Consider the following 72089-nt stretch of genomic DNA (forward strand, 5'->3'; position numbering starts at 1 on the left):
CGAGAGCGGTGTCTCTTCACCTTGACCGCAGCCTGCCACCCCCTGTGGCTCTCAGCCGTTAACAACGTCGTACGACGTCGATACGGTAGAAACCGTGGGATCGCGAGCACGATTCGTTCCGGAAACGTGTTTTGTAATCCAAAGCACTCGCGTATAATCAGAGCACTCGGTACATCAGTTGTGATCACGTGACGCCCGGCAGTACAAAGCGTGTCTACACGTGCGCTGCGCGTATTGCGAGAACCTCGCTCGTTTATCAAGTTAATATTTATTTACAAATGTAGCCCGTCTCGCCAAACACTCGCAGGCCAAGTTACTCGCAATCCAAGGTTTTACTGTACACAGCAACTCCTCTGCACCCGCTGTGGGACGTAAGGCCACAATAAATACACAGGGGTTGATGAAACAAAGTAGTTGTACTAACGTATCCGCGCTAAATTTGCGTTTTGTTTTTTCACCTTCTAAAGAAAACAAATCTGGCCGTGTCTCGCACCCCCCCAGAAAGGGAATCTCGCACCCTCAGGTTGTGAAGAGCCACTGCCCTACAGGGTTATCCGAGTTCAGGAAGTAGACACCAGGGAAGTAGAGTTTATTGAAACGCATGGCATCGACGGGTTAAAGATATGAAACGCCGGTGAATAATCGGCGTGCTTGACAGGTGTCAAGTCCCAGGCAATGTCGTCTGTGTGTGTGTGTAGCTTAAGCGTTGGTTCCATAAATAGCTTTCGGACAAAAAATCGTGAAGCTTTGAGACAGTTTGGCAGTGTGTTTAAAAATCATGGTTTTATTTTTTCTCGGATGAATGCTTGTCAATTGACTCAAACGATAGATAAAATAAAACCTGAAAATAGTAGATATCGCAAACAAGTTCTTACTGATTATAGTATAATGTTACCCAATATCGATGTGTGTGTTTGTTAGCTTTATTGACACTGGGCCAAGGTTTATGGTGCATCAAACATTCCACAGCATCGTACAATCCAGAGAATAAACACAAATAGTATTATTTTAAACACCCTTTGCTATGTCAGCTGAATTTAGCTCTCATAAATATTCCTTTTGAAGCCAGACAGCTGAAATTGTGTGCTCGGAGTTTTGGGTGAACATTCATTTTGAAGATACGAGGGCTTCCAGACATGTTTATAACCATTTGCCCTCTCATTGTGTGCCATTACAGCCCGTGTGGATTCACACCTCTAAGTTGCGATTGAACGTTAATTTATGCATTTCTGCATAACACAAATAGTATTATTTTAAACACCCTTTGCTATGTCAGCTGAATTTAGCTCTCATAAATATTCCTTTTGAAGCCAGACAGCTGAAATTGTGTGCTCGGAGTTTTGGGTGAACATTCATTTTGAAGATACGAGGGCTTCCAGACATGTTTATAACTATTTGCCCTCTCATTGTGTGCCATTACAGCCCGTGTGATGAAGTTGGGACACTTTTCCACTATATCATGAATATATGACTAAGTATAGACGTGTAAGTCACGTGTTACTGTGTATATATGCTTTCCTCTGTGCATCGATACTGACGTGTAGATGGTGTGGATATTCTTTTTTTTTATGTCTGCAGCTGACGCTTCCTCTGCAGAATTGGTCTGATGGAGCAAAGCCACTCAGCGCAGCTCGGTACGACAAGTCAACAATGCGACCAGCGTGCATACAGCACGGACCGGACTGGAAATCTGACACGGCACCAGAGAAGTCACACAGGAGAGAAACCCTTCAAATGTACTGTGTGTAACAAGGCATTTGCATGGCCATCAGTTTTTCAGAACCACCAGAGAACACACACGGGAGAGAAACCCTTCAGGTGCACGATGTGCGGGATGGCGTTTACACAGTCATGTAATCTTGTAACACACCAGAGAACACACACGGGAGAGAAACCCTTCAAGTGCAGTGTGTGTGGGAAGGCATTTTCATGGTCATCTGCTCTTAAAAAACACCAGAGAACACACACAGGAGAGAAACCCTTCAAGTGTACTCTGTGCGGAAAGGCGTTTTCAGATTCATGTCATCTTGTAACACACCAGAGAACACACACGGGAAAGAAACCCTTCAAGTGCAGTGTGTGTGGGAAGGCATTTGCACAGTCATCTGCTCTTGTAGAACACCAGAGAACACACACGGGAGAGAAACCCTTCAAGTGCAGTGTGTGCGTGAAGGCATTTGCACATTCATCTGCGCTTGTAAAACACCAGAGAACACACACGGGAGAGAAACCCTTCAGGTGCACAATGTGCGGGATGGCGTTTACACAGTCATATAATCTCGTAATACACCAGAGAACACACACGGGAGAGAAACCCTTAAAGTGCAGTGTTTGTGTGAAGGCGTTTTCATGGTCATCTACTCTTAAAACACACCAGAGAACACACACGGGAGAGAAACCTTTCAGGTGCACTCTGTGCGGGAAGGCGTTTGCACGTTCATCAAATCTTGAAGTACACCAGAGAACACACACAGGAGAGAAACCCTTCAAGTGCAGTGTGTGCGGGAAGGCATTTGCACGTTCATCAACTCTTCAAGTACACCAGAGAACACAGCATCAGAAGATCCACAAGGAGTGTAGTCTGAAATCAGCTTGTGAAAGTCAAAGTGCCACAATAAGCCCATCCCTCATGAAACATGAACCGGAAGAAAATCCCAGCTTGGACACTTTTAAAGGTATCGAGGTGAAATATGAAGAGGTGATGGTGAAATGTGAAGAGGTGATGGTGAAATGTGAAGAAGTGATGAGCGAAGAAGTGATGGTAAAATGTGAAGATGAAGGTTCAACTCCAAAATGGGACCTTCACATTGTAAAGCAGGAGGAGAATTTTGACTGAGGCAGAGCGAGGCAACTCCCAGCAGTTTGTGGAAGTGGAGGTGTGGGTGGACTTGCTCCTAGACAATACAAAGTCAAGTGGAGACTCGGCAGATGTGTAAGCTTGATATGATGTTGCTCCAATAGATGCACCTTTGTCACAGGCCTTTAATGACAGGAATGTGAAGTTGAACACTTTGTGGGCCCGTGGGTTGGGTAGATCTCTAACCAGGAGCAAGAGCCAATAAGCTCCCAAGCATTCACTATGTTATAATAATTGCTTTTACATGGTGCTTGCTTAATCGCCTCAGCAACTCGGAGTTTTGTATCTCATCTCAAACACTCGAAGAGCATCCCCAAGTAGCAGCTGCCCCTGTGTGGCACAAGGTGGTGGCCCTGCACCGGCCTGCATGTGGACAAGAGCCTGTCAGTAGGGGGCGATGATTGATGCGTCATCTCAGTTGTGTAGTTTGTAGGTAATGCTTAGAATTTGCTACATTTTCACTCAGACGCCAGCATGCAATGGCCTACTCGTTTTGAATGACACAATAGTATGTTTTACATACACTGTGAAGCAGACTGCAACTTTTTTTTAAAAGCTTCTTGTTAATACGATGTAACGTGATGCAGTATATTTCACTGAAGTAATCCAATTTTGTTAATATGCCTGTCAATAATTTAGAATGAATTCTTGTTTGATTTTGTGCATACTTGTAACATTTGATCTGTAAGGGTCAAACATTGAATAAGTGATGTTAGGACAAAGTGTGCGTGTCTGTTTGGAAGTAACCTGTACAGAGAACTCAGGTGAGACCCGTTGTTCTTGTGATACAGGTCAAATGGTGTTTTTGTGTTTTCAGGAAGCATCTCCCTCTGCAGCAACTCATCGTCTTTGAAATAAGGAGCACACTCGGATCATTAATCAGTTACAAGGCATACCACTTAAAAGTTACACGTATAGGTGGAGGTTCATTCTCTACAACACGAATTGTAGTTTTGTCTTACGTGTTGACGTAGATATTGTCTAACTGGGACTAGAAATGCTCCTTGCTGATTGACGTCTGGATGTTCGTTACCTATCGGTTGAAGCAACCCCCACTGCTGTTGTTGAGACGCTGTGCACCAATAAGGGTCCAACACATTGACGGCCTTCAGGCCAGGAAAGTCACAACATTTGCACACGAAGGACGCATTCACGCAAGTACCCCATGCTCCGTTTTGAAGTTTCAAAATGAAACATCTTTGAATTGTGTTGTGTTTTGAATTAGATGATTTGATTTCTTAATTAAAAGCTTGTATCAATTTACATCTGGAAGACTTAATTGAAAAGGACATTTCGTGTGAATTTTCTCTCGTCGTTAAGTAGATGGCCTTGCCGGGGGTTCGGTTCGATGTGGCCCTTCACCTGGTTGGGATTGCGGGATCGAGATAAGGCGACACGGAGCTGGCCGTGCGAGAAGACCGCCGTCTGCAGATCGATTCCAACGTAATCAAACGTCTGTCCCTGCGCCTCCGTCGTCCATGCAGGGGGTGCGTCGGTTTGCAGCGCCCCCTGCATGAAAACAACCGAAAGTGCAGCGCTCATCACAGGTAGATAAAGTTGTGCGCTTATATTTAAAATGTTATTCTTTTATAAGGTGATGTTGAAATCGAAAAGTGTTTGGCCAGTTGATGATTTCAATCAGATTGATTATTTTTTTATGAACCACATATCTGAGCTTTTGTGGTCCTGTTGAGCTAAAGTTGGAAAAAGTCCGTGACTATAACTTCGCTCAATATTGTAAACGTGTTACTATTATTTAGTTATTGTTTAATACAAACTACTTCTGATAATGGGTTTCAAGATGTACTTGAATTGCACGTTCGTTGTTCCAGTGTTTAATGGCTTGGACGTCATGGCAAATGGCTTCCATCGATGTGGAAGTCAATGGTGGATGATAATTTGACATTTGGGTGTTGATTTGGAGTAGATTGTTTAACTGTTGCATACCGGGTGGTGAAATGCTTTGCCCAGTACCTGAACTATTTGACCGAGTGAATTCATGAAGAGTTCGATACGAGTTTGAGCGTTAATATTCTTGCGGAACAACAAAGGTCAGATATTGTAAAGATTCCTGATCGTACGTTTATTGCGACAATGTTCACAGGGAACACGTGTGGAGGCGAGTTCCGGGTGAAGTCTCCCCTTACCTGGCAATCATGGTGGCTGTCCGCTGATCACTCTCACTCCGTCACAGGGACGGGACTCTACTCTGGCGCTGTTTTAATTCACAGCACCAAGACTGGAGAGCCTCATCCCTGCAGTGCCCTCCTGTTGTGCCGCATCATTTACCGCGTAACGAGGCAATGTTTTCATGAGCAGTGCGTTCCACTACACACCCACACGAGCGAACCATGTGCAACAGTGTGCGTACATACTGTTGTATATATAGGTGTTATGAAAATTGATGAAAATAATGAAAATTAAATTAAATTTGAGATTTGCATAATTTATCCGAAATTATGTTAATCAGTATAATTATGTGCATAAATTATGCTGATTCGAGAGATAATCGTATTAATTTATGCGAGTGGGCGTGGTTAGGATAATGCAGGTCGTTATGGATTATCAGGTCGAGCCTCGGTGACTAGGATTGTGTTATGAATTGGAATGACGCAATTAATCGTATGCAGTGACGCAGGCGTTGTGAGCGTGAATGACAGAGAGTCGATTCGACTCTGCTCTTTACTTCCGTATTATCGATAAGGATACGATTACTCTCGATTGAACATTACGAATTATGTGTGTTATGGATTATGTGTGGTGATAGTGTGCTTATGATAGGTCCCCAGGATTCAGATCTCATACGCAGAACAATATGCAGAATTTCAGGAAGAATCACACACAAACCTTCTGCTTTAATCAATTTTATTTCTAGCTAACTTTAATTTTTGGATAATATAAAAACTCAATCTCGGGATTTTGGAATTTCAACACAGCGTTAACATGATACCATCACGATTGCGTTGTTTCACCTCGATAGCGGCACCTGTGGTTAATTCCCGACGCGTAACGCAATCGATCGGTTGTTGAGAGAGAGATTAAAACCATGCGAACTATTCTATCAAACCTTAACTTTATAATATGCAAACTCGTATGCTTGAATTGTTACACAACACGGCACTTGGTCTTTGATTCGTATCCAATCCTTAATACATCCTGATATGCGAAGTTATTATGCTTGAAATCGTCAGCACAGTACCACGGCGATGTTCGTTCATTGATTCCTCAACGATTATGCAATTAAAGCGTTCGACTGAAATAATTCTGATTGCCTCATCAACGTAACTCAATGGGTGGCGATGTTTTTCGTTATCAGCTAATAGTTGACGCAGTTATCATGAGTCTTGTATGTTTAATGGGAGGGTTGTTGATTTCTTGCGTTGAGCAAATGCCTAGGTTGATTTCCTTGTCAAAAAAAATGTTTGTTCGTTGTGTAGCGGTGGGGGAGTGAGGAGGGGGGAGAGTGTGGGGGGGCATACGAACGACTGCCAGTTTCTGTCCACCGCTGGCTGGATGAGTCAGCACGACGCTCGCCGTCGTCGCGCCGATGGGTGTTGAGTGCAGGACCGCTGCCCTCTCAGCCCCGGTGACGCGAAGTTGCGCACTGTAGCACGCTGGTGGCACGCTGGTGGCGCGCTGTTGGCACGCGCTGGTGCTGGTGCTGATGGCACGCTGGTGGCGCGCGCTCCCTCTCCTGGAAGATGCGCGAACGCGCCCGTGCTGATTCGCTGATAGCAGTTTCTCTCCACTGCTGGCTGAGCTGCTGCACACTCTTGCTTGGCGTTGCTGGCCGCGCTCTTTCTCCTTGAAGATGCGCGAACGCGCCCGTGCTGGTTCGCTTACAGCAGTTTCCTCCACTGCTGGATGAGCTACTGCACGCTCTTGCTTGGCGTTGCTGGCCACGCTCTTTCTCCTTGAAGATGCGCGAACGTGCCCGTGCTGGTTCGCTGACAGCAGTTTCTCTCCACTGCTGGCTGAGCTGCTGCACGCTCTTGCTTGGCGTTGCTGGCCACGCTCTTTCTCCTTGAAGATGCGCGAACGTGCCCGTGCTGGTTCGCTGACAGCAGTTTTCCTCCACTGCTGTATGACTCACTTTTGTTGATACATCGCGACTCAGCGATCCTCGCTACTCAGCGAGGCTCGGAGCCAGCCGCTCCATGCGACTGCTCGTCCTGTGGACGTCTTGACTCGCTGATCTGTCTTGACTCTTGACTTAACTTCACTGACTTTTTGAAAATGCGGCTGACTGTTATATTCAAAGACAATTCTCTCTGCGCAGTGGAAAAGGTGGGGCGGGGTCTGTGTGTGTGAGTTCGTGTGTGTGTGTACAGATGGCTCCTGCGATAACGATCTGTTTGCCCTGGCGTGAAATTCCTCTCTCGCGCTCTTCGGGAGAGACAAAGGTGGTCGGGCTTGCTTGGGATATTGTTTAACTCTTTCGTAAGTTTGCCCGTTCGCCTCATTCCTTCTCGATAACCTTTGATGTGACTCGGTATTCCTGCTCCAAGGTTTGTTTTAACAGTAAAAGTATTAAAGGTGAAAATCATTTGATAGCGAATTAATTATTGGATAATAATTCACTGATGTATCTGGTGGCCTGGTCTTAATTGGAGTGAGCGCGAGGACCGCTAACTTTAGCTTATTCTTGTTATTGCATTTTAATTTTGAACCGTTGTTTTAATGACAGAGGAAAATATATATATGGTTTAACCCGTGGGCGTCCTCGTTTCTGGCTTGCGGAGGGCTTCCCTCTGCGTGACCTCCCTTAGGGCACATCAAACTCTTGTTCATCTGGAGATCTTCGCAGATAGCTGCTAACATCCTCGCCTCGAGAGTTTTATTATTTCTTTATTTTTTAATGGTCTGTTTATGACCGACATCTGGTTTTTTGTGTTTCTGGCTTACGGGTTTTATTCATTATTAAAAATATATATTGTTTGTCACGAAAGAAAGGAAAAAGAAATCTATGTGTATGCATCCATAAATATTCTTATGGATATTAATTGTGGAAAAAGGGCCGTATACAACAATACAGACACGAACAAACACGCGGGTGCACATACACACGAGCGCTTACTTGCAAACACGGACGAGTGGAGATGCACGCACGAGTGTGGTCACCACCTGGCTAGCTACACTAGTCACATGATAACTAGTATAGCTAGCCTGCTGGTCAGCACCTGGCTAACTACACTAGTCACGTGATAACTAGTATATTAAACTATACACTACACTATACACTTCACTATACACTATGTTACTATACACTACACTATATACACTAAACACTATTATACACTACACTACACTATACACTACTATACACTACACTACTATACACTACACTATACACAACACTATTATACACTAAACACTATTATACACTAAACACTATTATACACTATACACTACACTATACACTACTATACACTACACTACTATACACTACACTATATACTTTTACACTATAATATACACTACTATACAATACACTTCTATACACTACACTCTACACTTATACACTACAATATGCACGACTATACACTACTTTACACTACAATATGCACTACTATACACTACACTATACACTACACTAAACAGTATTATACTATACACTACACTATACATTACTATACACTATACACTACTACACACTAGTGCTGCACTAGTCCCCAAACTGCAAAGACAAAGGCTCCCCAATGTAGACTGACGCATCCACAGACCCACACATGGACCCACGGACTCGCACAGAAACCCACGGACTCATCGACTCCCACTGGGCGTGCGCTGTTAGCGAGCACCGGTGAGGGTCGCGATGGAACAACACCAGGGGCTGGTGTGGACAGAACCACGGCTGGCCGCTCGTCTCTCAAATTCTGATGTTAGCACCCCCACCCACCTCACCACCTCCTTAATTATGGCTGAGTCCACCTAAGTGACGCTCAGGACTGCTTCAGGTAAGGGGCCGACCTTAAATGACGTCACGTGATTTTAGAGGATTTTTGACCCCCGCCCCCATGGTCACATGACGTCACAAAAAGTCAGCCCTCCCCCCTCAAATATGACGTCACAAAGCCCTGCCCCCCCCACCCCCCAAAAATATATAAAACATGCTTCAAATCCCTTTAAACTATTGCTGTCATTGTAGTGCGTTGTTAATGTGGCGCTGCACTCTAATGTTGTAGGTAGAAAACATTTATTACAAAGTCTAATTAAGTAGAACGTGTTTATATTTATTTAAAGTTGCGCAATTTGATGTGACGTCACTTTTCTCAAACCCCCCCCCCTCGTCACATCGTCACAAATGTCTGACCCCGCCCCCCCCTCTAGGTGCGTGACGTCATTCACGGACGGCCCCTAATTGTCGCTGGTATTGGCCGTGAGCGAGAATGGTGCAGCACCGCTAACCGCTACGCCGTGATGGTGCCCTTACCTGCATGAACGGAGACGCGGTCAGACGATGGGTGAGCCGTTGGTGCGGGCAGGACGAATGATCTCGGGCGTACCTCCTGACGTGGAAGGCGAGGGAGGTCGGAGTGCGCGTGTGAAGAGAGACGGCAAGGGGCGGGAGGAGAGGGGGGCGATCGGACGGAGCGGAAGCAGGAGGACGAGGGCAGGAGAGGCAGCGGAGCCGTGGAGGAGTCTGGGCGCGCTTGATGGTGAAAGTTGACGTGGACGCACGCTGCAGAAGAGAAGAAAATCTTCACGCTCGGCGCCACACACAGCCAGACGTAGCTCACCTCATCCGTCTTGCTGACAATATGTAGGACGACAGACTCTGATTGTCTTGTAGCTCTGTGGAAAGAAGGAGAGGTGTCTTGGGTCCAACAAGGCCCTCTGCCACCGGTGTGGGCGGGGGGGGGGGTACCCTAGTGGAGGGCTGAGCGTGGGAGTGAGTCGAGGGGAGGGTGAGTGGTGGTTGACATGAATTTGAATTCTTATACATGCTATGTATTGTAACATTTATTGTTGTATGGGTTTACACATGGTAGAACATATAGGCTATTAGACGAGGACCAATTCAATGCTAACATCGATAACACGGACACACATCGTGATCAGGGACCCACATCGTCAACAGGGATGCTCGCCTCGTCAATAAAGACCCACATCAAAAGGGACGCTCACCTCTTTAATCCGGACCCATATCTTCAATCGGGACCCATATCGTCAACAGTGACCCACAACATGAATATGGACACTCACCTCGTCAGTAGGGACCCACATCATCAACAGTGACCCACAACATGAATATCGACACTCACCTCGTCAGTAGGGACCCACGTCAACAGTGACCCACAACATGAATATGTTCACGTTTTTGTTTGTTGCGGTTGCACCCGAGTCAAGGGCCGCACGGCTCACAGGGCTCTACACCTGACATGTGAAACTTAAATTAAACTGAAGACGACGTCTCGCCAGCATGCGTCTATCCTCCACGCGTGGCTTCTGTCACGCGACTTCCACGATTTCGCCTGAGAGTCTCCCGCCGCGTGCCCCCATAGGTCTTCTCCATCGGTCGCTCGACTCGCGTAGACCATTCATCCGCGTGGTCCACGTGGTCAAAGAAGAAGTTGGTACCAGCCAAGGCAGCACAACGCCAGTAACACAGACTTATGTTAGTGGTCGATAAGAGTGAAGTACAGTACGTCATAACCCACTCATTTCAAATGCTTGCCACATTATTCGTTGCTATTGGTCACCTGAAGAACTTGGAATTGCTAATGCTGTGCCACCTCAGGTTCTAAGGCAAAGTGAAATGTTAGCTCTATGCCGGTCAAGGACACCAATTCTGGGATGAAACTATCACATTCACGACACGTGATAAAGCATAAAAGCGGTATGCACTGCTGTAACCTTAGCAGGTACCAGCACAGTCAGTATGCACTGTTGTAGTGAAAGCAGGTACCACCACAGTATGCCCTGCTGTAGTGAAAGTAGGTACCACTAGTCAGTATACCTGCTGTAATCATAGCAGGTACCACCACAGCCAGTATGCACTGCTGTTATAGCATAAAAAATATAACGATACTATCATAGAATGTTAACTAAACGAGCATACATTTTTAACTAATTTAGGATAAACATTAAACTTAATGAGTATGGATAAATGTACCGCATTAGCATACAGATTAAAATTAATTAGCATACCAAAATTAGCATAGGACAACCGTTGACCAATCGCTGCGCATCATCGCCCGAGACGCTCCCAGGTTTGCCTCTCGACCAATTGGATCGCTGGCCCTCCCCCCCTCCCCACTTGGGCACGCGGCGACCAATCAGATCGCGGGAAGGACGCTACCATTTTTAATTCCCTACACGCCGAACGCCGCGCGCCCATGTGCGTGTGAGTGTTTAGTTTTGTTTTAATTATTTTAATCATTAAAGTTCGCGAGTGTCAAGGCAAGCTAAGTTGACTTTTTTTTAAAGCATTTTCTCAAGAGAACCGTTGTTGCTGCTGCTGTTGTGAAAGGCCCGGTACACCCTGAGGCCTTGCCTAGACTAGGACAGCCTTGATGTCACGTGGGTCCACACTCTTTGCTTTCGGTAAAGTCACGGAGGTAGAAAAAAATATATTTATTATTTAATTTAATTACATTTTATTTTATACCTACGTTAAATTTAATTAATTTTTTTTATTAAGTTGATTTAAACTTGTTTTATATCTACGTATTTTTTTAAATAAATGAATGAGTTCTTAATTTAAATTTATTTCATACCTACGTTAAATTTAATTGAAATTTGTAATAAATCAAAATTTCTTTATTTTTCATAGCTACGTTAAATTAAGTTGAAATTTTTAATAAATTAAATTTAGTTTATTTAAATTACATTTATTTAATACCTACGTTTAATAAAAATTTTAAAATAAATTACATTATTTAAATAAATGTTTATACCTACGTTAAATTTAATTAAAATTTGTAATAAATCTAAATTATTTTTTTTCATAGCTACGTTAAATTAAATTCAAATTTTTAATAAATTAAATGTATTTTATTTAAATTACATTTATTTAATACCTACGTTTAATTTCATTTTTAAAATAAATGACATTATTTAAATAAATTTTATTTTATACCTACGTTAAATAAACATTTTTATAAATGAAATTATTTTATTTTATTTTTTTAATATAAATTACATTTATTTTATTTAAATTACATTTATTTTATACCTACGTTAAATTAAATTAAATGTTTTAATAAATCAAATTCATTTTATTTTATACCTACGTTAAATTAAATTTTTAACAAGTTGCCTCTCGACAACTTGTTAACTGCTCTGACTGCTACAAGCTAAGTGCGGCCTGGAAGCGTATTATTAAGTAATACATTTTACAATTATAGAGGAACCCCATACTAATGAACTGACTACGTATCTATATAATTAAAAGACCGCACGCAGATACCGCAAAAGCGGACCCCGTTGTCAATGATATAATTTGATGTACGTACAGCAGTTGCTGTACGTGCATCATTAAAATTACACCGATTGTAATACGTCACCAAAGACGACACAATTTTAATTTGACCCCCGGGTCTGATCGCGTTAACTGTGCAGGTGGGGGGTCGAGAGGTGACTTGCACGTGTGTGCAACATGTTGAATATTGACGTGCGATGACTTGTGGAGAGGAAGAATGATGCTGGCGATGCAAGTCTTGAAGTCTGACGTTGTTCTCCGAGTCGTGTAGCCTACCGCGTGCCACTTTGGGGATTGCTGCGTAATGTCATTTTAGTTTCCTCTGTGGAACTTTTTATTTTGTTGATCCTAACGATGTTACTAACGTAGGGCGGGCTTGGGAGCGGCGTTGACGATGTGTTTTGGCGTTGCACCAACCAGCAACTTTGCATTCAGAAGTTGGAGGTGCTTTGATTGTTACAGCGAGAGGTGGAATCATCACCGCCATCGTCATGGGTTTAAGTGGGCACGGAACCCGTCAAGGGAATGGGTAGGTAGAGGAATGGGGTTGGAGAGTATACACAACTTGCATTTCTAGTCATTTCAACAATTTATGGGCAAGCACATCATTAACAGTATCCTGATTACATTTTGATTTAAAGCTTTCGTGACTGCAGTAATTCATATTCTTAGTTTTTTCGGTAAAGTCACGTTGAAGGGAAACAACAAAATAATAAAATATATATAAAACAATAAAAAATGCAAACCAACACACCTGAAGACGACCGTTTGAGTTATGGTCGAAACGTCGTGAGAATTTTTTTATTGTTTTATATATTTTATTATTTTGTTGTTTCCCTTCAACGTGACTTTACCGAAAAAACTAAGAATATAGTATCCTGATTGATGAGCAAAAAAAATCATCAATCTATTGTCATGAATGAGTCCGAAATATCAATAGTCATGCTCAAAACCGCATTCCTATTGTTATAAAAAATAATTGAACCCCCCATTCATGATGACAATTCCAATATGGTCATTATGATGCTCAAAATTACACTTAAATTCTCAGAATCATGAATATTTATGAAAACAGCAGTGTGCTCAAAATGCTCATTTAACAATTTCAACATGTACACAATCAATTCCAAGATTCTAATCAAAGTAAGTCCTATGTATCGTGGTGTTTTCATGCTTATACATTATTGCGCGCCCCCCCCCCAAAAAAATATACAAAAGTCTATTTTTATAATGTTTGCACGGTGTACAGTCTGGAAATTACCCACATGGCAAATTTCAAGCTTGGTGCGTGTCGGGAAGTACGCTAAACAATTTGAACAGACGCACACATTCACAACTTTGCCTTTGGTATATATGGAGATTAGTAATAAATTGTTAATTTAACTACTTTCATGTTGACGGATTGGAAATAGCAATAGCACTGGCTCACCACGGGGCTTATCGCGTGGTATCTGGGCACTTTATTTGAAACGTAAACCCCACAGTTTGTGAGTACAATTCCTCGCAAGTTGCGTCCACACAGATGACGTTTCTAGGTAAGAGTAAGAAATGAATCTACGTGTCGAGGAGAGACGAGAGAGCCAAGAGGTCACCTCGGGAGACGGGGCGGCGCGTCAACCTTAGTCACGTGACGGAAGGAGTGTGGGCGTGCCGTGCGTACGTGTGTGTACTGTGTGTGTGTGTACTGTGTGTGTGTACTGTGCGTGTGTGTAGTGTGTGTGTGTACCGTGTGTGTGTGTTTACTGTGCGTGTGTGTGTGTACCGTGCGTGTGTGTACCGTGTGTGTGTGTACCGTGTGTGTGTACTGTGCGTGTGTACTGTGCGTGTGTGTGTACCGTGTGTGTGTGTGTGTACCGTGCGTGTGTGTGTACCATGCGTGTGTGTGTGTACTGTTTGTGTGTGTGTACTGTGCGTGCATGTGTACTGTGTGTGTGTACTGTGCGTGTGTGTGTATTGTGTGTGTGTATCGTGTGTGTGTACACTGTGTGTACCGTGTGTGTACTGTGTGTGTACTGTGGGTGTACTGTGTGTACTGTGTGTGTATACTGTGTGTGTGTACTGTGCGTGTGTGTGTATTGTGTGTGTGTGTACCGTGTCTGTGTACACTGTGTGTGTGTACCGTGTGTGTACTGCATTGTGTTCATTAAAGTTACTTGCAATTCAAAGACAGGTGTGTTGTTGGTTGTGATGCCAGACGATAACATTGTGAGGAGCAATGCCTGAATCCTTACCCTTGGGGTTCCTCTAGAAATGGCAAAAAGCCACTGAGAGTGGCCACGTGGAGGAGAGGCTGCTACTCTGTACAGAGCTGGACCGGTACCGCCTGGATCTCTGTGGCATTCAGGAGATCCAGTGGACCGGCTCTGACTCCAGTCATCATGAGGGGTGCAGAGTCCTCCACTCGGGGCAGGAGAATGCAAAACAACGAGTGGCTCTTATTCTGAAAAAAAGAATGAAGGCGGCGTGGGAAGATGGCGGCGAGGTGTGGGAAGCTGTAAGCCCCAGGCTACTTTGGGCTCGCCTCCCCATCAACAGGAGGCTGCTTACGCCCCCACCGAAGACGAACATCAGTGGTGGAATGCAGGCAAGCCCGAGGATTCAGATTCCTTCTATGACCTCCTGTCACAGGTGTTAGCTAAAAGTGGCCCCTCGGGATAGAGTCATCCTGTTGGGTGACTTCAATGCCCGAGTTGGTGATGATGTTGGCACCTGGTCTGGAGCGATTGGAAGGCATGGGCCAGATCAACTCAATAACAACGGTAGGAGGCTGTTAGACTTCTGTGCAGCCTGTGGGCTTGTCATTGCCAACATGCTGTTCTGGCATCTGTGCATACAGACAGCATCATGGATTCACGCCGGGTCCAAACAAGAACATCCGCTGGACTATATAGCAGTGGCCCAGCGAATGCAGGCCCATGTCCTTGACACCATGACCTACAGTGCTGCTGACCTCACTGACCATTAGCTTTTCATATGTAAGATCTGTGGGCTGGGTAAATCTGTGAGCAGGAGCGAGGTACAATTAAGCTCCCAAGCATTCACTACGTTATAAACAACATATTTGCACTCATAAGTCGCTTGCCTAATTGCCTCAGCAACTCGGTGTTTCGTATCGAACCTCATCTCAAACAATCGAAGGGCGCCCCCTAGTGGCAGCTGCCCCTGTGTGGCACAAGGTGGCACTCCACCGGCCTGCACGTGGCATGAGTCTGTCGGTAGGGGGCGATCATTGATGCGTCATCTACATTGTGGAGTTTCCGGATAATTTTCGATTTAAAGCTTTCGTGACTGCAATGATTCATCTTCTTTGGTTCTTTCGGTAAAGTCACGTAGAATGAGAATAAAATAATAAATTGATAAAATAAAATAACACAATAATATTCTCACGACGTTTCGGCCACAACACAAGCGGCCTTCATCAGGTGAAGGGAGCGAGACTGTCTGGTAGGACAGCGCTGGAGTGAGAGAGCCACGTTCAGATCACGGCTTTTAAGCTGTGTGAGAGGAACAAAGAGCCTTGACGAAGGAATTAGCATAAAATTTAGCATTGAAAAGGCTGAATGATTAGCTTGTGACTGGTCACAGAAATAGCTATGTTAAAAGTTAAAGCATACACCTCCGCAGAGGCACCCATTGTTAAAAGGAATTAGCATAGAATTTAGCATTGAAATAGTTAAATTAAGGCATTCGCTTGTAACTGCTACAGAAATAGTTACGTTGAAGTCAGAGCATACACATTCACCGGGGCACTTAGTACAAATCAAAACAGGAGAATTTAGCATTGAAATAACTAGGCGAATTTAGCATTGAAATAACTGGGTGATTTGCTGGTGACTGGTCACAGAAATGACTACATATCTGAGCTATTCACAGTACTATATAGTGAACCAATAAAAACTAAAATATAAATTACCTTCATGTTATCAATAAACTCTATATTCTCCAATCAGCTAAGCTACCAACCATAAGTCGTTATATATCACAATGCTATATGGCGAAAAAATGGGTGGATTCTTACCCTCAAATTTCCGTACCACGGATAGCTACGGGCCCCGTTCAGACGGACGAGTTCGTCCATGGTCGGAACAGAGGAGGGGGAGAGAGACAGCTGCGAAGCCCTAGTATACTCCATGTTGTAAACCATACCATTAACCGTGGTGTGAGAGGTATTAAGAGGCAATGCTGGCAAAAGAGCTGCGGTCTGAAGGTCATCGTAAAATTACAATTAATTAAGAACAGAAATGATTTAACACATCTTTCCAGTGGTTACTAAGCCTGAATCCATCTTCTCGGTTGAAATTGTCTCTGTGCTTGTATATGTGAATGGCCTCATGAACGAATCTCTCATGGTAGCCAGTTGGTTTGCAAAGAACCTCCATCTTGGAGAAGTCAATGTCATGTGAGCCCACTGAATTGTAACAGTGATCTGCCACGGCAGAGGAGTTCGTCTTACCGTGTTTCAAGTCTGCTTTATGTTCGCGGATGCGGTCCGAGATATGTCTTTTGGTTTCTCCAATGTAGCTACTACCACAGAGGCACTTTAGTTTGTAAACGCCCGGGTACTGTATGTCTGGAAGAGCATCTTTTACAGATGGAACTAAATCACGGATTTTGTGTACTGTGTTGAATCGGACCTGGATCTTGTGTTTATTCAGGATTTTGGAGATCTTTTTAGTGACCCCTGCAATGTAGGGTAAGGTGATGGTTTTGAGTGGCTCCACAAGAGGATGCTTCTTCATGACTGGAGTGATGGCTTTGCGGATTGTGTAGTCGGAGTAGCCATTAGCCCTGAGAGCCTGGTGTACGTGCTTGAGTTCACTGGTAATGTGTTCCTGGTCGGAAATGCATTGGGCTCTATGGTATAGAGTCTTGATGAGGCAGTTCTTCTGGGATGGATGGTGGTGGGAATCCGGTTTCAAGTAAGCATCTGTATGGGTAGCTTTCCTGTAGACAGAGTGGCTCATTGAACCATCATGTCTCCTTTTAATTAAGACATCCAGAAAGGGTAGTTTGCCATCTTTTTCGACCTCCATGGTAAATCTGATGGCTGGGTGTATGGAATTGATGTGGTCGCGGAATTGGTCTAGAGCAGGCTGGCCATGTGGCCAGATGACAAAGGTGTCATCAACGTACCTCTTCCATAAGGTCGGGCGTAGAGTGGCAGTCTGGATGGCGTCAGTTTCAAATTTTTCCATGAATACGTTGGCTACAACCGGAGATAGGGGGGAGCCCATTGGGGTGCCCTCAGTTTGTTTGTAGAAAGTTCCATTCCAGGTGAAGTATGTGTTGGTTAAGCAATGTCTCACCAGGGGGGGTACATCAGTATGCAGTCCTTGATGAACCAGGTCTTCAATGATAGCGATGGTATCAGGTACCGGGACTTTGGTGAACAAGGACACCACATCAAAACTGACAAGCAGGTCATTTGGGGACAGGGAAATGTCTTTGATTGTCGATACCAGGTGAGTAGAATTTAGTACCGCAGAGGTGGTTTTTCCAGTGAAAGGTCGCAGTATATCAGCCAGAAAACGTGCCAGTTTGTAGGTGGGGGAGCTGATAGTAGAGACGATGGTACGAAGGGGTGTATCTTCTTTGTGTATCTTTGGAAGGCCATATAATCTTGGTGGTCTGGCAGCAGAGGGTTTCAACAAGAACTGTTTGTTCTCATCAATTAATGCTGTTGAATCAGAGATAATTTTGTTCGTTTTGGTGACCAGGCTGTTGGTGGGATCTCTTTTTATTTTTGTATAGCTGCCATCGTTGAGTAGTTCTTGAATTTTGTTGTTATATTCTGTTTTGTCCATGATGACAGTGGCATTGCCTTTGTCGGCTGAGAGAACGACAATATCATCCCTCTTTTTTAATTGAGATAATTCAAAACGTTCGTCTTTGCTGATGTTGCTAGGTGGCAACTTAGCGTTTTTGAGGGTTGCAGCGATTTCAGATCTTGCTACGTCTGCAGAGATGTGACTCAAGCCCTTGAGTGCAACGTCGACATGGGCAATGATATCATTAACCGGTAAGTGTCTCGGTGTGACAGCAAAGTTTAGACCTTTAGCTAAAACGGATTTCAGACCATCAGAAATGGAACTGTTACTGCGATTAATTACGACTTTGTTGACGTCTATCTTTTCGGTGTGTGGATCCGATTTTTTGCTGGAGAGGTGATTGAATTTGGAAATCAAATTGTCCCTACATTTGTTCGACATAGTGGCAGCCGAAGAGGTAGTCATATTGTCTACATGTTCCCAATCCGATGTAGACATTGTTGCTGTCAATTTTAAGTGTGATTTGTAGAGTGTCTTGTCTAACTGATCAAGTTCGGTGCGTGTAAGTCTGATTTTTTCCGAGATAAGAGCGAAGCTAGTTCTAGCTAGAATTCGTTTTGCATTGAGAGAAGTTGCAACAGCAGAGGTTAGTGTAAATGCGGTTGGTATTACCTTAGAGTCGCGGCATCTCTTCAGAAAGGTGAGAGACTCGATTAGTTGAGCCTTCTTATCCCGAAGTCTGTTGAATGATCTTAAGGATGTGTGGAATCCCTCCCCGTAGAGGCGGTTAAATTTCGATTTAAAGCTTTCGTGACTGCAATGATTCATCTTCTTTGGTTCTTTCGGTAAAGTCACGTAGAATGAGAATAAAATAATAAATTGATAAAATAAAATAACAATAATATTCTCACGACGTTTCGGCCACAACACAAGCGGCCTTCATCAGGTGAAGGGAGCGAGACTGTCTAGTAGGACAGCGCTGGAGTGAGAGAGCCACGTTCAGATCACGGCTTTTAAGCTGTGTGAGAGGAACAAAGAGCCTTGACGAAGGAATTAGCATAAAATTTAGCATTGAAAAGGCTGAATGATTAGCTTGTGACTGGTCACAGAAATAGCTATGTTAAAAGTTAAAGCATACACCTCCGCAGAGGCACCCATTGTTAAAAGGAATTAGCATAGAATTTAGCATTGAAATAGCTAAATTAAGGCATTCGCTTGTAACTGCTACAGAAATAGTTACGTTGAAGTCAGAGCATACACATTCACCGGGGCACTTAGTACAAATCAAAACAGGAGAATTTAGCATTGAAATAACTAGGCGAATTTAGCATTGAAATAACTGGGTGATTTGCTGGTGACTGGTCACAGAAATGACTACATATCTGAGCTATTCACAGTACTATATAGTGAACCAATAAAAACTAAAATATAAATTACCTTCATGTTATCAATAAACTCTATATTCTCCAATCAGCTAAGCTACCAACCATAAGTCGTTATATATCACAATGCTATATGGCGAAAAAATGGGTGGATTCTTACCCTCAAATTTCCATACCACGGATAGCTACGGGCCCCGTTCAGACGGACGAGTTCGTCCATGGTCGGAACAGAGGAGGGGGAGAGAGACAGCTGCGAAGCCCTAGTATACTCCATGTTGTAAACCATACCATTAACCGTGGTGTGAGATGTATTAAGAGGCAATGCTGGCGAAAGAGCTGCGGTCTGAAGGTCATCGTAAAATTACAATTAATTAAGAACAGAAATGATTTAACACATCTTTCAAGCACAGAGACAATTTCAACCGAGAAGATGGATTCAGGCTTAGTAACCACTGGTTACTAATTTGAGGGTAAGAATCCACCCATTTTTTCGCCATATAGCATTGTGATATATAACGACTTATGGTTGGTAGCTTAGCTGATTGGAGAATATAGAGTTTATTGATAACATGAAGGTAATTTATATTTTAGTTTTTATTGGTTCACTATATAGTACTGTGAATAGCTCAGATATGTAGTCATTTCTGTGACCAGTCACCAGCAAATCACCCAGTTATTTCAATGCTAAATTCGCCTAGTTATTTAAATGCTAAATTCTCCTGTTTTGATTTGTACTAAGTGCCCCGGTGAATGTGTATGCTCTGACTTCAACGTAACTATTTCTGTAGCAGTTACAAGCGAATGCCTTAATTTAGCTATTTCAATGCTAAATTCTATGCTAATTCCTTTTAACAATGGGTGCCTCTGCGGAGGTGTATGCTTTAACTTTTAACATAGCTATTTCTGTGACCAGTTACAAGCTAATCATTCAGCCTTTTCAATGCTAAATTTTATGCTAATTCCTTCGTCAAGGCTCTTTGTTCCTCTCACACAGCTTAAAAGCCATGATCTGAACGTGGCTCTCTCACTCCAGCGCTGTCCTACCAGACAGTCTCGCTCCCTTCACCTGATGAAGGCCGCTTGTGTTGTGGCCGAAACGTCGTGAGAATATTATTGTGTTATTTTATTTTATCAATTTATTATTTTATTCTCATTCTACGTGACCTTTCCAGATAATGTCTGGAATTAACCACAATTTTGACCGTGACACCAACATGCAATGACCTGTGCGTTGTGAATGACACAATACTCTGTTTGACATCCGCCGTGAAGCAGAACAGCGCATATTGTGGTGAATGTTACTGGGGTAGCCAGGTGTGCCTGTCGGATTTGAACTTTGAACCTCTGCAACAAATAGAGAATGCGCTACCATATTCCTGGTTCTTCCGGTAAAGTCACGTAGATAGAAAACAAAATAAACAAAATAAAAGATTAAAAAATAATAATAATACAAATAACAAATAAAAATAATAAATTAAAAAAAATTTGATGGGATGATGCCATGGGTTGACTGACTCAGATGACTGGCCAATGCACCGCCTTTGCCCCCCACTACACACACACAGTGTGTACGTGTGTACACACTGTGTGTATACACACGTACACACACTGTGTGTGTGTGTGTGTGTACACACACACACACACTGTGTGTGTAAGTACACACACAGTGTGTGTACGTACACACTGTGTGTACGTGTGTACACACTGTGTGTATACACACGTACACACACTGTGTGTGTGTGTGTACACACAGTGTGTGTACGTACACACACACAGTGTACGTACACACACAGTGTGTACACACACACACTGTATACACAATAATGTCCACGTTGTTGTTGCTGAGTTCAAGCACCCAAGGGAGGGGGCAATGGAAAATGAATCTAAATCAACTTAAACTCCATCCCCATGACCTCATCGGCATGAAGTGCCAGCAGGAGGTGTACCTCGCTAGTTACGTCATGTCACCAAAGTATTCACACTCCTCCAACCCCGTCCACAGCGCTCTTGAGCGTGACGTCACCTCCGCTTGGGTCACTGCCGATATCAATCCAATGGGAATCCTTATTTGGGCATAGCTACGCCCAGTGACTGGCGGTTCATTAACATAATGCATTCGTTGAAGCCATCTGATTCAGCAGCCACGCCCCATCCCTCGACATTTGGGCCAGTGTACATTAACATGTTACCTGCTTACACGCGTGACGTCGCGAGGTAACAGGAGGCTGCCGATCCGCGCTTGCACTGAAATCCGAGGTGAGAAATTCTCGTGGTGGTGGTGGTTGTTGTTGTTTACCAAGGTAGAGCCTCTCTCTCGTAGGGATGTCAGTTGAGTAGCAGCGAGCATGGGAATCGCTGTCCAGGTTGGAACTTTACAACGCGGGGCCTAGCCATGCGGGGCCTTGCCTCCTGCCCTCGCCTGATTGCGTTCACTTTAATTATCTCGCTTAAGTTTAATTTGTCTTCACCCGGCTCGCCACTTTGTAACTTTGTTTTATTGTAAATATTCACGTAGTTTTTATTTTCTTTTGTTAGCAGGCCAAGCCCGCTTGAGCTGCTATACCGCTCTTGTTATCAGAAGCGACCTGCCCACAACAACACAAGGTGAGGCTTTGTCAACGTGTGTGAATGTTTTGACTTAAAACTTTGGTGACTGCAGGAATTAAAATTCTTGGTTCTTTCGGTAAAGTCACATAGATAGAAAATTAAATGAAAATATTTTTTTTTTAAATAAAGCAAAAAACCCACGACGTTTCGATCGCAACACAAGTGGTCTTTATCTTATTGAATTTAATCTGTTATTTTTATTTTCTATCTACGTGACTTTACTGAAAGAACCAACAATACGTGCGTCAATGTCTATCGGTCAAAGTCGCTAAGCGCGTGCCGCTGTTGACTCTGAATGTGTGGAGGGGAACACCTTCACCACGGAGAGAGAGAGACAGAGACACGGATAGCCTCGGCTATGTTGATTGATCCTCGATTCATTACTTGATGGAGTGAGGAAGAATTAATGCTGAGCAGATGAAGGTGGCCAGGCATGGTTCTGGTCACACCACCACCTGTTTACCCATGGCAGTGTGTGACAGTGTCAAATTTGTGTTTGCAGTAAAGTCTATTAACTCTGTTGAACACGAGGATATATAAAAACAATAGTTTATTTTTGTTTTCCTCTGGAACTCTTTATACGAATGGAAACATGAAGTTAACACAGCACACACATTCCGCTGAAGTTGGAACTGTTCATCCCCAGCATTCAAGGACATCTGAGCCTGGATTCACACCTGAGTTGCGATTGAACGTTAATTAATGCATTTCTGCATAACAGAAATAGTATTGTTTTCAACACCCTTTGCTATGTCAGTTGAATTTAGCTTTCCTAAATATTCCTTTTATAGTCAGCCGAAATTGTGTGGGTTAATATTAATTTTGAAGATATGAAGGCTTCTAGGCATATTAATGACATTTCCCCTCTCACTGTGTGCCATAGCAGCCCGTGGAGAGAAACCCTTCAGGTGCACTCTGTGCGGGAAGGCGTTAATCAAATCTGATAAATTTGGAAAACTTTTTCACTACATCATGAATATATTAATAAGTTTAGACGTGTAAGTCACGTGTGCATTCCTCTGTGCCTGACGTGTAGATGGTGTGGATATTCTTTTTTTCTGTCTGCAGCTGATGCTTCCTCTGCAGAATTGGTCTGATGGAGCAAAGGCACTCAGCGCAGCTCGGTACGACAAGTCAACAATGCGACCAGCGTGCATACAGCATGGACCGGACTGGAAATTTGACACGGCACCAGAGAAGTCACACAGAAGAGAAACCCTTCAAATGTACTGTGTGTGGGAAGGCGTTTGCACGGTCATCTGCTCTTAAAAAACACCAGAGAACACACACAGGAGAGAAACCCTCCAAGTGTACTCTGTGTGGCAAGGCATTTTCAGATCTATGTCATCTTGTAATACACCAGAGAACACACACAGGAGAGAAACCCTTCAAGTGCAGTGTCTGCGGGAATGCGTTTTCAGATTCATATAATCTTGTAACACACCAGAGAACACACACAGGAGAGAAACCCTTCAGGTGCAGTGTTTGTGGGAAGGCGTTTGCACATTCATCAAATCTTAAAGTACACCAGAGAACACACACGGGAGAGAAACCCTTCAAGTGCACTCTGTGCGGGAAGGCGTTTGCACAGTCACCACATCTTAAAGTACACCAGAGAACACACACAGGAGAGAAACCCTTCAAGTGCAGTGTGTGCGTGAAGGCGTTTGCACATTCATCTGCTCTTGTAACACACCAGAGAACACACACGGGAGAGAAACCCTTCAGGTGCACGATGTGCGGGATGGCGTTTACACAGTCATCAACTTTTCGAAGACACCAGAGAACACAAAAGCATCGGAAGGTCCACAAGGAGCGGAGTCGGAGTCTGAAATCAGCTTGTGAAAGTCAACGTGCCGCAATGATCCCATCCCTCATGAAACAAGAACCGGACGAAAATCTCTGCTTGGACACTTTTAAAGGTATAAAGGTGAAATATGAAGAGGTGATGGTGAAATGTGAAGAAGTGATGAGCGAAGAAGTGAAGGTAAAAAGTGAAGATGAAGATTCAACTCCAAAATGGGACCTTCACATCGTAAAGCAGGAGGAGAATTCTGACTGTGAATCAGAGTGAGGCAACTCCCAGCAGTTTGTGGAAGTGGAGGTGTGGGTGGACTTGCTCCTAGACAATACAAAGTCAAGTGGAGACCCGGTAGATGTGTAAGCCAGAGACGATGTCACTACAATAGATGCACCTTTGTCACAGGCCTTTAATGACAAGAACGTGAATTTGGACACTCAATTCCTATGTTCAACCTGCAGAGTAAGGGCGGCCAGTCTTTGTGGACCCGTGGGTTGGGGAGATCTCTGACCAGGAGCGAGAGCCAAGAAGCCCCCAAGCATTCACTATGTTATAATAATTGCTTTTACACGGCGCTCACTTAATGGCCTCGGCAACTCGGAGTTTCGTGTCTCGTCTGAAACACTCGAAGAGCATCCCCAAGTAGCAGCTGCCCCTGTGTGGCACAAGGTGGTGGCCCTGCACCGGCCTGCATTTATTATTATTTCCGCCTGAGGACGACCGCTTGTGTTACGATCGAAACGTCGTGATCTATTATTATTTTTTCTGCCTATGTGACTTTACTGAAAGAACCAAAGAGTATGTGAACAAGAGGCTGTCAGTAGGGGGCGATGATTGATGTTTCATCTCAGTTTTGTAATTTGTCGCTAATGTTTAGAATTCGCCAGCATGCAATGGCCTACTCGTTTTGAATGACACTACAATAGTATGTTTTACATCCACTTTTAAGCAGACCGTGCGTATTTTTAAAATAGCTTCTTTTTAATACGATGTAACCTGATGCAGGATATTTCACTGCAGTAATTAAATTTTGTTAATATGCCTGTCAATAATTAAGAATGAATACTTGTCTGATTGTGCGTGTACATGTAACATTTTGTCTATGAGGGTCAAACATTGATTAAGTGTTCAAATCTAGATTGATTAAGTGATGTTAGGACAAAGTGTGTGTGTGTTTGGAAGTAACCTGTACAGATAACTCGGGTGAGACACATTCCATGTGATACAGGTCAAAGTGTACTTTTGTGTTTCACGAAGCGTCTGCCTCTGAAGCAACTCATTGTCTTTGAAATAGGGAGCACGCTCGGATCATTCATCAGTTACAAAGCATACCGCTTGAAAGTTACACGTATAGGAGGAGGTACATTCTCTACAACACGAATTGTAGTTTTGTCTTACGTGTTGACTTAGATTTTGTCTAACTAGGACTGGAAATGCACCTTGCTGATTGACGTCTGGATGTTCGTACCTATCGGTTGAAGCAAACCCCACTGCTGTTGTTGAGACGCTGTGCACCAATAAGGGTCCAACACATTGACGGCCTTCAGGCCAGGAAAGTCACAACATTTACGGCACACGAAGGACGCATTCACGCCAGCGCCCGTGCTCCGTTTTGAATTTTTAAAATGAAACATCTTTGAATCGTGTTGTGTTTTGAATTAGATGATTGTTATTTCTTCATTAAAAGCTTAAAAGTTCATTTTACACCCGGAAGGCTTCGTTGAAAAGGATATTTCGCGTGAATTTTCTCTCGTCGTTAAGTAGACGATGGCCTTGCCGGGGGTTCGGTTCGATGCGGACTTTCACCTGTTTGGGATTGCAAGATCAAGATAAGGCGACACGGAGCTGCTGGCCGTCTGCAGATCGATTCCAACGTAATCGAGCGTCTGTCCCTGCGCCTCCGTCGTTGGTACAGGGGGTGCGTTTCTCCGTTGTGGAGTTTCTCGATAATGTTTGGAATTACCCCAATTTTGACCGTGAGACCAACATGCAATGGCCTGTGCGTTGTGAATGACACAACGTTATGTTTTACATCTGCCGTTTAGCAGACTGCATATTGTGGTGAATGTTGCTGGGGTAGCCAGGTGTGCCTGTCGGATTTTAACCTTGAACCTCTGCAATAAATAATGTGCTACCACATTATTGGTTCTTTCGGTAAAGTCACGTAAATAGAAAAAAAAATAAAGAAAAAAATTAGTTTATTATTTAAATCGTCATTTTATTTTTTTCTTCAATGTAACATTTTTTTTAATTTACGTGACTTGACAGAAAGAACCAAGAACGTTAATTCCTGCGGTCGCGAACGTTTTGAGTCAAAATAGAATGCGCCACCACTCGGCTCGCCTCAATCTGCGTGGAGGCGTGGGGGTGGGGGTCAGCCTGAGAGAGTTTCTCACCGGCGCAGAACTTCCACACAGAGGCTCCACGCAGCTTCGTGCGGAGCGACAGGCCAGGCAGCTCCCACACAGCGTGGTGCAGCTCGTTAACATTTATAGTCTTGCTTCTTTCGGTAAAGTCACGTAGATAGAAAATAACAAAAACAAGAAAATTGGAAAATAAATTGATGAAAAGATGCCCATTGGTCGACTGAGATGACTGTGCCACACACAATGTACACACACACACAGTGTATACACACAGTGTACATACACACAGTGCACACGCACAGTGTACACACACACACTGACCCAGGCAGAGGTGTGTGTGCACTGTGCGTGTACACTGTGTACACACACACAGTGTACACGCACAGTGCACACACACAGTGTACACACAGTGTACACACACAGTGTACACACACAGTGCACACACACACACAGTGTACACACACAGTGTACACACACACAATGTACATACGCAGTGTACACACACACACAGTGCACACAGTGCACACAGTGTACACACACATAGTGTGTACGTGTACACACACAGTGTACACACACTGTACACACACACAGTGTACACACACACAGTGCACACACACACTGTGTACACGTACACACACTGTGTACGTGTACACGCACACAGTGTACACACACACAGTGTACGTGTACACACACAGTGTACACACACACAGTGTGTTCACACAGTGCACACACACGCAGTGTACACACACTGTGTGTACGTGTACACACACAGTGTGTACGTGTACACACAGAGCGTGACGTCACCTCTGCCTGGGTCAACTTCCGTTATCTGTTCAAGTACAATCCTTATTTGGGCAAAGCTACGCCCGGTGACTGGCGGTTCATTAACATAATGTGTTCGTGAAGGCCGTCGCGAGTTTATTGCGACGAGTTCAGCACCCACGCCCCATCCCTCCACGTATGGGCCGGGCTCATTAACATAATTTATTTAAATTAGGACCCGCTCGTTGCGGGAGGGGAGTGTCTTGTACCACGCAAGTGACGTCATCTCCTGCTGCCGCGTGACGTCACGAGGTAACAAATCTGCCGCTCCTGGCGTGAAGTGAAATCCGAGGTGAGAAATTCTCATCGTTGTGGTGGTTGTGGTGGTGGTTGTGGTTATTGTTGTTTACAGAGGTAGAGCCTCTCTCTCGTAGGGATGTCAGTTGAGTAGCAGCGAGAATGGGAATCGATGTCCAGGTTGGAACTTTACAACGCGGGGCCTAGCCACGCGGGGCCTTGCCTCCTGCCCTCGCCTGATTGCGTTTGCTTCAATTATCTCGCTTAGTTGAGCAATCTTTGTAAGAAAGTAATCTACCAGGCTATGCGTTTATTGTGTGTTGACCGACTCTCTGTGTTGCATTGCATTATATTTCAAAAATTTACTCAGTTTGTTTGATTAAAAGACTTTATATTTTTTACATTGTGTACAGTATGGAACATACCCACATGCCAAATTTCAAGTGTGTGGCACGTTGGGAAGTATGCTAAACATTTCGAACAGACACGTATCCACACATTTCCCTTTCATATTTATAGATAAATCAGCATTTTGCGACCCCCACTGCCACCGTGTGGCTGATTATTACGTGCCAGGGACTCTATGAGAGGACAACAGTCCGAGTCCATAATTGGCAATAAGTAACGGCAAAGCAGTTACAAGCGACTCACAGAATTTTGCACAGTTGAGTATACAGAGTACACGACTTCCCTGAAGGCAAACACCTTCAGCGAGCACAATGCCGATCACACGCGTCGAATAAAAAGCAAGGGACAAGTCATTACGTACTAACAACTCCTTACTAACAACTCCTTACTTACTAACAACTCCTTACTAACAACTCCTTACTAACAACTCCTTACTAACAACTCATTACTTACTAACAACTACTTACTAACAACTACTTACAAACAACTCCTTACTTACTAACAACTCCATACTTACTAACAACTCCTATCATTTTTCATTGCTGGAGGGGTTGCCCCCCCTACCTGAAAATCCTGGCTCCGCCTCTGAGTGTGTGACAGTGTCAAGTTTGTGTTTGCAGTAAAGTCTATTAACTCTATTGAGCACGGAGGTTATATCAAAACAGTAGTTTAGGTTTGTTTTCCTCTGCAACTCTTTATAAGAATGGAGTCAGGAAGTTAACACAGCACACACGTGCAGCTTAAGTCGGATCTGTTCATCCCAGCATTCAAGGACATCTGTGCCTGGCTTCACACCTCTAAGTTGCGATTGAACATTAATTCATGCATTTCTGCGTAACACAAATAGTATTATTTTAAACACCCTTTGCTACGTCAGCTGAATTTAGCTTTCATAAATATTCCTTTTGAAGCCAGACAGCTGAAATTGTGTGCTCGGAGTTTTTGGTGAACATTCATTTTGAAGATACGAGGGCTTCCAGGCATGTTTATGACCATTTGCCCTCTCATTGTGTGCAATAACAGCCCGTGTGATGAATTTGGGACACTTTTGCACTATATCATGAATATGTGAATAAGTATAGACGTGTAAGTCACGTGTTACTGTGTATATATGCTTTCCTCTGTGCATCGATACTGACGTGTAGATGGTGTGGATATTATTTTTTTCTGTCTGCAGCTGAAGCTTCCTCTGACGCTTCCTCTGCAGAATTGGTCTGATGGAGCAAATGCGCTCGGCGCAGCTCGGTAGGACAAGGCTCCAATGCGACCGGTGTGCATACAGCACGGATCGGACTGGAGATTTCACACAGCACGAGAGAACTCACACAGGAGAGAAACCCTTCAAGTGCAGTGTGTGTGGGAAGGCGTTTGCACATTCATCTACTCTTGTAATACACCAGAGAACACACACGGGAGATAAACCCTTCAAGTGCAGTGTGTGTGGGAAGACGTTTGCACATTCATCTGCTCTTGTAATACACCAGAGAACACACACGGGAGAGAAACCCTTCAAGTGCAGTGTGTGTGGGAAGGCGTTTGCACATTCATCTGCTCTTGTAATACACCAGAGAACACACACGGGAGACAAACCCTTCAAGTGCACTGTGTGTGGGAAGGCGTTTGCACAGTCATCTAATCTTGTAGAACACCAGAGAACACACACGGGAGAGAAACCCTTCAAGTGCAGTGTGTGTGGAAAGGTGTTTGCATATTCATCTGCACTTATAATACACCAGAGAACACACGCGGGAGAGAAACCCTTCAAGTGCAGTGTGTGCGTGAAGGCGTTTGCACGTTCATCTCTTCTTGTAAAACACCAGAGAACTCACACAGGAGAGAAACCCTTCAAGTGCAGTGTGTGTGGGAAGGCATTTGCAGATTCATCAAATCTTCAAGTACACCAGAGAACACACACGGGAGAGAAACCCTTCAGGTGCACTCCGTGCGGGATAACGTTTGCACAGCAACCACATCTTCAAGTACACCAGAGAACACAGCAGCATCAGAAGATCCACAAGGAGTGGAGTCTGAAATCGGCTTGTGAAAGTCAAAGTGCCACCATGAGCCCATCCCTCATGAAACACGAACCGGAAGAAAATCCCAGCTTGGACACTTTTAAAGTTATCGAGGTGAAATATGAAGAGGTGATGGTGAAGAGGGAAGAAGTGATGGTGAAGAGGGAAGAAGTGATGGTGAAATGTGAAGATGAAGATTCAACTCCAAAATGGGACCTTCACATTGATGGAGGCAACGTGAAGCAGGAGGAGAATTCTGACTGTGAGGCAGAGCGAGGCAACGCCCAGCAGTTTGTGGAAGTGGAGGTGTGGGTGGACTTCCTCCGAGACAATACAAAGTCAAGTGGAGACCCGGTAGATGTGTAAGCCAGAGACGATGTCGCTACAATAGATGCACCTTTGTCACAGGCCTTTAATGACAAGAATGTGAAGTTGAACACTCATTTCCTAGGTTCAACCTTCAGAGTATGAGTGGCCAGTCTTTGTGGACCTGTGGGTTGGGTCAATCTCTCACCAGGAGCGAGAGCCAATAAGCTCCCAAGCATTCACGATGTTCTCATGATAATTGCTTTTACGCTTTGCCCGCTTAATCGCCTCGGCAACTCGGAGTTTTGTGTCGTACCTCGTCTGAAACACTCAAAGAGCATCCCCAAGTAGCAGCTGCCCCTGTGTGGCACAAGGTGGTGGCCCTGCACTGGTCTGCATGTGGACAAGAGCCTGTCAGTAGGGGACGATGATTGATGTGTCATTTCAGTTGTGTAGTTTGTAGGCAATCTTGATTCGAAGCTTTCGTGACTGCAGGAATCCACACATAACAGATCACGGCGTTTAGATTGCAACACGAACAATCGTCATCAGGTGGGACAACCACAGCAAGAGAAACTGCTGAAGTAGTAGGCGCCTACTCCAACAGTTTCTTCTTCTTGCTGCTGTGCTTATCCCACCTGATGACGATTGCTTGTGTTGTCATCGAAACGCCGCGATCTATTATTTGTAGGCAATGTTTAGAATTTGTTACATTTTGACCCAGGCGCCAGCATGCAACGACCTACTCGTTTTGAATGACACAACAATAGTACGGTGTACATACACTGTTAAGCAGACGGTACGTGTTTGTAAAATAACTTCTTGTTAATACGATGTAATGTGATGCAGTCAATTTCGCTGCAGTAATTAAATGTTAATATTCCCGTCAATGATTTAGAATGAATACTTGTCTGATTGTGCGCGTGCATGTAACATTTTGTATGAGGAACAAACATTGAATAAGTGATGGTAGGACAAAATGTGTGTGTGTGTTTGGAAGTAACCTGTAAAGAGAACTCGGGTGAGACCCGTTGTTCTTGTGATACAGGTCAAAGGGTACTTTTGTGTTTCACGAAGCATCTGCCTCTGGAGCAACTCATTATCTTTGAAATAGGGAGCACGCTTGGATCATTCATCAGTTACAAGGCATACCACTTAAAAGTTACACGTATAGGAGGAGGTACATTCTCTACAACACGAATTGTAGTTTTGTCTTACGTGTTGACGTAGATTTTGTCTAACTGGGACTAGAAATGCTCCTTGCTGATTCACGTCTGGATGTTCGTAACCATCGGTTGAAGCAAACCCCACTGCTGTTGTTGAGACGCTGTGCACCAATAATGGTCCAACACATTGACGGCCTTCAGGCCAGGAAAGTCACAACATTTGCACACGATGGACGCATTCACGCAAGCACCCCATGCTCCATTTTGAAGTTTTAAAATGAAACATCTTTGAATTGTGTTGTGTTTTGACTTCGATGATTTTATTTCCTCAATAAAAGATTATTTCATATTACATCCGGAAGGCTTCGTTGAGAAGGACATTTCGTGTGAATTTTCTCTCATTAAGTAGATGGCCTTGCCGGGGGTTCGGTTCAATGCGGACACAAACAGTGTACACACAGAGTGTACACACACAGTGTACACACACATTGTGTACACACACACACAGTGTACATACACACATTGTGTACACACACACAGTGTACACACAGTGTACATACACACATTGTGTACACACACACAGTGTACACACACACAGTGTACACACACACAGTGTACACACACAGTGTACATACAGTATATACACAGTGTACACAAACAGGGTACACACACTGTATATATATACACACAGTGTACTCACACACAGTGATACAGTGACACAGCGACACACAGTGACACACAGTGTATACACACAGTGTACATACAGTGTACACACACAGTGCACACACACAGTGTACACACAGTGTATACACAATAATGTCCACGTTGTTGTAGCTGAGCTCACACACCAAAGGGAGGGAGCAATGGAAAATGAATCTAAATTAACTTAAACTCCAACTCTGTGACGTCACCACTCTGCATTACCTCATCGGCGTGAAACGCCAGGGGGAGGTGTACCTCGCTAGTGACATCATGTCACCAACGTATTCACCGCTCCCCCGTCCACCGCGCTCTTGCACATGATGTCACCTCCGCTTGGGTCACTGCCGATATCGTTCCAGTGCCAATCCTTATTTGGGCAAAGCTACGACCAGTGACTAGCGGCTCATTAACATAATGTGTATCGTTAAAGCCGTCGCGAGTTTATTGCGACGGGTTCAGCACTCACGACATTTGGGCGCAACATTAACATAATTTATTCATTCTCTAATTTATTTATTTACGGAGCCGCTCATTGTGGGAGGAGCGTGCCTCGTATCCCGGAAGTGACGTCACGTCACCTGCTGCTGCGTGACGTCACGAGGTAACAGGCACTGAAATCTGAGGTGAAAAATTCTCATTGCGATTGTGGTTGTTGTTGTTGTTTACCAAGGTAGAGCCTCGCTCTCTCTCGTAGGGATGTCAGTTGAGTAGCAGCGAGCATGGGAATCGATGTCCAGGTTGGAACTTTACAACGCGGGGCCTAGCCACGCGGGGCCTTGCCTCCTGCCCTCGCCTGATTGCGTTCACTTTAATTATCTCGCTTAAGTTTAATTTGTCTTCACCCGGCTCGCCACTTTGTAACTTTGTTTTATTGTCAATATTCACGCAGTTTTTATTTTCTTTTGTTAGCAGGCCAAGCCCGCTTGAGCTGCTATACCGCTCTTGTTATCAGAAGCGACCTGCCCACAACAACACAAGGTGAGGCTTTGTCAACGTGTGTGAATGTTTTGACTTAAAACTTTGGTGACTGCAGGAATTAATATTCTTGGTTCTTTCGGTGAAGTCACATAGATAGAAAATAAAATAAAAATAACAGATTATAAATTAAATGAAAAATAAAAAATTGAAAATAAAGCAAAAAACCCACGACGTTTCGATCGCAACACAAGTGGTCTTTATCTTATTGAATTTAATCTGTTATTTTTATTTTCTATCTACGTGACTTTACTGAAAGAACCAACAATACGTGCGTCAATGTATCTATCGGTCAAAGACGCTAAGCGCGTGCCGCTGTTGACTCTGAATGTGTGGAGGGGAACACCTTCACCACGGGGAGAGAGAGACAGAGACACGGATAGCCTCGGCTATGTTGATTGATCCTCGATTCATTACTTGGTGGAGTGAGGAAGAATTAATGCTGAGCAGATGAAGGTGGCCAGGCATGGTGCTGGTCACACCACCACCTGTTTACTCATGGCAGTGTGTGACAGTGTCAAGTTTGTGTTTGCAGTAAAATCTATTAACTCTATTGAACACGGAGGTTATATCAAAACAATAGTTTTTTTTTGTTTTCCTCTGAAACTCTTTATAAGAATGGAAACAGGAGGCGAACACAGCACACACATTCAGCTGATGTCGGATCTGTTCATCCCAGCATTCAAGGACATCTGAGCCTGGATTCACACCTCTAAGTTGCGATTGAACATTAATTTCTGCATAACACAAATAGTATTGTTTTCAACACCCTTTGCTATGTCAGCTGAATTTAGCTTTCATAAATATTCCTTTTGTAGTCAGACAGCCGAAATTGTGTGCTTAGAGTTTTGGGTTAACATTCATCTTGAAGATATGAAGGCTTCCAGGCATATTAATGATATTTTCCCTCTCATTGTGTGCCCTAACAGCCCGTGGAGAGAAACCCTTCAGGTGCACTCTGTACGTGAAGGCGTTTGCACAGTCAACACATCTTAAAGTACACCAGAGAACACACACGGGAGATAAACCCTTCAAGTTGCAGTGTGTGCGTGAAGGCATTTGCACGTTCATCAAATCTGATTAATTTGGGAAATGTTTTCACTACATCATGAATATATTAATAAGTATAGACGTGTAAGTCACGTGTGCATTCCTCTGTACCTGACGTGTAGATGGTGTGGATATTCTTTTTTTCTGTCTGCAGCTGACGCTTCCTCTGCAGAATTGGTCTGATGGAGCAAAGGCAGTCAGCACAGCAGCTCGGTATGACAAGTCAACAATGCGACCAGCGTGCATACAGCACGGACCGGACTGGAAATTTGACACGGCACCAGAGAAGTCACACAGGAGAGAAACCCTTCAAATGTACTGTGTGTAACAAGGCATTTGCATGGTCATCAGTTTTTCAGAACCACCAGAGAACACACACGGGAGAGAAACCCTTCAGGTGCACTGTGTGCGGGAAGGCATTTACACAGTCATGTAATCTTGTAATACACCAGAGAACACACACGGGAGAGAAACCCTTCAAGTGCACTGTGTGTGGGAAGGCGTTTGCACAGTCATCTGCTCTTGTAACACACCAGAGAACACACACGGGAGAGAAACCCTTCAGGTGCACGATGTGCGGGATGGCGTTTACACAGTCATATAATCTCGTAATACACCAGAGAACACACACGGGAGAGAAACCCTTCAGGTGCACGATGTGCGGGATGGCGTTTGCACAGTCATGTAATCTTGTAACACACCTGAGAACACACACGGGAGAGAAACCCTTCAAGTGCAGTGTGTGTGGGAAGACATTTTCAGATTTATCTACTCTTAAAAAACACCAGAGAACACACACAGGAGAGAAACCCTTCAAGTGCAGTGTGTGCGTAAAGGCATTTGCACAGTCATGTAATCTTGTAACACACCAGAGAACACACACGGGAGATAAACCCTTCAAGTGCAGTGTGTGTGGGAAGACATTTTCAGATTTATCTACTCTTAAAAAACACCAGAGAACACACACAGGAGAGAAACCCTTCAGGTGCACTCTGTGCGGAAAGTCGTTTGCACGTTCATCAAATCTTGAAGTACACCAGAGAACACACACGAGAGAGAAACCCTTCAAGTGCAGTGTGTGTGAGAAGACATTTTCAGATTCATCTACTCTGAATACACACCAGAGAACACACACAGAAGAGAAACCCTTCAAGTGCAGTGTGTGCGGGAAGGCATTTGCAGGTTCATCAACTCTTCAAGTACACCAGAGAACACAGAAGCATCAGAAGATCCACAAGGAGTGCAGTCTGAAATCAGCTTGTGAAAGTCAAAGTGCCGCAATGAGCCCATCCCTCTGTTGTATATATAGGTGTTATGAAAATTGATGAAAATAATGAAAATTAAATGAAATTTGAGATTGGCATAATTTATCAGAAATTATGTTAATCGGTGTAATTATGCACATAAATTATGCTGATTTGAGAGATAATCGTATTAATTTATGCGAGTGGGCGTGGTTAGGATAATGCAGGTCGTTATGGATTATCAGGTCGAGCCTCGGTGACGAGGATTGTGTTATGAATTGGAATGACGCAATTAATCGTATGCAGTGACGCAGGCGTTGTGAGCGTGAATGAGAGAGAGTCGATTCGACTCTGCTCTTTAATTCCGTATTATCGATAAGGATATGATTACTCTCGATTGAACATTATGGATTATGTGTGTTATGGATTATGTGGTGATAGTGTGCTTATGATAGGTCCCCAGGATTCAGATCTCATACGCAGAACAATATTATGCAGAATTTCAGGAAGAATCACACACAAACCTTCTGCTTTAATCAATTTTATTTCTAGCTAACTTTAATTTTTGGATAATATGAAAACTCAATCTCGGGATTTTGGAATTTCAACACAGCGTTAACATGACACCATCACGATTACGTTGTTTCACCTCGATAGCGGCACCTGTGGTTAATTCCCGACGCGTAACGCAATCGATCGGTTGTTGAGAGAGAGATTAAAAACATGCGAACTATTCTATCAAAACCTTAACCTTATAATATGCAAACTCGTATTCTTGAATGATTACACAACACGGCACTCGGTCTTTGATTCGTATCCAATCCTTAACACATTCTGATATGCGAAATTATTATGCTTGAAATCGTCAGCACAGTACCACGGCGATGTTTGTTCATTGATTCATCAACGATTATGCAATTAAAGCGTTCGACTGAAATAATTCTGATTGCCTCATCAACGTAACTCAATGGGTGGCGATGTTTTTCGTTATCAGCTAATAGTTGACGCAGTTATCATGAGTCTTGTATGTTTAATGGGAGGGTTGTTGATTTCTTGCGTTGAGCAAACGCCTAGGTTGATTTCCTTGTCAAAAAAAAATTGTTTGTTCGTTGTGTAGCGGTGGGGGAGTGAGGAGGGGGGAGAGTGTGGGGGGGCATACGAACGACTGCCAGTTTCTGTCCACCGCTGGCTGGATGAGTCAGCACGACGCTCGCCGTCGTCGCGCCGATGGGTGTTGAGTGCAGGACCGCTGCCCTCTCAGCCCTGGTGACGCGAAGTTGCGCACTGTAGCACGCTGGTGGCACGCTGCTGGCACGCGCTGGTGCTGATGCTGGTGGCACGCTGGTGGCGCGCTGTTGGCACGCGCTGGTGCTGGTGCTGATGGCACGCTGGTGGCGCGCTCCCTCTCCTTGAAGATGCGCGAACGCGCCCGTGCTGATTCGCTGATAGCAGTTTCTCTCCACTGCTGGCTGAGCTGCTGCACGCTCTTGCTTGGCGTTGCTGGCCGCGCTCTTTCTCCTTGAAGATGCGCGAACGCGCCCGTGCTGATTCGCTGACAGCAGTTTCCTCCACTGCTGGATGAGCTACGCCGGCGCGCGCTCTTTCCGCTGCTGTAGTATCTGCCGCTGCGCTCGCCGGCGACAGGTCAAGTTTTTCTTCTGCTGAGTGAGCCGAGTCGCACGCGCTCTCTTTGTTGAGGTTGTTGGCGGCTCTCTGACAGCAGGTTTCCTCCACTGCTGTATGACTCAAGTCGCACGCGCTTGGTCACTGGTTTGCTGAAGTTGTTGGCGGCTGCCCAAGCTTTTCCTTCAGTTGAGTGAGTTGAGTCGCACGTGCTCTCTCTGTTGAAGTGCGCGAACGCGCCCGTGCTGGTTCGCTGACAGCAGGTTTCCTCCACTGCTGTATGACTCACTTTTGTTGATACATCGCGACTCAGCGATCCTCGCTACTCAGCGAGGCTCGGAGCCAGCCGCTCCATGCGACTGCTCGTCCTGTGGACGTCTTGACTCGCTGATCTGTCTTGACTCTTGACTTAACTTCACTGACTTTGAAAATTCTCTCTGCGCAGTGGAAAAGGGGGGGGCGGGGTCTGTGTGTGTGAGTTCGTGTGTGTGTGTACAGATGGCTCCTGCGATAACGATCTGATTGCCCTGGTGTGAAATTCCTCTATCGCGCTCTTCGGGAGAGACAAAGGTGGTCGGGAGCACCTATCTCTTTATACTTTCGACTTATATTTCTCAAATACCATTTGGTCCCATGTTCGCCACGACTCGTGTTTGTAACTACGTCCTCCCGACACCTCTCGGTTTACCGAGGTTCGAATTGTTATGATGGAATTATTAAAAAGAAAAATAATTTTCATCCTGAGTTTAAGAGGTCCGTTTCCAGATTGTTGGAATCCATATCCCTTGGTTCTGTAAGGTTCTATAATGGAATATCGTTTAAGGTTAACACATTATTATTAATGTTATTTTGCAATTTCTTTAAAACTTGTTTGTCTGGTTGCCGTGTGTGGGGTGGGGTGTGTCTCCTCATCAAACCCGGCTGGCTTTTCCAGATGGCCCCTTGTGATAAGGTGTAATTCCTGCTTCTCCGCGCTGTGAGAGAGACAAAGGTGGTCGGGGTTGCTTGGGATATTGTTTAAACTCTTTCGTAAGTTTGCCGTTCGCCTCATTCCTTCTCGATAACCTTTGATGTGACTCGGTATTTTGTCTCCAAGCTTTGTTTTAACAGTAAAAGTATTAAAGGTGAAAATCATTTGATAGCGAATTAATTATTGGATAATAATTCACTGATGTATCTGGTGGCCTGGTCTTGATTGGAGTGAGCGCGAGGACCTCTAATTTTATCTTATTCTTGTTGCCTTTTAATTTTGTTGTTGTTTTACTGGAAAATAAGGAAAAGAATATGTATACGATTTACCCTGTTGGCGTCTGGTGTCTGCTCTCTTGGTGTTCTGACCTCGGAGGGACCTTTCCTAAGGGGCCCATCAAACTCTTGTTCATCTGGAGATTTTCGCCGATAGCTGTTACATCCTCGCCTTGAGAGTTTTATTATTTCTTTATATCTCTATATGGCCTGTTTATGACCGACACCTGGTTTTTCGTGTTTCTGGCTTACGGGTTTGATTCATTATATAAAAAAAATATATATTGTTTGTCACGAAAGAAAGGAAAAATAAATCTATGTGTATGCATCCGTAAATATTCTTATGGATATTAATTGGAAAAAGGGCCGTATACAACATTCCGCCCTTTTAAAAATGATCGGTGGTCTGCCACCGGTTATTTTTAATATTAAAGAAAAATGCCTTTTTCCACCATGAACTATCAATTGTCTTCAAGTTTGTGATTTTTCTTTACAACGCGCGCGTACGTGTCACAACTTAGCATGATTACATTTGAAATAAGAAAATAAAAGAACAGGAAAAAGAGAGAAATTAAGGCAACATGTTACATCGGGTCTTATCAATTATTGCTTTGATTTTTGTTTCAGTTTCTGGGAAACACTGGATAGCGGTTTCGAGCCCGGTGGTACACCGTTTCCCTCCTGGCATCTCTTTGTTTAATGTTTACCAAGTTATTGGCAACCTTACTGCCACGTTTGGTCAAAAGTACAGAATAATTTTTCTCATGACCAGGTATTTTCGAGTAACCTGTGACCTTTCCATGCAACATCATCACATCGTCGTTTTGGTTCATCGTCGGTATGGCTTTAGCCAAATGAGCATGGTTCCTTGGTTCGTATCGGTAATTTTTTTTATCCCTCGCCTTCCCTGTGGGTTTATGTGGCGTGAAGCCATGTCGTGCGCCACCAGGATTAGTACACAACACGAGTTTCCGTGCTCGACTGTTGGGGTCATTTGCCTTCTCCGCAGCCCTGTGCAGATTTGCTGACTCCGTACCACGATTCGATTCCGTGCCTCGATTCGATTCCATGTTTTTGTGTGTGCTGGATTTCCACACATTCCCCGATCCATCATGGATTTTTGTCTCCGTAACGCGTTTCCCTGGCGCTTTTACAGTACTCTCACGCAATTTTGCGACACAATTGATCGCGTTTCCACTTACCAAACAAGCATGTTTCTCCCCCCGATCCTGTTGGTTATCATTTCCTGTTAGATCACGCTTCATGGTTAATTTTCCTTGTTCAATAGGTGGGTTCACCACGGGAGCGACTCTCGCGTTCCCCACCACATCAAAGCGGGTGCATGACGCATTTAGTTTTCCACAATCATGGTTCCCTTCCTGGTTCTGTTTGTAACCTCCAACCTGCTTGATTTTTTCAAAGGGCTGTGATTTTTTTTTCAGATCAGCGGATACCTCTTTCCCTGTCATTTTCCTCTCAACCAGTGTGAGCGATTTATCACGTGCCCATGTCACCCTCTTTGTTACAGCCAAGCCATGTGTGCCCCTTGTGTATCGTGGAATGGGGAATCGGCATGATTCTGCTCTTGGCCTATACACGCCGTGATTCTCGCGATTATGTGTATTTGTGTGTCGTGGCCGCCCATTCTCTATGTGCCACTGTCGACCGTAATTGTTATCTCGCCATCTGTGTGGGTAATTTTGGCCGGCTGTGTGCCGCTGCATTGGGTGAAGATATGGTCCTGCTCTTTGCTTCCACCCGTGGCGATTGTCGCAAATACGCGTCTCTGCACGCTGCGAGCGCTCCTGGCCTGTGTGCCGTGGAATTGGGAACTGGTCTGACTTTGCTCGTGGTCTCCACGCGTTGCGATTGTCGCAAATACGCGTCCCTGCACGCTGCGATCGCTCCCGGTCTGCGTGCCATTGTCTCGTGTAATTGTTATCTGACCACCCGTGTATGTAATTATGTTGGTAATCCGTGGGTGCTTTTTGTTTTCTGCACTGTGGGCCTGCGTGCATCAAATGCCTCACATGTTTTTTATTTTCCTCTGATAGGCTGGTTGCCTTGTCCCGTTCACTGTGTGCTGTGAAATCATTGTTTTTAGCCCGGTACAGCCAAGCCAGGTGTGCCCGATCCACTATGTGGTCTAAGGAGGCTGTCTCTGGATTCAAGACCATTCCCACAATTTCTGTAATCTCTGGACTCAAAGATCCAAAAAACATAATTTTGAACCTTTTGTCACCTTCGTGATACTGATCCACATCGCCCGCATAGTACGCTCTTTTAAATCGCATGAGGTAATCCCGAGGATCCTCGTCTGCACACTGGGTCATAGATTTTGCAGCGTTAAATCCCTCAGACAGTGTTAGATATTCTCCAAACTTCCGAATCACTGCCAGGCTCAGCTTTTTAAAATCGTTCCGAACCTCGTATGGTAGCGACTTTACCCATGATATGGACTGTCCATGCAAGCTGCGTTTCAGCAAACTCGCTTTTTCATCCGTTTTCCTCAGACCCCTGATCATTGCTTCTGCTTCTACCGTTGCGATGTGAGTGTGAATGTCCCTGTTCTTATTGTGTGGATCAAAATAGGGAATTCTGACGAGAGCTTTGTCCATCAATTTCAGAGTGTTACTACTGAACGAGTATTCGGAAAGTTGATCATCGTCATCCGAGTCAGATTCGGATGAGTCATTAACATCACGGTGGCGTTGCTTAACATGATTTTTGTAGTGTATTTTGCGCCTGTAACGTGGGTCAACTTTGCTCGGTGACTCATGTTTGTCCCATGGCTCATACTTATGTGGTTTTTGTGGGGTGTTTGATTTATATTTGTCTGGTGCGTCGTGCCTGTCGCGATATTTGTGTCGGCCGTCTGTGCGTGGTGTGCGTTTTCCTGGGGAGTTGCCTCTGTTGTGTTCGCCTCGGAGATTCGGCTCCGTCCTTTCTCGCGTTATCAGTACAGAATCTCCTGGTGATTTAGTTTTAATATTCTGTCTCACTCTGACTTCGGGGTAATCAGCCCCACCCGTTTCTTTTCCGAATTTTTCCTCATTCCATAATCTCTGTTTGTCTGTCTGTGCGAGAGGGTCTGAGTTCAGCGTAGCTATTTCTGAAGTTTTTACATCGTGTTCGCTTTTGTCCCATTTTATCCAGTTCTTAAGCAGTGTCCCAATGTCATCAATACAGCTCCCTTTCCATGTGTCTCCCTGATTTGTTTGCTCTGTAGCAGATCGGCCTGACCTTTTTGGTACAAGTTCCCAATATCCCGCAATCCACTCAAAAAATACTCTTAATACGAGCATCTCTGGAATTTCACTTCAGAGTGCATATCAAAACAGTTGTATCCAGAATGCATCAGTTCGACTCGTGTGACTCTGGTATTCCCTTCAGAGTACGTATAAAAACACTTGTATCACAGGATGTGGTCAGTTTGACTCGAGCAAAAAATCTTACTTCAATTGTCTTTGTTATACCCTGCTACTCTGGAATTTCCCTTCAGAGTGCGTTTTTTGTTTGCTTTACACCCGTTACAGTCACAGGGCAACGTTAGATCATAAAACCTTCGTTAATACAACAGTGATTTGTTCCTTAATTCAAGCATAAACTGTCTGCGAGAGATCCCGGACGACGCGCCCAATATGTTGTATATATAGGTGTTATGAAAATTGATGAAAATAATGAAAATTAAATGAAATTTGAGATTGGCATAATTTACCCGAAATTATGTTAATCAGTGTAATTATGCGCATAAATTATGCTGATTCGAGAGATAATCGTATTAATTTATGCGAGTGGGCGTGGTTAGGATAATGCAGGTCGTTATGGATTATCAGGTCGAGCCTCGGTGACGAGGATTGTGTTATGAATTGGAATGACGCAATTAATCGTATGCAGTGACGCAGGCGTTGTGAGCGTGAATGAGAGAGAGTCGATTCGACTCTGCTCTTTAATTCCGTATTATCGATAAGGATACGATTACTCTCGATTGAACATTATGGATTATGTGTGTTATGGATTATGTGGTGATAGTGTGCTTATGATAGGTCCCCAGGATTCAGATCTCATACGCAGAACAATATTATGCAGAATTTCAGGAAGAATCACACACAAACCTTCTGCTTTAATCAATTTTATTTCTAGCTAACTTTAATTTTTGGATAATATGAAAACTCAATCTCGGGATTTTGGAATTTCAACACAGCGTTAACATGACACCATCACGATTACGTTGTTTCACCTCGATAGCGGCACCTGTGGTTAATTCCCGACGCGTAACGCAATCGATCGGTTGTTGAGAGAGAGATTAAAAACATGCGAACTATTCTATCAAAACCTTAACCTTATAATATGCAAACTCGTATTCTTGAATGATTACACAACACGGCACTCGGTCTTTGATTCGTATCCAATCCTTAACACATTCTGATATGCGAAATTATTATGCTTGAAATCGTCAGCACAGTACCACGGCGATGTTCGTTCATTGATTCATCAACGATTATGCAATTAAAGCGTTCGACTGAAATAATTCTGATTGCCTCATCAACGTAACTCAATGGGTGGCGATGTTTTTCGTTATCAGCTAATAGTTGACGCAGTTATCATGAGTCTTGTATGTTTAATGGGAGGGTTGTTGATTTCTTGCGTTGAGCAAACGCCTAGGTTGATTTCCTTGTCAAAAAAAAATTGTTTGTTCGTTGTGTAGCGGTGGGGGAGTGAGGAGGGGGGAGAGTGTGGGGGGGCATACGAACGACTGCCAGTTTCTGTCCACCGCTGGCTGGATGAGTCAGCACGACGCTCGCCGTCGTCGCGCCGATGGGTGTTGAGTGCAGGACCGCTGCCCTCTCAGCCCTGGTGACGCGAAGTTGCGCACTGTAGCACGCTGGTGGCACGCTGCTGGCACGCGCTGGTGCTGATGCTGGTGGCACGCTGGTGGCGCGCTGTTGGCACGCGCTGGTGCTGGTGCTGATGGCACGCTGGTGGCGCGCTCCCTCTCCTTGAAGATGCGCGAACGCGCCCGTGCTGATTCGCTGATAGCAGTTTCTCTCCACTGCTGGCTGAGCTGCTGCACGCTCTTGCTTGGCGTTGCTGGCCGCGCTCTTTCTCCTTGAAGATGCGCGAACGCGCCCGTGCTGATTCGCTGACAGCAGTTCCTCCACTGCTGGATGAGCTACGCCGGCGCGCGCTCTTTCCGCTGCTGTAGTATCTGCCGCTGCGCTCGCCGGCGACAGGTCAAGTTTTTCTTCTGCTGAGTGAGCCGAGTCGCACGCGCTCTCTTTGTTGAGGTTGTTGGCGGCTCTCTGACAGCAGGTTTCCTCCACTGCTGTATGACTCAAGTCGCACGCGCTTGGTCACTGGTTTGCTGAAGTTGTTGGCGGCTGCCCAAGCTTTTCCTTCAGTTGAGTGAGTTGAGTCGCACGTGCTCTCTCTGTTGAAGTGCGCGAACGCGCCCGTGCTGGTTCGCTGACAGCAGGTTTCCTCCACTGCTGTATGACTCACTTTTGTTGATACATCGCGACTCAGCGATCCTCGCTACTCAGCGAGGCTCGGAGCCAGCCGCTCCATGCGACTGCTCGTCCTGTGGACGTCTTGACTCGCTGATCTGTCTTGACTCTTGACTTAACTTCACTGACTTTGAAAATTCTCTCTGCGCAGTGGAAAAGGGGGGGGCGGGGTCTGTGTGTGTGAGTTCGTGTGTGTGTGTGTACAGATGGCTCCTGCGATAACGATCTGTTTGCCCTGGTGTGAAATTCCTCTCTCGTGCTCTTCGGGAGAGACGAAGGTGGTCGGGAGCACCTATCTCTTTATACTTTCGACTTATATTTCTCAAATACCATTTGGTCCCATGTTCGCCACGACTCGTGTTTGTAACTACGTCCTCCCGACACCTCTCGGTTTACCGAGGTTCGAATTGTTATGATGGAATTATTAAAAAGAAAAATAATTTTCATCCTGAGTTTAAGAGGTCCGTTTCCAGATTGTTGGAATCCATATCCCTTGGTTCTGTAAGGTTCTATAATGGAATATCGTTTAAGGTTAACACATTATTATTAATGTTATTTTGCAATTTCTTTAAAACTTGTTTGTCTGGTTGCCGTGTGGGGTGGGGTGTGTCTCCTCATCAAACCCGGCTGGCTTTTCCAGATGGCCCCTTGTGATAAGGTGTAATTCCTGCTTCTCCGCGCTGTGAGAGAGACAAAGGTGGTCGGGGTTGCTTGGGATATTGTTTAAACTCTTTCGTAAGTTTGCCGTTCGCCTCATTCCTTCTCGATAACCTTTGATGTGACTCGGTATTTTGTCTCCAAGCTTTGTTTTAACAGTAAAAGTATTAAAGGTGAAAATCATTTGATAGCGAATTAATTATTGGATAATAATTCACTGATGTATCTGGTGGCCTGGTCTTGATTGGAGTGAGCGCGAGGACCTCTAATTTTATCTTATTCTTGTTGTTGCCTTTTAATTTTTTTGTTGTTTTACTGGAAAATAAGGAAAAGAATATGTATACGATTTACCCTGTTGGCGTCTGGTGTCTGCTCTCTTGGTGTTCTGACCTCGGAGGGACCTTTCCTAAGGGGCCCATCAAACTCTTGTTCATCTGGAGATTTTCGCCGATAGCTGTTACATCCTCGCCTTGAGAGTTTTATTATTTCTTTATATCTCTATATGGCCTGTTTATGACCGACACCTGGTTTTTCGTGTTTCTGGCTTACGGGTTTGATTCATTATATAAAAAAAATATATATTGTTTGTCACGAAAGAAAGGAAAAATAAATCTATGTGTATGCATCCGTAAATATTCTTATGGATATTAATTGGAAAAAGGGCCGTATACAACACCTCATGAAACACGAACCGGACGAAAATCCCAGCTTGGACACTTTTAAAGTTATCGAGGTGAAATATGAAGAGGTGATGGTGAAGAGGGAAGAAGTGATGGTGAAGAGGGAAGAGGTGATGGTGAAGAGGGAAGAAGTGAAGGTGAAATGTGAAGATGAAGATTCAACTCCAAAATCGGACCTTCACATCGACGGAGGCAACGTGAAGCAGGAGGAGAATTCTGACTGTGAGGCAGAGCGAGGCAACTCCCAGCAGTTTGTGGAAGTGGAGGTGTGGGTGGACTTCCTCCGAGACAATCCAAAGTCAAGTGTAGACACGGTAGGTGTGTAAGCCAGAGACAATGTCGCTACAATAGATGCACCTTTGTCACAGGCCTTTAATGAAAAGAATGCGAAGTTGAACACTCAATTCCTAGGTTCAACCTGCAGAGTAAGAGCGAGCGGCCAGTCTTTGTGGACCTGTGGGTTGGGGAGATCTCTGACCAGGAGCGAGAGCCAATAAGCTCCCAAGCATTCACTATGTTATAGTAATTGCTTTTACACGGTGTGCTTAATCGCCTCGGCATCTCCGAGTTTTGTGTCGTACCTCGTCTGAAACACTCGAAGAGCATCCCCAAGTAGCAGCTGCCCCTGTGTGGCACAGGGTGGTGGCCCTGCACCGGCCTGCATTTATTATTTTTTCGGCCTGAGGACGACCGCTTGTGTTACAATCGAAACGTCGTGATCTATTATTATTTTGTCTACCTACGTGACTTTACTCAAAGAACCAAAGAGTATGTGAACAAGAGGCTGTCAGTAGGGGGCGATGATTGATGTTTCATCTCAGTTATGTAATTTGTCGCTAATGTTTAGAATTCGCCAGCATGCATTGGCCTACTCGTTTTGAATGACACTACAATAGTATGTTTTACATCCACTGTTAAGCAGACGCTGCATATTTTTTTCAAATAGCTTCTTAATCAGATGTTATCTGATGCAGTATATTTCACTGCAGTAATTAAATTTTGTTAAAATTCCTGTCAATTATTTCGATTGAACGCTTGTCTGATTTTGTGTGTACATGCAACATTTTAATTATAAGGGTCAAACATTGAATAAGTGATGTTAGGACAAAGTGCGTGTGTGTGTTTTGGAAGCAACCTGTACAGATAACTCAGGTGAGACCCGTTGTTCTTGTGATACAGGTCAAAGGGTACTTTTGTGTTTCACGAAGCGTCTGCCTCTGGAGCAACTCATTGTCTTTGAAATAGGAAGCACACTCGGATCATTAATCAGTTACAAGACACACCACCTTAAAGTTACACGCAGAGGAGATACATTCTCTACAACACGAATTATAATTTTGTCTTACATGTTGACGTAGATTTTGTCGAACTTGGACTAGAAATGCTCCTTGCTGATTAACTTCTGGATGTTCACAACCATGGCTTGAAGCGAGCCCCACTGCTGTTGAGACATTGTCCACCAAAACCGGTCCACAGTTGGCTTGCACACACAGTGTACACACACACAGTGTATACACACAGTGTACACACAGTGTACACACACATAGTGTACACACACAGTGTACACACAGTGTACACACACACACAGTGTACACACACAGTACACAGTGTACACACACAGTACACACACAGTGTACACACACACAGTGTACACACAGTGTACACACACACAGTGTACACACACAGTACACACAGTGTACACACACAGTACACACACACAGTGTATACACACACTGTACACACACACATAGTGTACACACACAGTGTACACACAGTGTATACCCTGTGTATGTACATACAGTGTATATATACGTACACACAGTGTACACACACACAGTGTACACACAATAATGTCCACGTTGTTGTAGCTGAGCCCACGCACCCAAGGGAGGGAGGAATGAAAATGAATCTAAATCAACTTAAACTCCAACCCCACTCTGTGACGGCACCACTCTGCATTACTTCATGGGCGTGAAACGCCAGGCGGAGGTGTACCTCGCTAGTGACGTCATGTCACCAAGGTATTCCACCGTGCTCTTGAGCGTGACGTCACCTCCGCCTGGGTCACTGCCGTTATCGTTCCAGTGCCAATCCTTATTTGGGCAAAGCTACGCCCAGTGACCGGCGGCTCATTAACATAATGTTTCCGGTAAAGCCGTCGCGAGTTTATTGCGACGGGTTCAGCACCTATATATCGAATGGTACATTAAAATAATTTATTTACACTCTAATTTATTTATGGTGAAGCTCATTGTGGGAGGAGCGTGTCTCGTTCCCCGGAAGTGATGTCATGTCACCTGCTACCGTGTGACGTCACGAGGTAACAGGAAGCTATCGCTTCCTGCACTGAAATCCGAGGTGAGAAATTCTCATTTCGATTGTGGTTGTTGTGGTGGTGGTGGTTGTGGATGTTGTTTACCAAGGTAGAGCCTCGCTCTCTCTCGTAGGGATGTCAATTGAGTAGCAGCGAGCATGGGAATCGATGTCCAGGTTGGAACTTTACAACGCGGGGCCTAGCCACGCGGGGCCTTGCCTCCTGCCTTCGCCTGATTGCATTCACTTTAATTATCTCGCTTAAGTTGAATTTGTCTTCACCCGGCTCGCCACTTTGTAACTTTGTTTTATTGTCAATATTCACACAGTTTTTATTTTCTTTTGTTACCAGGCCAAGCCCGCTTGAGCTGCTATACCGCTCTTGTTATCAGAAGCGACCTGCCCACAACAACACAAGGTGAGGCTTTGTCAACGTGTGTGAATGTTTTGACTTAAAACTTTGGTAACTGCAGGAATTAATATTCTTGGTTCTTTCGGTAAAGTCACGTAGATAGAAAATCAAATAAAAATAACATAATAAAAAATAGTAAATAAAGCAAAAATACTCCACGTTTTGATTGCAACACAAGTGGTCTTTATTTAATGTAATTGTATTATCTGTTATTGTTATTTTCTATCTACGTAACTTTACCGAAAGAAACAAGAATACGTGTGTCAATGTCTATCGGTCAAAGACGCTAAACGGAGTGACGCGCAAACTCCAACTATACAGCAGGCGTCAGGGTCGGGATCGAACCCACGACTTCCTGTACACCAGGTGAGGTAGTTAACATCTCACCACGGAGAGAGACACGCAAACTCCAGTTAGCCTCGGATATGTTCATTGATCCTCGATTAATTACTTGGTGGAGTGAGAAAGCATTGATGCCGAGCAGATGAAGGTGGCCATGCATGATTCTAGACACGCCACCGCCTGTTTACCCAGTGACTGTACAGTTTGTGTTTGCAGTAACGTCTATTAACTCTGTTGAACACGGAGGTTATTGCGTAACAATAGTTTACTTTTGTTTTCCTCTGGAACTCTTTATAATAATGGAAACAGGAAGTTTACACAGCACACACATTCAGCTGAAGTCGGAACTGTTCATCCCAGCATTCAAGGACATCTGAGCCTGGATTCACACCTCTAAGTTGTGATTGAACATTAATTTATGAATTTCTGCCTAACACAAATAGTATTGTTTTCAACACCCTTTGCTATGTCAGCTGAATTTAGCTCTCATAAATATTCCTTTTGTAGCCAGACCGCCGAAATTGTGTGCTTGGAGTTTTGGGTTAACATTCATTTTGAAGATACGAGGGCTTCCAGGCATATTTATAACCATTTGCCCTCTCATTGTGTGCCATAACAGCCCTGTGATGAATTTCGGAAACGTTTTTACTACATCATGAATATATGAATATAGACATGTAAGTCACACGTGACTATATATGCATTCCGCTGTGCCTCGATACTGACGTGTAGATGGTGTGGATATTATTTTTTTCTGTCTGCAGCTGAAGCTTCCTCTGACGCTTCCTCCGCAGAATTGGTCTGATGGAGCAAATGCGCTCAGCGCAGCTCGGTAGGACAAGGCTCCAATGCGACCGGTGTGCATACAGCACGGATCGTACTGGAGATTTCACACAGCACGAGAGAACTCACACAGGAGAGAAACCCTTCAAGTGCAGTGTGTGTGGGAAGGCATTTGCACGTTCATCTGCTCTTGTAGAACACCAGAGAACTCACACGGGAGAGAAACCCTTCAAGTGCAGTGTGTGCGTGAAGGCGTTTGCACGTTCATCTCTTCTTGTAGAACACCAGAGAACACACACGGGAGAGAAACCCTTCAAGTGCAGTGTGTGTGGGAAGGCGTTTGCACATTCATCTACTCTTGTAATACACCAGAGAACACACACGGGAGAGAAACCCTTCAAGTGCACTGTGTGCGTGAAGGCGTTTGCACGTTCATGTCTTCTTGTAGAACACCAGAGAACTCACACAGGAGAGAAACCCTTCAAGTGCAGTGTGTGTGGGAAGGGGTTTGCACAGTCATCTACTCTTGTAGCACACCAGAGAACACACACGGGAGAGAAACCCTTCAAGTGCAGTGTGTGTGGAAAGGTGTTTGCATATTCATCTGCTCTTGTAATACACCAGAGAACACACACGGGAGAGAAACCCTTCAAGTGCAGTGTGTGTGGGAAGGCGTTTGCACATTCATCTACTCTTGTAATACACCAGAGAACACACACGGGAGAGAAACCCTTCAAGTGCAGTGTGTGCGTGAAGGCGTTTGCACGTTCATCTCTTCTTGTAGAACACCAGAGAACTCACACAGGAGAGAAATCCTTCAAGTGCAGTGTGTGTGGGAAGGCGTTTGCAGATTCATCATATCTTCAAGTACACCAGAGAACACACACAGGAGAGAAACCCTTCAGGTGCACTCCGTGCGGGATAGCGTTTGCACAGCAACAACATCTTCAAGTACACCAGAAAACACAAAAGCATCAGAAGATCCACAAGGAGTGGAGTCTGAAATCAGCTTGTGAAAGTCAAAGTGCCGCAATAAGCCCATCCCTCATGAAACACGAACCGGAAGAAAATAACAGCTTGGACACTTTTAAAGGTATCGAGGTGAAATATGAAGAGGTGATGGTGAAGAGGGAAGAAGTGATGGTGAAGAGCGAAGAAGTGAAGGTGAAATGTGAAGAAGTGATGGTGAAGAGCGAAGAAGTGAAGGTGAAATATGAAGAAGTGATGGTGAAGAGGGAAGAAGTGAAGGTGAAATGTGAAGATGAAGATTCAACTCCAAAATGGGACCTTCACATTGATGGAGGCAACGTGAAGCAGGAGGAGAATTCTGACTGTGAGGCAGAGCGAGGCAACTCCCAGCAGTTTGTGGAAGTGGAGGTGTGGGTGGACTTCCTCCAAGACAATCCAAAGTCAAGTGGAGACTCGGTAGATGTGTAAGCCAGAGACGATGTCGCTCCAATAGATGCACCTTTGTCACAGGCCTTTAATGACAAGAATATGAAGTTGAACACTGATTTCCTAGGTTCAACCTGCAGAGTAAGAGTGGCCAGTTTTTGTGGACCTGTGGGTTGGGTCAATCTCTCACCAGGAGCAAGAGCCAATAAGCTCCCAAGCATTCACGATGTTCTCATGATATTTGCTTTTACGCTTTGCTCGCTTAATCGCCTCGGCAACTCGGAGTTAATGTATCTTGTCTGAAACACTCGAAGAGCATCCCCAAGTAGCAGCTGCCCCTGTGTGGCACAAGGTGGTGGCCCTGCACCGGCCTGCATGTGGACAAGAGCCTGTCAGTAGGGGGCGATGATTGATGTGTCATCTCAGTTGTGTAGTTTGTAGGCAATCTTGATTCGAAGCTTTTGTGACTGCAGGAATCCACACTCTCTCGTTATTTCGGTAAAGTCATCATGTGGGTAGAAACATCAGATCACGGCGTTTAGATCACAACACAAGCAATCATCATCAGGTGGGACAACCACAACAAGAAGAAGATGCTGAAGTAGGCGCCTACTTCAGCAGTTTTGTCTTCTTGCTGCTGTGGTTGTCCCACCTGATGACGATTGCTTGTGTTGCGATCTAAACTCTGTGATCTATTATTTGTAGGTAATGTTTATAATTTGCTACATTTTGACCCAGACGCCAGCATGCAACGGCCTACTCGTTTTGAACGACACTACAATAGTACGTTGTACATACACTGTTAAGCAGGCAGTGCGTATTTTTAAAATAGCTTGTTAATACGATGTAACCTGATGCAGTATATTTCACTGCAGTAATTCAATTTTGTTCATATGCCTGTCAATAATTACGAATGAATACTTGTCTGTGCGTATTTTAAATGTTATTCTTTTATAAGGTGATGTTGACACATAACCGGCATGCCATAAATAGGAAATTAACTCTGCTTATTCGAATCAATGTATTCATATATGTTGATGAACCGTTTCAAGCAGATTTTGTCTCTAACGGCGACTACAGGGACCACGTGATTGTTTAAAAATGTCTTTGATTATGACTATAATTGCCTACAATTCGTCATGTGTAGCTTATTAGGTCTATAATTTATTCACTACCCAAAATGTATTTACTTGAAAACATAGAGCTGATATTTGTAAGCAATGTCTTTTTTATTTATACGTTTGAAAAAAAATATTTGCACAAATTGAACTTGTTCAGATACAAGGTGAATTCACAAGGCTTTGTAAAAAATCCAATATTTCAGAATTTTGCCTTATGGGAGAATATTTTTTTAAATGTTGGTAAAAATAAAGATTCAGAAATATATATTGTGCCGTGTCTTCAATGTTACTGTAAAGTGGAATTGGTAAAAAAAAATTTACGGTTCAATGAGCCACTCCGTCTATGGGAAAGCTACCCATACGGATGCTTACCTGAACCGGATTCCCACCACCATCCATCCCAGAAGAATTCCCTCATCAAGACTCTGCACCATAGAGCCCAATGCATATCCGACCAGGAACACATAGCCAGTGAACTCAAGCACGTACACCACGCTCTTAAGGCTAATGGTTACTCCGACTACAATCCGCAAAGCTATCACTCCAACCGTGAAGAAGGACCCTCTTGAGGAGCCTTTCAAAACCATCACTTTGCCCTACATTGCGGGGATCACAAAAAAGATCGCCAAAATCTTGAATAAACACAAGATCCAGGTCCGATTCAACACATTACATAAAATCCGTGATCTGGTTCCGTCTGTAAAAGATGTGATTCCAGACATACAGTACCCTGGTGTCTATAAACTAAGTTGCCTCTGTGGTAGTAGTTACATTGGAGAAACCAAACGACATGTCTCGGACCTCATTCGTGAACACAAAGCAGACCTGAAACACGGTAGGACCAACACCTCAGCCATGGCAGATCACTGTTATAATTCAGTAGGCTCACATGACATTGACTTCTCCAAGACAGAGGTTCTTTGTAAGCCATCTGGCTACCATGAGAGATTCGTTCATGAGGCTATCCACATATACACAGAGACAATTTCAACCGGGAAGATGGATTCTGGCTTAGCAATCATTGGAAAGATTTGATAAACCATTTCGGGTCTTAATTGATTGTTCACGCTTACGGTGGCTTTCAGACAGCATACATTATTTTCGTCTCCCCCCTCCTCTATTCCGAACATAGATGGACTCGTCCTCCTGAACAAACTACCAAATCGCTCTCCGTGGTGCTAACGTTAAAAAAACCCACCACTTTTTTCAAAATTTCTTGTTGTGGATTTCACACCTGACGACAATTGCTTGTGTTGCAGTTGAAACGTCGTGAGAATTTTATTGTTTTATATTTTTATTATTTTATTGTTTCCCTTCTACGTGGTGGTGACTTTACCGAAAGAACCAAGAACATGAATTCCTCGCAGTCACGAAAGCTTTAAATCAACATTTATTTTTACTTCGTTAACATCTTTCACTTTCGCACGCCGCTAATTTTTCGCGACAAGAAGTTTCATTACCACAGGTGACACGTGCAGTGGGTCCAAGACGAGGCGAGACGGTTCGCTAGAGGCAACACGTTTATTCAACAAGGGAACCACAACACAGAGGGGTGACGACCCCTCACAGCCGATAACCTCAGGAGGCAGTCCCTCCACACTACGGTGCCCTTACTTTGGTTCTAGCGCTAACCCAACACTGGTTATGTCTGAACCCGTCCCTAGCCAGGGTCACTGGGCTCTTCGCTTCAGGGTCTTCAGGGTAGCGCTCAGAGTCTTCTTCAGATCTTCAGGTGAACGAGGACCGCCAAACCCGTTCAGGGGTCCGGCTTTTATCCCCGTTCCAGGGTCTCTCCGCCCCTGGCCAAGCCTTCTGGGACTCTCTAGGGGGCCCTGGAACATCCCCCAGCCCCCCTCTTGGGGTCTGGGGGCCCTGTTCGTCACACCTAGTCTGTACACCACCCCCTGTTGACGCTCGTCCGCTATAACAGGTCAGCTCCCGTGGTAATACGCATACAGCCCAACAATGGCGCTACATCATCCCCCCCTTGTAGCATCCAGGCGTCTGCTACGTTCACAGAAAGCCCTAGACGCATGCACGAATATGCTCAAGGTGCCATGTCATACGTTCGAGCGTATGGCTGTCCCGACTTATTTATTACCTTTACATGTAATCCAACTTGGCCTGAGATAAAACCAAAAAAATAATAACTTTCATTCGGCCAGACACCCAGCCGTCAATACGACTTCACAGCCAGGGTGTTCAGACAAAAGCAAGTTAAATTCATCGAGAGCATTCACTGAGAGTCGTGTTTTTTGGAGAATCAAGATGCTGGATGTACTCAACTGAGTGGCAGAAGCGAGGACTTCCACATCATAGGGGTTTCCCCTTTTTTCTGGCAACAAAACTGAAACCTTTTGGCGTCCTCTGGTCGAGCACCAATTGGTGTGGACCAATCGGTTTCAAGGACAATGCTACATATTATCATAGTGCGTGTATTTTGTTTGCATTTTGACTGCAGGTATTGTGGTTAATGCTGTAACATGAATCCTTGTAAAAAGGTTTCAGTTTTGTTGCCAGATAAAAGGGGAAAAACCCTATTATTATATTTTGGTACCGGCAAAGGAGGTCTAATCATGTAGATGACTTCCCCACGCTCATTTTAATCTGGCTGAAAGAAAAAAATCATCCAATCCAAATCAATGTTATATCTGCCGAGTTTCCAAATCCAGAGGAAGACCCAAAATCTGTTTGCAGTAGTGACCACAAATATGATTCATGGGCCATGCGGAAACCTTAATGCCAATGCAGCAGCATGTATATAGGACATAGAGAGCAGCAAGAAATATCCGAGACAATTTATTAAAGACACACAAACTGGAGATGATGGATATTCTCGCTATAGAAGGCGAGCTCCAGCAGACGGTGGATACACAGCAAGACTGAAGATTAGAGGCAACGCGAAAATCTAAATGGACAACAGGTGGGTTGTTCCGTATTCTCCGCTTCTTTCTAAAATGTTTCAGGCGTAGATGTGTTGACCACGCTCCACCTCCTCCAGTCAGTGTGTGTATCATGGTGTGTGTGTCAGTGTGTGTGTCAGTGTGTGTCTGAGTGTGTGTGTGTCAGTGTGTGTGTCAGTGTGTGTTTAACTCTCTGCTTTATTGACCTGGTCAAGGCCAATGATACCATCAGTAGGCCTGGGCTCTGGGTTGTTCTTCATGCTTTTGGAGTACCTGACCCTCTGCTCACGATCATTAAGGACCTTCATGATGGTGAGCGGGCCCGGGTAAAACTACGTGGCCGGGAGTCAGAGCCATTCCCTGTACACCTTGGGGTGCGACAGGGATGTCCTCTGGCTCCCACATTATTAAACATCTATTTTGACCACGTAGTTCGTGAAGCCTTCAATAGCTGTACCGGGGGAATCTCCATATGGTACAGATATAATGGGAGGCTAATCGATGCCCGGGTGCGGTCAAGGGATGGCTCCCTATTGCTCAACCACGTTATGTATGCTGATGATTTGGTAATAGCTGCTCAGTCAGAGGAGGAGTTGGAGACGCTGCTGCTGAGACTGGAGCGTGCCACTAAGAGGTGGGGCCTTACCATCAGCCCCACCAAAACTAAGCACCTGCCTGGGTATTTTGTACCATCGGACACTCCACCCCCACAACTCCCAATTGGTGATGGGGCAGTTGTGGAGAGAGTGGAGCGTTTCCCATACCTGGGCAGTGTGCTTATGACTGGCTCCAGTTTAACAGCAGAGGTCTCACTCCGAATCAGTCGAGCGGCAATATCTTTTCATCGGTTGCGTAACGCTGTGTGGAAGCTACCTGGTCTGTCACTCCGCACTAAGCTTCATGTCTTCTTGGCCACGGTCATTCCCTCCCTTCTCTACGCTTGCGAAACGTGGACCCCCCTAATGGAACATCTTCGCCGGTTAGAAACATTTAGGCTGGCCTGCCTACGATCCATCCTGGGTTTAACCAGACTGGATTGTGTGAGCTCATAAAACCTTGAAAGATCTGGGCAAGGTCCCATCAGTGAGCTCCTCCGGCGGGCAAGGCTGCGATGGCTGGGTCATGTAGCCCGCATGCCCAGCCACCGCATGCCGAAACAGCTTTTGTTCGGCCGGATTGAGGGGGCTAGGCGGGCACGGCACGGGCTAGAGAAGAGATGGAGTGATGTGGTACAGGAGGACGTGGAGCTGAGTGAACTTGCCGATGACTGGTACCAGCGGTGTCATGATCGGCCTCTGTGGAGGAGGCTCGTGAAGGATGCTACTGGGCAGTTGGAGGCAGTCGTCCTCCAACAACAACGGAGGGTGGAGGAGCGACGCTCAGAAAAACGAGCGGAGCGCCGGGTGGCTAAAGCACAGCAGATTGGCACAGTAGGGGGCACAGGTGGTGCATCAGCCAGTCATCTCAGTCAGTCGACCCGTGGCACCTGGGTCTGCCCCATGACCTCCTGCCAGCGGGCATTCGACATTTCACGTGGCCTCAGGGTGCACATAGCCTGGCACAAGCGTCATGGTGACGTCACCGCCGCTTGGTGGCGAACTGCGGTTGTTGTTATTGTTGATAGTGGAGCTGCTGGTAGTATATTTGGAGTGTCTCTCACCTCGTGGTCGCATGGATTTGTTTCTGGTTCCTCCGGTTTCCCCCCCTCCAGATTTAGAATTAACATCACGCATTTAAAATATTTCACTGCGATACATTTCCTCACGATGAAGTCACTTTGTGTTGAGCTTTCATTCGTGATGGCCAGGTCGCTTGTGAAAAAAAGCTACATAGCTCAGTGGGCCTTACCTTGTACAATAAAATAGAAAAACTAGTTTATAGTTGAAGAGAGATGAATTGGATCTGTCACGTGGGTTATTTATAAAAAAAAGGTTATTCGTTTCATCAGGTCATGTGCACAGATTACAATAACATTTGGCCATTATGTGACTTCACCAAAAAAGCCAAAGAGTATGTTATGGTCAAGTTTTATTTTAATTTTTTTTAAGGATATTTGCTCTTAATGTGCTTACTTTCCCCAAGCATATTCACTGCATTGTCTTGGTGAATGCGAGGCATCGCGTGGTCATAACCCACCGGTATATTTTCCCCTTACGCGTCAAGAGATTGACATTCTCAATGGAAATCATGTCAGGTGTTCACTGAAAGTGTCAGAGATGAATGTTCAGGATAAAACTGAACATTCGTGCTAAAGATTGGTGCCATATTGTACGATTATAATTGTGCAAAATGCAACCAAAACACAATTGGCACGGTTAGCAATGTACGGCTACAGTCTACATTATAGACTGCCAGTACACTCACTCAGGTTAATAACCATTACTACAGTCTACATTATAGACTGTCAGTACACTCAGCTTAATAACCAGGCTACAGTCTACATTATAGGCTGTCAGTACACTCAGCTTAATAACCAGGCTACAGTCTACATTATAGACTGTCAGTACACTCACCAAACTTAATAACCAGGCTACAGTCTACATTATAGACTGTCAGTACACTCACCATACTTAATAACCATTACTACAGTCTACATTATAGACTGTCAGTACACTTACCATACTTAATAACCATTACTACAGTCTACATTATAGACTGCCAGTACACTCACCATACTTAATAACCAGGCTACAGTCTACATTATAGACTGTCAGTACACTCACCAAACTTAATAACCAGGCTACAGTCTACATTATAGACTGTCAGTACACTCACTTCGATTAAGAGCCAGGCTACACTCTACATTCGTGTTTTTTAAAAGCTTTTTATATAATTATTTTTAAATCAACTTCATTTTTCTATCTGCGTGGTGACTTTACCCGAAAGAACAAAATAATATTAAATTCCTGCAGTCACGAAAGTTTCAAGTCAAAATCACACGATCGGTTTTTATCCCAGCCGCTAACTCATCTTCACCCTCATCAGAGGGCCTCCCCATCGTCTTCCACTTTCTGCCCGCAACTCCTCTCTTGTTGTGGGGTCTCAGAGAGGTAATTTGCAGCGGTCCCATGGATTTCACCCCTACGCGAGGTCACAGAAGCAATTGCGTAGAGACACAACACATTCTCCTGCGGAGGGAGGGAGCTGGTAAGGAGGTTGGGTTGCCCGGTCAATGGCCAGGGTCAACAACGGCACCACCACGTGGTGCATTCAGCACAATATGCCCGACTGTGAGGGCGGGCACAAGCCGGCGTGAGTAGGTTACACGTTGAGTTTTATAAGGGCACCACGGGGTGACCAGCCCCTTCCCACCCAGCCCCTCCCCTCCCACCCCCCACCCAGCCCCACCCCTCCCACCCCCCACCCTCCCCACCCAGCCCCTCCCCACCCCCCACCCAGCCCCTCCCCACCCACCCACCCCCCACCCACCCCCCACCCACCCCCCACGCATGTTTCCCTCCACGATGTCTCCTTTAAGCAATAAATTAATCGCGGGGTGAAAAGAAAACAGTCATCTCGACGAATACTGGCACATCTTATGCCCCTCACGAGGTAAACTATTCACAAATTAAATCGTTTGTATTTTGTCAATGACCATAGCCTCAACACTGCCCCATAGACTCAGCACTGCCCCTTAGACTCAGCACTGCCCTATAGACTCAGCACTGTCCCATAGACGCAGCACTGCCCCATAGACTCAGCACTGTCCCATAGACTCAGCACTGTCCCATAGACTCAGCACTACCCCATAGACTCAGCACTGCCCCATAGACTCAGCACTGCCCCATAAACTCAGCACTGCCCCATAGACTCAGCACTGCCCCATAGACTCAACACTGCCCCATAGCCTCAGCACTGCCCCATAGACTCAGCACTGTCCCATAGACTCAGCACTGCCCCATAGACTCAGCACTGCCCCATAGACTCAGCACTGTCCCATAGACTCAGCACTGCCCCATAGACTCATCACTGCCCCGTAGACTCAGCACTGCCCCATAGACTCAGCACTGCCTCATAGACTCAGCACCGCCCCATAGACTCAGCACTGTCCCATAGAATCAACACTGTCCATTAGACTCAGCACTGCCCCATAGACTCAGCACTGCCGCATAGACTCAGCACTACTGTGGGGGCTACCGTCCCCCGCCATCACTGAATTGTCGGTTCCGTTGCCCACCGACTCCCCCGTTCCATTCATACCGCTACCTCCCCGGCTGCTCTGTCAGGTCCAGACTACCGACCCCTAATGCCTCGCCCCCCTGTACCTCTGCCTGGGATGTCGACCACGTTTGCGTAGCTTAATTAGCGGCTCGTACGCTTTGCGCTCGCGATGCGCTACCCTGTTCAACGGTGGCGTGTCGCGGTGAGCGCGCTCGCAAAGTAAAACCCCGTCCTGCACGGGAATAAACAGGCGCGGCGCGCCCCCGTGGGATTCCCTCCGAACCACGCTCCACGCGCTCGAGCAAAAACAAACACGCCACGATTACTTTGCTCCGATTTAACGGGCTGTTTACACAGCTGCGTATTCGCACACGCCAGGCGCTTAATTCGCTATTAGACAATCGCGCGAGTGCGCGCCCGCCACCCCGTCACACAGGCGCGTGAGCGCAAAGCGCTACTGTAGGCTATTGCGCAGGTACGCGAGCGCTGGGCACCACCGAAGATATTCGTGTAGGTACGCGCGCGCTGAACAATACTGTAAACGATCGTACAGGTACGGACAATAAGCACGTTCTACTCCCTTATTCGCTGCAAACAGCCGCGTATGCGCGCGAACACAAAACACTCTGTACACACTCGTACCGGTATGCGAACACCAAACACTCCGTCTCCCTCCTCGCACTCACAGTGACCACGACACAGCTTGATCCTATTAGTGGTTTTATTCCCCGCGATTATCGAACTAGACTGCGTGTCAGTACGGACCAGCAGGACAGGTCTAACCTATCTCGCTACTGCCTGATACTTAATGGACCTGTCTGCCCTCTATTTTCTCTCCGAATTTCGTCCCTTTGTTTTACCTCTCTCCCTCGTACTTACGGTCCGACCTCGCAGCGATGGAGGTCGCGGATAGATGATGCTGTAAACAGAATCTGGCTGTTCTCTGCCCCGTCTCACGGACGTGCGAGTAACAGTCAGGTGACGGCTCCTCGATCCCTCCCTCATGTTGATCTCCAGTCAAATAAAAATGGCCCCGTGCTTCCCCAAAACGTCCCTTTTTATGCTCCTTTCAAAGCCCCCGCACCGCCCATCCGCGGTGCATCACGGGTCAGACCGTTAATCCGCGGTGCATCATGGGTAGGGCCGTTAATCCGCGGTGCATCATGGGTAGGGCCGTTAATCCGCAGTGCATCATGGGTAGAGACGCTAGCCCGCGGTGCACCATGGGTAGAGCGCTTAACCCATGCTGCCCCGCTCCCCACCTGTCTGCTGGTCCGTGTGTGTCTTGGGAATCTCCTCACTGCGCTTCACAAGTTAAGCCACGGCGCCGCAGTGCCATTTGGCCTGGGGGGGTGCCTGCCAATTCCCTGACCCTGAGAAACCGTGGAGCACCCCCACGAGGGGGCCTCTCGGGTAAAAACTCAGGGCAGGTGCCCCCCTCTCCTCCCCATGAGGCCCTACTTGAGTGTGTATGACTTTAGGTGGGGGGGGGGTGGCGGGGGAAGTGCTGTGATGGGAGCCGGGTGGCTTCTCGGTCGCAGCAGCACAGCGACGGCCCCGGTTTCGACGGAGCGGCTTCGCTGTTGTGGCACCACAAAAATCCCTCAGCCAGGAAAACATCGTGGCACAAAGTGAGGATGACCCTGCTGAGGCTGCGGTGCCTCAAATATTGGAAGAAGTCACCCCTGTGAGTGGCTGCCTGAGGTGCCATCTGTTGAGGAAGTACTGAAGGCGATCCGGAGTCTGAGACCAGGAAAGACAGTGGGCAGAGATGATCTCCCAAGCAAAATGCTGAAGGAGAGTGGCGTTTGTGCATAGACTGCCCTATATGACATCATAACAACAGTCTGGACCACTGGACGGGTTCCACAGGATTGGAAGGGTGGCCTGGTTGTCCCCCTTTTTAAGAAGAGGGACCACACAGACTGTAACAACTACAGGGGCATCTCACTCCTCAGTGTGCCGGGAAGGGTCCTGGCAAGGATTATTCAACATCGCCTTGCCAGGCACGCTGAGGAGAGACTTGCGGAGCCCCAATGCGGTTTCAGGAAAGGGCAGTCCTGCACAGATGCCATATTTTCTGTCCGTCTGCTTCAGCAGAGGTTTAGGGAATTCCAGCAAGACCTACATCTCTGCTTTATTGACCTGGTCAAGGCCTATGATACCATCAGTAGGCCTGGGCTCTGGGTTATACTTCGTGCTTTTGGAGTACCTGACCCTCTGCTCACGATCATTAAGGACCTTCATGATGGTGAGCGGGCCCGGGTAAAACTACGTGGCCGGAGTCAGAGCCATCCCCTGTACACCTTGGGGTGCGACAGAGATGTCCTCTGGCTCCCACATTATTTAACATCTATTTTGACCACGTAGTTCGTGAAGCCTTCAATAGCTGTACCAGGGGAATCTCCATATGTTACAGATATAATGGGAGGCTGATCGATGCCCGGGTGCTGTCAAGGGATAGCTCGCTATTGGTCAACCACGTTATGTATGCCGATGATTTGGTAATAGCCGCTCATTCAGAGGAGGAGTTGGAGACACTGCTGCTGAGACTGGAGCGTGCCACTCAGAGGTGGGGCCTTACCATCAGCCCCACCAAAACTAAGCACCTGCCTGGATATTTTGTACCATCGGACACTCCACCCCCACAACTCCCAATTGGTGATGGGGCAGTTGTGGAGAGAGTGGAGAGTTTCCCATACCTGGGCAGTGTGCTTATGACCGGCTGCAGTTTAACAGCAAAGGTCTCACTCCGAATCAGTCGAGCGGCAATATATTTTCATCGGTTGCATAACGCTGTGTGGAAGCTACCTGGTCTGTCGCTCCGCACTAAGCTTCAGGTCTTCTCGGCCACGGTCATTCCCTCCCTTCTCTACGCTTGCGAAACGTGGACCCCCCTAATGGAACATCTTCGCCAGTTAGAAACATTTAGGCTGGCCTGCCAACGATCCATCCTTGGTTTAACCAGGCTGGATTGTGTGAGGAGCTCACAAATCCTTGAAAGATCTGAGCACAGTCCCATCGGTGAGCTCCTCCGGCAGGCAAGGCTGCGTTGGCTGGGTCATGTAGCCCGCATTCCCAGCCACCGCATGCCGAAACAGCTTTTGTTCGGCCGGATCAAGGGGGCTAAACGGGCGCAGGACGGGCTAGAGAAGAGATGGCGTGATGAGGTACAGGAGGACGTGGAGCTGAGTGGACTTGCCGATGACTGGTACCAGCGGTGTCAAGATCGGCCTCTGTGGAGGAGGCTCGTGAAGGACGCTACTGGGCAGTTGGAGGCAGTCGCCCTCCAACAACAACGGAGGGCGGAGGAGCGACGCTCACAACGAGTGGAGCGCCGGGTGACTAAGGCACAGCAGGTTGGGACAGTAGGGGGCACAGGTGGTGCATCAGCCAGTCATCTCAGTCAGTCGACCCGTGGCACCTGGGTCTGCCCGGTGACCTCCTGCCAGCAGGCGTTCGACACTTCACGTGGCCTCAAGGTGCAAATTGCCTGGCACAAGTGTCGTGGTGATGTCACCGCCACTTAGTGGCGAATTGCGGTTGTTGTTGTGGGGCATTACCATCAACCCCACCAAAACGAAGCAGCTGCCTGGGTATTTTGTACCATCGGGCACTCCACCCCCACAACTCCCAATCGGTGATGGGGCAGTTGTGGAGAGAGTGGAGAGTTTTCCATACCTGGGCAGTGTGCTCATGACCGGCTCCAGTTTAACAGCAGAGGTCTCACTCCGAATCAGTCCGGCACAACACTGTGTGGAAACTACCTGGTCTGTCGCTCCGCACGAAGCTTCAGGTCTTCTCGGCCACAGTCATTCCCTCCCTTCTCTACGCTTGCGAAACGTGGACCCCTCTAATGGAACATCGTCGCCAGTTAGAAACATTTAGGTTTGCCTGCCTACGATCCATCCTGGGTTTAACCAGGCTGGATTGTGTGAGGAGCTCACAAATACTTGAAAGATCTGGACAAGGTCCCATCTGTGAGCTCCTCCGGCAGGTAAGGCTGTGTTGGCTGGGTCATGTAGACCGCATGCCTAGCCACCGCATGCCTAAACAGCTTTTGTTCAGCCGGATCGAGGGGGCTAAATGGGCGCGGCATGGGCTAGAGAAAAGATGGAGTGATGTGGTACAGGAGGACGTGGAGCTGAGTGGACTTGCCGATGACTGGTACCAGCGGTGTCAAGATCGGCCTCTGTGGAGGAGGCTCGTGAAGGACGCTACTGGGCAGTTGGAGGCAGTCGCCCTCCAACAACAACGGAGGGTGGAGGAGCGACGCTCATAACAACGAGCGGAGCGCCGGGTGGCTAAAGCACAGCAGGTTGGCACAGTAGGGGGCACAGGTGGTGCATCAGCCAGTCATCTCAGTCATCTTAGTCAGTCGACCCGTGGCACTTTGGGTTTGCCCTGTCACCTCCTGCCAGCGGGCGTTCGACACTTCACGTGGCCTCAAGGTGCACATTGCCTGGCACAAGCGTCGTGGTGACGTCACCACCACTTAGTGACGAATGGCGGTTGTTGTTGTGTCTTTGTGTAGTGTGTCATTGTGTGTGTGGTGTGCGAGTCTGTGTGTGTGGTGTGTGTTGTATGTGTGGTGTGTGTGGTGTATGTAACTTTGTGTGTTGTGTGACTTTGTCTGTGTGTGGTGTGTGTGGTGTGTGACTGTGTGTGACTCTGTGTGTGTGTTGTGTGACTGTGTGTGTGGTATGTGATTGTATTTGTGTGTGTGTGGTGTGTATGGTGTGTGTCTGTGTGTGTGACTGTGTGTGTATAGTGTGTGTGACTGTGTGTGTGACTCTGTGTGTGTGTGTGAGTCTGTTTGTGTGTTGTGTGACTGTGTGTGTGGTATGTGATTGTGTTTGTGTCTGTGTGTGGTGTGTGTGGTGTGTGCCTGTGTGTGACTGTGTGTGTGTCTGGTGTGTGTGACTCTGTGTGTGTGTGTGACTCTGTGTGTGTGTTGTGTGACTGTGTGTGTGGTATGTGATTGTGTTTGTGTCTGTGTGTGGTGTGTGTGGTGTGTGTCTGTGTGTGTGACTGTGTGTGTGTGTGGTGTGTGTGTGGTGTGTGTGACTCTGTGTGTGTGTGTGGTGTGTGTTTGTGGTGTGTGTGACTCTGTGTGTGTGTGTGGTGTGTGTGTGTGTGGTGTGTGTGAGACTTGTGGTGCCGCCGCAGCGGAGCCGCTCCGTCGGGACCGTGCCCACCGCCGTGATGCCGCCACCGGAGAGTGACGACGCCGACGCTGCGCGCCCCTCGCCGCCCCCCACATGAACGCACGCATACCCCACGTAGAGCCGGGAGGGAAGGTCACCTGGCCGACGGGTTTTCGTCCAGAAGCCTCTACTGAGATCAAGCTTCATGGTTTCCCACGGCCGGGGAATTGGGCGACCTACCCCTAAGGCTAATGGACACTGCGGCGCCGTGACCTTGGATTGTAATGGCATGGTCATGGCAGGGGCTGTTGAGCCACCGCGGATGGAAGCGCGCACACACAACACGAGTCAGTGGGCGGGTAGCGGAAAGCAGACGTCGAGGGAACCACTGCGGTGACGTCACCAGAGCTGGGATCCGACGGTCAAAAGGGCGGGAAAATCCGGGCTCCTGATTGGATGGGAGACCACGGGGGCGAAACAGCGGAATGCCTTTGTTATAGGTAGGATAAAAGGAGGGGGATTCAGGCAGTAAGATCAGAGTCCTTCCTTCAAGCCATCGAAGTCAGCGGGGTGTTGGAGCCAGCCGTTCGAGTCGTCCGTGTGACGAGCTTCAACGCAGCCAGGCACAATCCTCCATGGGGACAACCCACAGCATCGCCCTTCTACAGCTTCCGGCGCATCAGATTGGAAGTAAGCGTAAGTAAGAGAGAGGTGAGTTTGGGCTAATTAGTCAGAGGGTAGAAAGTGGAGCGCCAGGCAGGATAAATTGAGTCCAGGATCCACGAAGGATAGGCTAGTTAGGGTCTGCTGACCCACACAATCACGCGTAGTTTAGCGAGTTACTCACGGGGAATAAAATAGCCAGTAGAGTATAAACGGTCTCGTGTGGTCTTTGTGAGTGTGAAGAGGAGGGTGGAGTGCCTTGCGTTCGCGTGCATGCACGGCTGTTTATGGCGAAGAGGAGGGTGAAGCGCCTAGTGTTCGCATACACACGCGGCTGTTTAGACGGCCTTTAAATCGGGGCGGAGTGACTTCCTCCAATCAGCGGTGCGCGCACGGTGGACACCTCTGCCCTCTAACCCCTAACCCCAAGTTCCTCACGTGTGATTGGTGTACAGAGCCGGGCAGGTAGCGGAGCTGGGTTGGTTAGTGCCTGGGTACGTAGGGCGTGTGCGCGAACAGATCCCGGGGGGCTAAGCGCCGGCTGCGGAGTCACGCGTCGGCGCGCTGTACCCTTTTGTTTACGCACGAGACGGGGTTTTACTTCGCGGGCGTGCTCACAGCAGCGCGTCCGCCACTGAGCCGCGTAGAGCGTCGTAAGCATAAAGCAGGCGGCCCCACTAATTGAATCATGCCTACGCGGGCAGCAGCAAAGTCGGGGGTACAGGGGGGTGAGGAATTGGAGGTCAGTAGCCCGAACCCGACAGAGCAGTCGGGGGGTAGTAGCGAGAATGAAACGGAGGAGGCGGGGGGCAGCAGCCCCCGCATATTGGTGTCGGAAGCGGCACGAACCCGCAGCGCGTTACCCCACGCAAAAATAAGACACCACCCTCAAAGACCACCTCACCCACACTCCCACCCTGGCTTTCCCCGATTTCACCACTGACTTTATTTTGGACACCGACGCCTGCGGCAGTGGGCTAGGCACGGTGCTGTCGCAGGTGCAGGATGGGACAGGGCAAGTCATCGCATATGCCAGCCGGACCCTGAGCGGGGCCGAGCTGAACTATTGTGTGACCCGTCAAGAACTGTATGCCGTGATCTTCGCATGTAAACAGTTCCGGCCGTACTTGTATGGCAGAAAATGTCGGGTACGCACTGACCATTATGCCCTACAGTTCCTCCTTACATTCAAGGAACCGTGGGGGCAGATGGCCCGATGGCTGGCGCAGCTGCAGGAGTACAACCTGCAAATCGAGTACCGTGCTGGGCGTATGCACACCAACACGGACGCCTTGTCGAGGCGACCCGCGGTGTGCGCCGAGACAAGGACGGGGGAAGCCTGCCCATGCTTCGCGGGGGGATGCTGCCGGCAAGCAGCGGGCCCCAGAGGGCGCGCCGAAACTAAAACCCCCCTCGCGGGAGAGAGTGCAGTATGTGCAACAGAGACCCCGGCAGGAGGAACCAGGGACCCGGAGGACCACCCGGCGGGCATGGGGCCCACACCCCGGGGCCTGACGGATCGCTCAACCCCACCCGATCGGATCCAGGAGGACGTCGGCTGCGCCTTCCCGGGCCTGGACGACGAGCAGCTGAGACGGACCCAGCTGCGGGATCCGGATCTGGCGGCGGTGGAAGCGGCCCTACGGGAGAAGAGGGACGCCCTACCAGGACCCTGGAGTGGTTTGTATGCCCGGTTGTGCGTGGTAACCGAAGCCGGCCAGCCTGGGTGCATCTGTGTTCCCGCCCAGGTGCGACCCCAGCTGCTAAGACTGGTGCACGACCACCCGCTCGGGGGCCATGATGAGGAACGGTGCACTCGGGAGACCCTGCGTCGCCAGTATCTCTGGCCCAAGTTAGCACCAGACGTGGCCGCCTGGGTGCAGGGCTGCCGCGCGTGTCAGCAATGCGGCCGAAACCAGGGCGATACCAGGTACCCCTGAGGCCGTTCCGCGTCAGTCGGACGAATCAGCTGGTTGGGATCGACCTGCAAGGTCCATTCTCGTTACAACAGACGGTGATGTGGGCTGGCAGCACCTGACGACGGCACGTGGGGCAAAACGTTGGACACCGCATTTGACAGAATTGGGTGACATTGCTCATTACTGTGCCAAGGTGTGATTCGAAGCGGTCTAAATACGGGGCTCACAAGTGGCTGCTTGTAAAAGCCAAAGAGCGGAATAAAACCCATTGCATTTAGAGGATATTGTCCCTTGTAATGCTTTGAATGTTGAACTGTGTCCATGTACATACAGAACAGAACAAACATACTTGTGATTAAAAAGTACATTAATTTGATCAAAACTTATTTCAGTAAATTAAAAATTGTAAAATCAAGTCTTCATTTGACACGAACGTAACTTGAGGCATAATGCACAGGCTGGTCTGGGTTTTTCTCCTAGAAATGCACTTCAGGTTGTCCATTAGTTCTGCAATATATAAACCCCATGGTAAAAGGTCTCGAGACCTCCCACGAGGCACAAATCAGACCGCGCGGCGTTGCAGCGGCTGTTTCTAATACGAACTACTAAAAATGTTACTCGGGCAATTCACGTTGAAAGAATGATTATAGTTTTAAGTTATGTCAACACAACAACGGTTATAGTAAAGTCTTTTTTATTCGAAAAATCATTCTCATGTCCAGCTGCCTGGTGGGGTGGCGCCCTACCGCCCCCTAGTGGACTAAGTCAGACCACCCACACACTTCTAGATTTAAAGCTTTCGTGACTGCTAGGATCCATACTCTTTGGTTCTATTGGGTAAAGTCACGTAGGTGAAAATAAAATAACAAAAAATCACGACGTTTCGGCCACAACACAAGCGGCCTTCATCAGGTGAAGGGACGAGACTGTCTGGAGGACAGCGCTGGAGTGAGAGAAGCCACGCTTAGATCACGACCTTTAAGCTGTGTGAGAAGAAAAAGACCAAGCGCCTTGACAAAGGAATTAGCATATAATTTAGCATTGAAATGGCTCATTGAAATAACTAAGTTAAAGTATACACATCGTCAGAGGTGCCCCTTGACAAAGCAATTAGCATAGAATTTAGCATTGAAATAGCTGAGTGATTAGCTTGTAACTGGTCACAGAAATAGCTATGTTAAAGTCAGAGCATATTTCACGTAAACAAAACGTGCCAATAAGTTACTGCTTCAGCACACTGGTTGTGTATTGGATAGTAAACCCAGAACATTTACCATTATAGTATGATGTTACGCTGATTATTACAACCAGCTTCATCAGGCGATTTGCCATAATTGTGAAGAAGTATTCCTGTTTCCGTCTATGAAGTCAACTCAGCCTTAAATGAGTACTTGGTGCAGGGTGTGAACATCGCCACTTGGGAGACAAATGCGGCCGGGCGTGGTGTTTGGCCACCCACCCCATCGTGTGCTGGGCCGGCCTTCATAGGTGTTGGCTCCCAGCGATTGCCCCGAGTCTGTTAAGGCTATACGGGGGTCTTTGTGTGTATGAGATGCATGCGAGTGTGTGTGTATGAGATGTGTGTGTATGTGATGTGTGTGTGTATGAGATGTGTGTGTGTATGAGATGTGTGTGTGTGTATGAGATGTGTGTGTGTATGAGATGTGTGTATGAGATGTGTGTGTGTATGAGATGTGTGTGTGTATGAGATGTGTGTGTGTGTATGAGATGTGTGTATGAGATGTGTGTGTGTATGAGATGTGTGTGTGTGTATGTGATGTGTGTGTGTGTATGAGATGTGTGTGTGTATGAGATGTGTGTGTGTGTATGAGATGTGTGTGTGTATGAGATGTGTGTGTGTGTATGAGATGCGTGTGTGTGTATGAGATGTGTGTGTGTATGAGATGCGTGTGTGTATGAGATGCGTGTGTGTGTATGAGATGTGTGTGTGTGTATGAGATGTGTGTGTGTATGAGATGTGTGTGTGTATGAGATGTGTGTGTGTATGAGATGTGTGTGTATGAGATGTGTGTGTGTGTGAGATGTGTGTGTGTATTAGATGTGTGTGTGAATGAGATGTGTGTGTGTGTATGAGATGTGTGTGTGTATGAGATGTGTGTGTGTGTATGAGGTATGTGTGTGTATGAGATGTGTGTGTGTATGAGATGTGTGTGTATGAGATGTGTGTGTATGAGATGTGTGTGTGTGTATGAGATGCACTGCTGTATAATAATGTACTACTCACTACTGAGTACACAGACAGTCCCCACTGTGTTCACAGCTACCACCCCAGCGCACGCATAAACTCAACTCAGTCATTAAAAATGTTAAGTTATGTTTAGCAAACAATAGTCATTGCAACGTTATACTTGAATCTAATAACAAGTTTAAGGCACAGCTGTATAATAATGTACTACTCACTACTAACCACAGTCCCCACTGTGTTCACAGCTACCACCCCAACACACACTCACACAGTGCGCTAACCACTGCACCACCGCTCCCCACACACACACAGTGTGCTAACCACTGCACCACCGCTCCCCACACTCACTCACACAGTGCGCTAACCACTGCACCACAGCACCCCACACACACGCAGTGCGCTAACCACTGCACCACCGCTCCACACACACACACGCAGTGCGCTAACCACTGCACCACCGCTCCCCACTACACACACAGTGCGCTAACCACTGCACCACCGCTCCCCACACACACACAGTGCGCTAACCACTGCACCACCGCTCCCCACGTCCACCACAACCTGGCACCCGATGATGTATCGATCGGCTCGGCTCACCGTGTCTGCTGCACCACGTGACGAGGCTGCTGCACCACGTGACGAGGTGCAGGACGAAGAGTTTCCGCATCCCCATTCACTCCACGCCAAGTCACCTGCAGAGAAAATCGATTTAAATTTCGATTAACTATACTCGCGCCGATTCATAATGGGATAACATTAGGAATCGATTATAGTAGAGTTACGGATGTATGAGTCGATTTCCATTGGGATAACATGGGAATCGATTTATTTGTGACTTAGGCTAATAAAATCGATTTGCATTGGGATAACATGGGAATCGATTTATTTGTGGCTTAGGCTAATAAAATCGATTTGCATTGGGATAACATGGGAATCAACAGTGGTCTAAAACGAACCTACATTAATCGATTCCTACTGTGTAGCCGTGGGAATCGACCACGTTTGCCGATCACGTGTGTGGGCGTGGTCTCTCAACGTCAATCAACCAGGTAGGGCGTTGACTGGTGGAGAGTTTGGGATCTGATTGATTGATTGCTTCTGTGGACAGGTGTCTTTTATACAGGTAACGAGCTGAGATTAGGAGCACTCCCTTTAAGAGTGTGCTCCTAATTTCAGCTCGTTACCTGTATAAAAGACACCTGGGAGCCAGAAATCTTTCTGATTGAGAGGGGGTCAAATACTTATTTCCCTCATTAAAATGCAAATCAATTTATAGCATTTTTGACATGCATTTTTCTGGATTTTGTTGTTGTTATTATATCTCTCACTGTTCAAATAAATCTACCATTAAAATTATATTTCTTAAAATTATATTTCTTTGTCAGTGGGCTAACGTACAAAATCAGCAGGGGATCAAATACTTTTTTCCCCTCACTGTAAACCCCAATGATCCGATCGAAATGAGGGATTTTGATCGGATCATTGGGAGGCCACGTGTCACTACCACCCCCCCCAACAGTCATGAGCAGCACCTCCCCACACGCCCTGCCACCGAGAAAAATGTTTCACGTACGAGAGTGAAACTGATATTTTCATTCTCAGCTGGAATTTAGCCAAATGCAATACGCTTGAAAAACCTGGTTTAAAATCACAAGCAAGTTGCCTGAATTTCAAACCCATGGTCTCAGCGGTACAGCTCGGTGCTCTTGGCAGGCTGAGCCAACCGGTCACTTCATCGCAAGCAACCGGAAGCATCAAGGTTGTCAATGCCGTGCGCGTCGTCCTAATGGGGAGCGGCAGTGTGGTGGCTTGCAACGCTGTGTTGCGAACCCAGTGAACAGAGTTCAATTCCTCCCCACTCACGACCAATAACGGTGCCGAATATTTAAACCGCTTTCCATGGGTCGGCATGGCTTTAAATGAGTACCTAGTGCAGTGTGATCGTGGTGGTGGTTGTGATGGTGGTGATGATCATGGTTGTGATGATGGTGGTGGTGATGGTATCTCTATGGGTCTCTGTGAGTCCCTGAGCCTCTATCGGTGTCTACGAGTCTCAGTCACTCTGGGTCTATATGGGTCTCTATGAGTCTCTACGGGTCTCTACGGGTCTCTGTGTGTCCCTGTGGGTCTCTGTGAGTCTCTGTGTGTCTGTTGGTCTCTGTATGTCTCTGTGTGTCTCTGTGGGTCTCTGTGTGTCTCTGTCGGTCTCTGTGTCTCCCTGTGGGTCTCTGGTGGCCGGGCCTGCTGTTGGCCACCCACTGCTCGTGTGCTGTGCCAGCCTTCATAGACGCTGCTACTCGCCAACAGCAATTGCCTCAACAGTCTGTTATTTCAAGTTTCATTTCAAGTTTTCATGTATTAGGTATAGCCCTGTGACATGGGAATAAATAGGGGTCACCCACCTAAGTTAATTATAAACGTGGGAGCGTTATACGCATTAGTTCGCTATCACGACATACAGTACCCTGGTGTCTACAAACTAAGTTGCCTCTGTGGTAGTAGTTACATTGGAGAAACCAAACGCAATGTCTCGGGCCGCATTCGTGAACACAAAGCAGACCTTAAACACGGTAGGACCAACACCTCGGCCATGGCAGATCACTGTTATAATTCAGTAGGCTCACATGACATTGACTTCTCCAAGACAGAGGTTCTTTGCAATACATCTGGCTACCATGAGAGATTTGTTCATGATGCTATCCACATATACAAACACAGAGACAATTTCAACCGAGAAGATGGACTCTGGCTTAGCAATCATTGGAAGGATTTATTTCAGGTCTTAATTGATTGTTCACGCTTACGGTGGCTTTCAGACAGCATAAATTTATTTTTCGTCTCCCCCCTCCTCTTTTCAGAACATAGATGGACTCTTGATTTAAAGCTTTCGTGACTGCAGTAATTCATATTCTTAGCTCTTTCGGTAAAGTCACGTTGAAGGGAAACAATAAAACAATAAAATATATATAAAACACAATATATATTTTATTATTTTATTGTTTCCCTTCAACGTGACTTTACCGAAAGAGCTAAGAATATGAATTACTGCAGTAACGAAAGCTTTAAATCAAAACATCAACAGGCTGATGTGCCACATCTCCTCCTTCAAGAAGTCTCACTGCCCTGCGATGTTGTGTCCACACAACCCAAACTACGGAGTGCCTGGTGGTAAACCGCTGTGCTGTAGCCTGCGCCCCTCCAGTGGAGGAGGAACAGTAAAACCTCGCTGATGCTCTCCTGAAGCACTCCTGTTGCGCAACAATCATTGAGACTAGTTGCACGTGCATCGATTGTAAAACCCCGTTCCGTTTCAGGAAGTGGGGACAGTTGGTGCCGTGTGCTCGTTTCACGTCGGGGTGCCACTAAAGGCGCAGGTCCCACTCCTGAGTGATCGGTTACGCGACGCTCTTTTGCACGAATAATCAATCTCTTGCAATTTAATTTAATTATTTAAATCTTTCGTGACTGCAGCGATTCATATTCTTTGTTCTTTCGGTAAAGTCACCACGTAGAAGGGAAACAATAAAATAATAAAAAACATAAAACAATAAAATTCTTACGACGTTTCGACCGCAACACAAGCAATCATCGTCAGGTGTGAAAACCACAGCAAGAACATTTAACTCGTAATCTCGTAGTCACTTACATGTTAATATCGCCTGATGATGTCACTTACATGTTAATATCGCCTGATGATGTCACTTCCCTCTTAATGTCGCCTGATGATGTCACTTCCTGCTTAATGTCACCTCATGATGTCACTTCCCTCTTAATGTCACCTGATGATGTCACTTCCCTCGCATTCAATGCAAACATGTCCAGGGCCCCGAGCCCGCCACTTCCGTCTGAAATGTCCAATGCGCCCATCGCAGAAAGCTGGTG

The 72089-nt window shown here is 46.2% G+C and overlaps 3 protein-coding genes and 2 long non-coding RNA genes across 6 annotated transcripts in view; all 5 read left to right on the plus strand.

Annotated features, from left to right (window-relative positions):
* The window catches only part of LOC142915731 (uncharacterized), a 3559-nt gene extending 2950 nt beyond the window's left edge, over positions 1–609 (plus strand). The window contains exon 4 of the long non-coding RNA XR_012936072.1: positions 1–609. This exon is cut by the window's left edge and continues 222 nt beyond it. This is a non-coding gene — a long non-coding RNA (uncharacterized LOC142915731).
* A 66-nt stretch (positions 610–675) lies between these two features.
* Positions 676–3999, plus strand: LOC142915707 (uncharacterized). The gene is made up of 3 exons (XM_076061402.1): positions 676–684; positions 1874–2932; positions 3675–3999. Exons 1-2 carry the CDS (start codon positions 676–678, stop codon positions 2834–2836), a joined length of 972 nt encoding a protein of 323 aa, XP_075917517.1. The 3' UTR covers positions 2837–2932; positions 3675–3999.
* Positions 4000–23110: 19111 nt separating this feature from the next.
* On the plus strand, positions 23111–32276 carry LOC142915708 (uncharacterized). The gene is made up of 3 exons (XM_076061403.1): positions 23111–23775; positions 29024–29801; positions 32244–32276. The coding sequence occupies exons 1-3, from the start codon at positions 23135–23137 to the stop codon at positions 32274–32276; spliced, it is 1452 nt and encodes a 483-aa protein (XP_075917518.1). The 5' UTR covers positions 23111–23134.
* Positions 32277–34072: 1796 nt separating this feature from the next.
* Positions 34073–51471, plus strand: LOC142915729 (uncharacterized). Its single transcript, XM_076061425.1, has 3 exons — positions 34073–35085; positions 37519–37521; positions 48807–51471. The coding sequence occupies exons 1-3, from the start codon at positions 34102–34104 to the stop codon at positions 50127–50129; spliced, it is 2310 nt and encodes a 769-aa protein (XP_075917540.1). The 5' UTR covers positions 34073–34101; the 3' UTR covers positions 50130–51471.
* Positions 51472–72016: 20545 nt separating this feature from the next.
* LOC116937545 (uncharacterized) overlaps positions 72017–72089 on the plus strand; it is a 4638-nt gene continuing 4565 nt past the window's right edge. For both annotated transcript variants that reach the window (XR_012936067.1, XR_012936066.1), the window contains exon 1: positions 72017–72089. This exon is cut by the window's right edge and continues 10 nt beyond it. This is a non-coding gene — a long non-coding RNA (uncharacterized LOC116937545).

The sequence above is a fragment of the Petromyzon marinus genome, unplaced genomic scaffold, assembly GCF_048934315.1.
Source record: "Petromyzon marinus isolate PM22_M1 ecotype Great Lakes invasive population unplaced genomic scaffold, UKy_Petmar_22M1.pri1.0 PM_G_Scaffold_34, whole genome shotgun sequence".
NCBI lineage: Eukaryota > Metazoa > Chordata > Hyperoartia > Petromyzontiformes > Petromyzontidae > Petromyzon > Petromyzon marinus.

Coding starts and splice junctions, on each gene's coding strand:
- LOC142915708 (XM_076061403.1), top strand. CDS start 23,135: ATGGAGCAAAGGCACTCAGCGCAGCTCGGTACGACAAGTCAACAATGC. Junction 23,776..29,023: donor AAACCCTTCAGGTGCACGAT/GTGCGGGATGGC, acceptor CTTCAAGTGCAG/TGTGTGTGGGAAGGCGTTTG. Junction 29,802..32,243: donor ACACTTTTAAAGTTATCGAG/GTGAAATATGAA, acceptor ATTTGGGCAAAG/CTACGACCAGTGACTAGCGG.
- LOC142915729 (XM_076061425.1), top strand. CDS start 34,102: ATGACAAGTCAACAATGCGACCAGCGTGCATACAGCACGGACCGGACT.